This window comes from Suncus etruscus, chromosome 13 (assembly GCF_024139225.1).
Source record: "Suncus etruscus isolate mSunEtr1 chromosome 13, mSunEtr1.pri.cur, whole genome shotgun sequence".
Lineage (NCBI taxonomy): Eukaryota > Metazoa > Chordata > Mammalia > Eulipotyphla > Soricidae > Suncus > Suncus etruscus.
The window spans coordinates 62645947-62718035 of record NC_064860.1 but is presented as its reverse complement, the minus strand read 5'-3'; the positions used below and the strand labels follow the sequence as shown (position 1 = coordinate 62718035).

Sequence of the window (72089 nt, the reverse complement as noted above, 5' to 3'; positions counted from 1 at the left end):
ACAGCTTCATAGTATTCCATTGTGTATATGTATCACTGTTTCTTTTGCCACTCATCTGTTCTTCCTCACTTGTTCTGGCTATGTGAATACTGTTGCTGTACACTTATTTTTATGTTATACATTCTATGACTGAAATTCAATCATGAACAACTTTTTGAATGTGAAAAAAGAAACTGTGTTGTGAACAAACTTGAAAACAATCGTTCTAAATAATTTTGAGAAATTAAAAAATAAAGATAGTATTCTCCAATGTTTTTGGAGATTACCCTGTACTTGGAAAACCTAGTTAATGGTAAAATATTTTCTTGAAACTTATAAGGCTCTGGTTGATCTTAGTTCTATATGCCAGATAATACATTTAAAATTATTGCTACACCTGGTGGTGCTCAGGGATTACCCCTGGCTCATTGCTAAGAAATCGCTCCTGGCAGTCTTGGGGGACCATACGGGATGCCGGGGATCATCTGGGGTAGGCTCTGTGCAAAGCAAATGCACTACTGCTGCGCTCCTGCCCCTCACTTAAAACGATATTTTGTTTGTTTTTTGGGCTACATCCGGTGATGCTCAGGGGTTACTCCTGGCTATGAGTTCAGAAATCACTCCTGGCTTGGTGGACCATATGGGATGCCAGGGAATTTAACCAGGGTCAGTCCTAGGCTAGCACAAACATGGCAAACACCTTACCACTTGCAGTACTGCTCCAGACCTTCATTTAAAACTTTTTAATGCAGGAGATCTTGGGGAAAAAAGTCTATCTGAACATGTTGGTGGTATTACTGAAAGATACTGACTTAGAATTTACTATGAATATTCATAGCATGAGGGAGTAAACCCCTCCATTTGAAACACTGGACTGAAAGACAAAGAAGTCTTCCAGGACAACTACTTAAAGGAAGTGTCCTTTGAGACAAGAAGGCTTTGAGAATGAAAGAAGGAATATGGGCCCATGAATAGAGTGAATAGCCCAGCAGCAGCCATGATTGGATTGGTTAATTGGTTGGCAGGCCATGGTAACTTGAAAAAAGAAAAGTGAAAGGAATTAAAAGATGAGTTAATACCAAAATGCTACTTCTAAGGAAATTAATTCTGTTTATAGGATATAAACAGGCAGAGATGAGAATAATAGTTTTTGAGCTACATATTGATATAATTACAAGATGACAAGGAGGGTGATGGACAGGAAACAAATTATTTGTAGTGCTAGTTAATGTTGATTATATCTATATTAGCAATTGATACGTCCATTATATAACATATTATATTAAACAATTATGACAAACCCATGAGTTGAAGGTTATTTTATCATACAAACACATAGGACACCTATCTTGACATCAATTTATATACACCATGTAACTTTATGAACTTTGTTTCACTTATCTTTTAATTCCAGGTTCTAGCAAAGGACCCAGAATATTAGTATAAAGAGAATATTGTTGAGTAGGAAAGGAGGAAAAAGGCAAAGAAGCGATGGGATTTTATAATTATAGGTCACTGTTCTGTATGGAGAGCTGCTAAATCAGATTGTAAACACTAAATATAAAATAAATCAAGTAAATTGGGCCTGGCCTCATAATTCTTCATACATGGTTGTACATGTCGACTTTAATTCTCACAAAGAATGATGTATATTCTTGCTTTTTAGAATTGTATATTTGCCAACTATACTTGTACTAATCTTTCTTCAAAAGAAAATAGGTCGTGTTATAGTGCTGCTTTGGTAATTTAGCTATTCTCAATTTCCTATGCATCAATGCAAAAATGGTCACTGGTGTCAGTATATAGTTGGCAGCCAAAGGTATTTTAATATTCCCAGGCACAGCTCTTTTGAGTTAGGGAACTGGGAAATCTTCACTACTAAATTGTTAGCATTTTCTCTTTAGGGCATATTATTGAGGTAGACTAGACATATATGGGCTGAAGAGATAGTACAGAAAGTAAAGCACTTTCCATGCGTGAAGCCAATCCAGGATTACACTGTATGGTTCCCTGAACCCTGCCAAAAGTGATCCTTCCTTGCAGAGCCAGGAGTAAGCCCTGAGCATTACTGGGTATGACCCAAATCCCTGTCCAAGTTTTTGAAATATGTTTATGTTTATTTACACAGGTCACTCACACAAATTATTTGCACTAGCAAATAATATGGTAGCAATAATATAGAAATTTGGGAGAATACTGTATAAAGGATATTTGAAAGTTAGCCATGAGGTTCATTCATTGCAGAGAAAAGAATTCAGATATAACTGCACCTGCCCTGAAATTTCTATGATATTTTTCTAGTCTTCTCCCTATCCCCACTCCTGCTCTGGTTTCAGGGTATGAAATATAAAAAGGGGCCAGAAACATAAAGTAAGTCTGGCTAGAGCTGTCTATAGTGGAGCTAATATCTACCTCCTGGTTCACTCTTGTCTGAAGTTAATGTTCATTTTGAGAAACATCAATTGATGTCCCATTTGTAAAGGTGATTGTGTCCACATAACTCTTGGAAAACAAGGATATCATTGCATCACTTGCATTTTTGCTGAGAAGGGATGGATAATATTCATAACATTATGACAAAAATTTCAATATTGGGAATTTATTGTAGGTAGATTTGATACAGTAAAATGAGATGTTAATAATTCTTTTATAAACAAATTTTGATGAATGGATTTAAAACTTATTCTTTTGTGGGGCCAAACCCATTGGCAACACTCAGAGGTTACTCCTAGCTCTGCACTAATAAATCACTCCTGGCTGTATGGGGGGCCATATTGGATGCCAGGGATTGAACCAGCATCTATCCTGAGTCAGCCTTGTGCAAGGCAAACACCCTACCACTATGTTACCACTATGGCCCTGGATTTTAAACTTTTACTTGCAATTTTACAGTGGAATTGGATGGATTATTGACAATTACCATATTATAATTGTGTAACATTATGGGAAGGTTTCTTGGCACCATGCTTAAGCCAAAAGTAACATTTTTATAGATAAGTTAACTTATAAAAAGGCCAAACTCTGTTATTAAATCCCTATATATAACATATAAAAACAATAGCAATAGTGATGACTCAATTGTCATATGAAGGGTTAAAATTTAATTGCTATTTACCAAGTGCATGCCATATTTGACACTTTAATTAGTTTATATTACTCTTATAGCAAGTTTCTAAAATAGAAATCACGTTATTTCTGTTTTGCATGTGAAGTAACATGAAGTTCAAAATGACTTGATATCGATTGTTCAATTTACAATGGTAGAGATTTTAAGTATGGCCACAAATTCAACCATTATTTCCCTTGAGGGACAGAGCATGGGGATGATCTCCCAAGATTAGAGAGCTGGTGGAGAAAATGAGAAATTACTATGGACAGTAATCACCAATGGGGCCAAATTTCAATGTCAGGGCCTGATGATTCAGTTATGTTTGTGATCCATCCAGGCTCCCCTACTTGTATTGAGGACCTCCAGAGTCACACTATCATTGCACAAGAAACTTCAAGGCTACATATCATGCATGGTAAATAATGTGGTGCCTGGAATCCAACCCAGTCCAGGCTTTTATTCTAAGCCTTCTCTTTTAGGAGTATTAATATAGAACACTGAAAATTTAAAGAAATATACAAGTGGTATAAATATATATCTAATTAAATAATAGAACTTTATGCTCTCATAGTCAAATGAATCCAGTTTAAAAAGGACTCATTCAATGTATGTGTATGAATATAATAATGTGAAGAAATTTTAGAGATTGTGACTCTAATAATTGAACACTGTTATGCAAGGTTACAGAATATTTTTTAAGTTTAATAGGAATGGCAGAAAAGAAACTCTTTTGGCTTCAATATAAAACTGAATTGCTTTTACAATGTATTTTCCTTTTGACTATTCTGGCACAAACTTAGTTGCAGTACTTTCTGAAGGAAACACACATCTTTGTGATATTTGTTCATTTTGGTTTTTTTCTTTATATTTTTAATGCAAAATGGGGAAGAAGGGAGAGAGAAAGAGATGTGGTGTGCCAGAGATGATATTTCTGTATTGTAGCTCCTGAAATCCAAATGACCACAGATCACATTCATTGTGTGAGTTGGGACCAGGCATAGAACTCTTGGCTTCACATCTGTAAGGCAGGTGCTCTACTACTGAACCATATTCAGTGTTCCAAAGTCAAAGCCTCTTACTGCACAAAGAATATCTAAAATGATAGTTTAAAATCACATTTTCAGATTTTATTTTGGTTACCAATCATGATCATTCATTATAAAATGTCTAGATGCTGTCTTAAATGCATACCAAGCAATATTTACATGATGAAATAGTGAAGACCAATTAACAGGTAAAGTAGTTATTGCCATATTTTTGCAACCCAAGGAATAAAATTATTTATCAGACTCAGATTTAGTTACTCGTAGCCTCACATTGCTGCCTCAGATGGATCTTATTATTATAATGAAAAACTGGAAAATATTACCAGCATGGGAACATGCCAGGATGTTCTATCTAAATAAAAATAAAATAAAAATACAAAATAAAATTTTTGACAAATTTGCCTTATATTTTTAGTGCACAGGAAAATGGTAGGACATATAAGAAAAAAACTCAGATGTAGTTGCTGCCTGTTTAGTGTTTTTCATTGCCTATTTTCTTAGTCTGTATTTCCCCTTCCCACCATTCATTTTGATTACTGTGGTACCTTTCACTAGAAAGAAATAAGTAAATGGGGACATATAGTTGGAACCTTGCTGATTGTTTTTAGCCAACTCCTATGCCCTCGGGTCTATTTTTTTCATCTATGTAATAAGAGATTGGATGATTTATAAGCTCTAGTCTGGTTCTGCAACATAATGGGTCTAAACATTCTACCATCTTTTAAATTAAGGGCAGGAAACATAAATCTGTGCCAAAAAATACTAAATATTTTAAACTTCTGTGGTATAATACATCATGTTGAGGGGAACAAACAAAATAAAAAATCAGACTAAAGACAAAGGGGAATTGTTTTTGCCAAACCTCTATAAAATAACAAGTTTTAGTTACTCTTTTGTTGCCACTGTTCTTTCTATCAATATTCATACATGTTTGTCTGAGTACAGTGGGTTTATCTTTACTTAATTTGAATGTATAATTAATTTAGCATTAGCTTGACATATAAGTAATTATTTTCCAATTCTAAAAGTTGCACTTGCCACCATTTATTCCACAAGTTTGACTGCTTTCTTGTACAGACTACTATTATAAACCTAACCTAGACCTTTCCAGAACTTTGCTAAGAAAAATCTACAAATTTAGTTAACTATTTGATACTTTCCATAAAATAAAAAGAAATAAAGAGTTATGCTCTATTTTTTTTGGTCATTTGGGGGTCATCTGGGGGTGAAACATGGGTGTGCTCATGGCTTACTCCTTTGTGCTCAGGGGTTCCTCATGTTTGTACTCAAGGAAACTTATGTGATTCTGGTGATTAGAATCTGACAGATGCAATGCAATTACCTAATCCCTGTAATATCTTTCTGATCTATATTTTAGTATTTTCTACAAGGATTGGTATTCATTATTTTTCCTTATAAAAGTGTTCATAATATCATAATGTAAAATTGTAACAATATATATTGAAATCGCAAAATTATAACAAGATAGTATAATTTAGTATTTGAATTCCATGAAAAAATGAGACCCATTTTTATTTTTTTGTTTTGTTTGTTTTGTTTTTTTTTGTTTTGGGGTCACACCTGGCTGTGCTCAAGGGTTACTCCTGGCTCTAAGCTCAGCAATCACTCCCGGCAGGCTCAGGGGACCATATGGGATGCCGGGATTTGAACCACTGTCCTTCTGCATGCAAGGCAAACATCCAACCTCCATGCTAACTCTCCAGCCCTGAGATCCATTTTTAATGTATTGTTCTTTTACAACTAAACTAATGCATATTAGCCATATTTTATTTTTATTGGTTATCTGCTTTTATTTCCTAAATTTAATATCTTTTTAGAAGTATTCAGTCATACATGTTACATTTAAAAGTGATTGTAACTACTGTATTTAAAAGAAGCATCTCTAATTTTTCAAGTCATGGCTTTTAAATAAAGTTTCAAACAAAATTTAGCAGAAGTATGAAAAAATCTTATTTCTAAGTTGTATTGAGATAAACATGCTAAATAACATTTTTGTTTTTGTTTTGTTTTGTTTTGTTTGTTTTTTGGGTCACACCCAGCAGTGCTCAGGGGTTATTCCTGGCTTTATGCTTAGAAATTGTTCCTAGCAGGCTCAGGGGACCATATGGGCTGCCAGGATTTGAACCACTGTTCATCTGCATGGAAGGCAAACACCTTACATCCATGCTATCTCTCCGGCCCCTAAATAACTTTTTGTATTTTAAAATGTTACATGTATTTGTTTCATATATTTATAAATCACACATTACCTCCATATTATTTATGGTCACCTAAACTACATTTCATAGTTGCCATTTCTTTTTGTGTGCATGAAAATGATATTTAAGATCTCTATTAACAGCTTCATGTTGAAAGACAGTATCATTAGCAACCATTTTTTGTATGCTCTTTCATACCATGTACCATGCTCTACATTAGATCCCAACTGAGTTAATCTTAGAGAGCTGGAAGTTCATACTGTTTGACCAACATTTCCCCATTCTTAGTAACAGTGATTTTTTAATTTAAATAAAATTGATATCACTCAACATTATTCTTTGATTTATCATAAAGACAAAATAATGACTCTTTTTTGAATAGCTTCTTTGTTTAAAATCACATAGTCATTATTTAGTATGCTCAAATTAAAGTTATTTTGGAGGTTTTAGGAGATAAATGAAAGGGCTAGAGTGTTTAGTCTAATACCTAGTTTTAAGTACCTATGCTCTAAATTCCTAGTTCACTATCATATTCTCCATATTAGCATCAACCAGTGTAGCCCTGTGGCAACCAACCTTTAGGCCCAAGCAGCACTGTATTACTAGGTCCAAAAACTGAATCATCTGGCCAACAAAACCAAGTTTCAGAGCTCTGTTAGGAGTCTGCCTTAGGGGGAAAATGTACTTTAGCTTCTCCACATACTATATCAAATAAGTATATCACTTTTAAAAACTGGCAAGCAAAAGTTTCTTCCTCTTCTTTGGCTACGCAAGATAGTCTTAAGTTTAAAACTTTGGAGATGATCTCTTGCCTAAAGTTATAATTTATTCTTAATAGGTATAGGTATTCTTAATGAGAACATCTCTTTGAACTGAAATGAAGATGAATATTATTTTTGCAAACCAGCACTTAATTGATAGTACTCAAATAATAACAAATAACTATTTGTTAAACAGGTGATCTTTAACCATTGTTTCTACTAAAAATAATTTAAGGGATGATTTAAAAACTTGGAATGCTACTGTTGGATATAAAGACATTCAAAAAATAAACAAATTTGGCTAGAGGGTTGGAAGTTTGAATGGAAGGGCAGGAAAAGATCTGAGGGCTCTTAATTTCTCAATTTCCTCAAACAGGTACCTTTGAGGAATGCCTGGCTGGTAGGAGTCCTGTATTCAATCTTATCTGCCACCTCTTTTAGAGAAAAACAATCTTCAGAGATTTTCCCTTAGCTTCCTCTTTCATATTCTTTTAAAAATTGTATTTGATTTCTTTTTGTTGTTTTCTGTTCTTTTTATTTTTATTTTAGCTTTCTCTTTAACCACTCATTTTAATTTGAGATGTAAAGACCCACTTAGACTTGTTTAGAACTAGATAGGTATTTGCCTGATGGCAGCAGCCCTTCCTCCTATGTTCATAGTTTCTGACCAATAAATACTGTTAATGAAAGAGACTCAGGGCTTTCAATCCAACAGGCTGTGAACACCCTGACCCCATGCTTTTCTGTTTTGTTTTCTTTACAGTGCATTTTCTTTACTCATGCATTGCATGAGGCTGATCTCTAGTACTGCATATGGTTCCCCAAGCTTGGCAAGAAATGATTTCTGAGTAGAGAGCCACGTATAATAACTGAGCATCACCAGAGTTGCCTCCAAACAAACAAAAAACATAAAACAAAAGACAAAATGAAATACAGTTGTAACATTATGTACATCTAAAAAATAGATGTGTTCTTTGTTCTTTATTTTTCATTTTTAAAAATGTCTCCCTTTAAACACCATAGGTTACAAAGTTGTTCATAATACAGTTATTTCTGGCTTTCGATATTCTAACACCAGTCCCACTACCAGTGTAACATTCCCTCCACCATTTTCTCCAGTTTCTACTCTCCCCCAAGACTACCCTTTGGCAGGTATAAATAACTTACTTAATGTTGCTTAAATAGAACAGGATTATCAAAAAAATAAAATAAACAATGTGGAAGTTATCATATCTAACAATGGAGTCGATAAGTCATTATCTGAAGTTTATTAAGCTGTTTGTTGCTAGTTAAACATTTGATTGGTTTTGTATGTTGAGCTTACATGGCCACTATGATAATTTCAAATGTAATTTGGTACATTTCTACAATATCAGTATTGAAAAATTTGGAAGTGTTATGATATCACGAATAGTGCTCCAAGATTCAAGGATCTTTAGGACGGGGATGTTGAACTGATATGGCAGCAGCTCTGGGTCATAAGCATGACTGCCGGGGATTCCAGAAGTACAAGATTCTAAGGAGAAGCTGCCCAACATAACTCCAAAAAGATTCCAAAGTTTTCAGACTCAAAATCAATATACTTGAAGTTTTGGGTGGTTAAGTGTCTGCAGAGATCAGTGAAAAAGCCTTAAATTTGGGTCACTGGGCAGGCAGCAATTGTGGGGAATGTGTGAAATTGTCAAGACTTTGGCTGGTTGGGACTTGCCACCCTCCTCCTGAAGTATCCCAGAATGATCATCTATGAGACTAGAATACCAATGAGTTTTCTTGCCCTGGTTTGCCTCTCTTTCGAGAGTTAGCGAAGTCTATGGCACAGGCCAACGAGCTGACATGACTGATTTGTTGACAATGTGTAAGTTTTAAGTACAACTTTTTAATTTACCTTAGCATATGAACAATATTTTTTGTAAATTTTTTCATTTAAATCTTTTGGAAACAGATAACATACCCTTTGTGTCTTTATATATATATATATATATATATATATATATATAAATATATAAATATATATATTATATATAAAATATAATATTTAAAACAATGTTGTTGAAATTAGACAGATGTTACTATCACAGCATTAGAAATCATCCAGTCCAGTGAATTTGAAATTTTCTGTAGGAATTTTCCCTGTACAAGTAAGTGACTATAAAGTGAATTTGGTAAGAAGATAGAATCATAAAATAAAAGGACATGCTTTAATGTTGCATAGTGAAATATTTTTTACTAAATTAAATAATTAAAAATATAATTTCTGTCTTTTGTGCCATAATTTATACTCTTACCTTGATTTCCACAAATATGACAGGCTTTTTTCTGAAGAAAATTAAATTGTTTTTGTATTTTATATTTGTATAATTAGGAACAAAAATGATATATAAAAGAGCATTTTTGACACTAAGGGTCCTTAGTGATTACCTGCAAGTAGTGAGGTTTAAGAAAGATTATCTCTTATTTATTTATTATAATTTATTTTTTTTATTTTGAGTCTATTCAAAATTCCTTTAAACGTAAGCAGTTGCATCAAAAGCACATTTATTTCCTAATTAAGACTTTTCTTCCTTTGTATCTACACTTGGATAGGCATGACTATTGCTATAGGTTACAACTTTGTAGGTACTTCCTCTTGGCTAGAATTTAAGGCAAAGTATGGAATTGACAAGAGTCAAAATATGAAAAAAAAAAAAAAAGCATGCCAGTATTTCATTTTGAAATTCTGATAAATTTCTATGAAAATGAAGTGCTAGGAAAAGTCAGGTCAGTATTATAGTGAGGGAAAAATTGGAAACCAATTGTTTTGAACTCTGTATTCTAGTTAGAGCACTGTATAATGACATTTTCATAGAAAATATTTTCCTCTTCTGGTTCATCTAACTTATGAAATACAGAAATTGAGTCAGGTCTGGTTATTTTAATAGCTGACAACTTCTTAACATTTCCTGCCATTCAGACTACTTATCACCTAGTCACTTTTTCCACTATCATAGTTTTGAATTTATGCTAAAAGTTAAGGGGGAAAAAAGTATAATTTATAGTATTAATTCAGATGACATGTGTGAAATGGGAAGAAGAGAAGAAGCAGCCTCTAAGAGGAGAGGCACTCTACCTACCTAGATCACACTGAATGGGTCAGTACTAGGAAATCTATGAGTACCTACATAATACAGACTTTCCATCTCAGGAGCTCCACAGGGAAATTATCAAACATCACCTTGGTCCCACTTGACCTACAATGTGAGAAATTATCCCTGCAACCAAATTTTTGGGGAACTCTGGAACGTAGGCTCAATTAAAGAGTTGCTATTTTCAGGAAAAGGAAAATCAATCCTAACTCCTACCTGGATTCATTATTGCTCCTTCATTTTCCCTCATTAAAATGGATTCTAGAGGAGACCAATAGTAAAACAAACCAGTTCTATTTAGAGATCATGAAGAAAGAAAAGAGAAAGAAAGAAAGAAAGAAAGAAAGAAAGAAAGAAAGAAAGAAAGAAAGAAAGAAAGAAAGAAAGAAAGAAAGAAAGAAAGAAAGAAGAAAGAAAGAAGAAAGAAAGAAGAAAAGAAAGAAAGAAAGAAAGAAAGAAAGAGAGAGAGAGAGAGAGAGAAAGAAAGAAAGAAAGAAAGAAAGAAGAAAAGAAAGAAAGAAAGAAAGAAAGAAAGAAAGAAAAGAAAGAAAGAAAGAAAGAAAAGAAAGAAAGAAAGAAAGAAAAGAGAAGAAAGAAAGAAGAAAGAAAGAAAGAAAGAAAGAAAGAAAGAAGAGAGAGAGAGAGAAGAGAAAGAAAGAAAGAAAGAAAGAAAGAAAGAAAGAAAGAGAAAGAAAGAAAGAAAGAAAGAAAGAAAGAGAGAGAGAGAAAGAAAGAAAGAAAGAGAGAGAGAAAGAAAGAAAGAAAGAGAGAGAGAGAAAGAAAGAAAGAAAGAGAGAGAGAAAGAAAGAAAGAAAGAGAGAGAAAGAAAGAAAGAAAGAGAGAGAAAGAAAGAAAGAAAGAAAGAAAGAAAGAAAGAAAGAAAGAAAGAAAGAGAGAGAGAAAGAAAGAAACAGAGAAAGAAAGAAAGAAAGAAAGAAAGAAAGAGAGAAAGACAGAAAAGAAAGAAAGAAAGAAAGAAAGAAAGAAAGAAAGAAAGAAAGAAAGAAAGAAAGAAAGAAAGAAAGAAAGAAAGAAAGAAAAAGAGAAGAAAATGTTCACAAGAAAATACAGTGAAGAAACTTGAGGTTTTACTTCATATTAGAAAAAGAACTTGCATATTCCGAACTGACATGCGATCAACTTCAGGTGACATCCAACCCCAGACTGAGAAAGCACAGTGCTTACCTCTGAAAAATTAGTTATATAATTTTTCTCCCAAACTTTCCCAAAATGTGCCTTTTTGCAGAGAAGAATCACTCTCAAGGCCATTGTCAAGGGGTTGAACTTTGAATGTTAATGGTCCACCTTTACATTCTTTTCAGTCTTTTGTTTTTGCTAGAGCATCTCCTCTGGGGGCAGTGATAGCTATTCAGACTTTTCCAGAGCCAGTGCTAACTTCATGCAGTCTTAATGGCCTAAATTCTTGTATCCACAAAGTGACTCTGTATTTTTATAATTCTTTTGGCTATTTTAAGGCTTGTGACATGTTAACTTTGAATCACAACTTAGCTTATATTGCTTCCTGAAATTCATTGCAGCCTCCCCAGTCCCATCTATCTTTCCTTTTAGTATAATTTTGATTAGATACTTCTAAAATCTAAAATTTTTAGATACACTAAATATCAATTTCTCTAAAAAATAATCTATCAGGCTCATTGAAAAGAAATATTACATAATTTAGGGAGGTGATATTTGAATATATGAAGAATATTAGGAGATCAGGACTAAATGTACAAATTTATAGAATCTAAGATAATTGTTTCTTGCACTATAACAATAGGAATGAGAGCCAAGATGCTTTAAGTCTTACCTATGGTAAATCACACACTTTACCTTTACTTAACCTCCCTGAAACCTCCAGCTGCTACTGATTTTACAAAGAGATTAGAAATATTTTGTAATTTAAAACAGAATTTTAATCTGATTCTCCTTTTGCTTTGTGTCAGAGGCTAGAAAGCTCAAATATTTTCAAATATTTTGGAACAAATGCATTGATTTAGTGATGATATGTAAGAAACATAGAAGTATGTGCCAAACCCTCACCCTCCTTTCTTCTCTGAATTTCAGATAAGGTAATATTTATCTTCTCTCTCAACCTAAACAGAAAATACTTATTTTCTCTTTCCTTCAAAAAGCAAAGCTTTCTAATTTTCCTTTTACCTTAACAGCTATTTTGAAGATCTCTTTCCTCTCTCCTCTCTCTCTTTCTCTCTCTGTCCCTGCCCCTATATATACATATATACTACAATATATACATATGTAATGCTTTCTTTATTATCATATTCATTTATTATGCTTAATCAAATTTTATTTTGCTTATAAAGCAGAATTGTATCCCTACTATTAAAATACTTAACACTTTTGTTAAAGATGATAACCAAGTTAATACCTTTCTTTAATATTTAAAACATAATATTAGATCTCTTCATTATAGTTTGCTAGTCCTATTAGGACATTACTTATAAATCTAAAACACAAAATTAGTAGTTTGCTTAATGAACTCTAGACACATGCATGGAGCCACTGTTTTGTTTTGTTTTTACTAGTCATAGCTCAGAAATGAGGTAATCTCTCTACCAGCTACTGGACAAAAGGAAGAGTGAGGTCCCAGTCCTAAGTGGAGTGGGAGTGGAGATATCTGCTATGGCCAGAATTTTGGGGTTGGAGTTTCCTTATTACTCTCCCTTATGGAGTTTTTAGCAATAATTTCCAAATGCTACTCAACCAAAATTTCTTATAAATTCTAGAAAATGTTGCTGTGCTAACACGTGGTACACATCAATCACGTGTGGAACTTTTAGGATATTCATAGTAATAACGGAATGCCTTGGTCTTAAGGTAAACATGTATCCTATTTTCACTAATTTTCAGATATAAAAGATTGAAAGGTACTACTTTAGAGAGCTCCCCTAAGCTCAGTAAGTTAGAAAGTATGTTGGAAACCTCAATTGTTAAAGGAAAAACAGGTCAAAAAATGTTGTCTGAGCCTTTTGAGACATTGAACAGTTAGCTCATATTCTTTTGTTTTAATGAGTTTATAGTTTTTTTTTTTTGTGTGCATATGTGTGGGGGGATGAATTTATGATACACCTGGCAGTGCCCAAAGGGATACTCTTATTCTTCCTCAAGGACCTTCTTGACCCATCTTGTCTATATTAAGAACTCAGGTTTTAAATAAAGTTGACTTATTAGGAGATAGAAGATATAAAGAAGGAAGTCCATGGTATAAGAGAAAGGAATTATACACCTTAAACTGGAATATAGAAGTTTGAGAGTAGACTGAGTGCTGTTTGGTTTGCAAATTACTAAGTGAGGACAATGTATATGCAGAGAATTTACTTAACTTTTAAGCATGTTACCTAAATTATAGCTTTATTTTATATTGGAAGTGTAAATAACTTTATTGTTAAGGAGATTAAATAAAACATCTTTGTGAACAAATTGTAAAATAATCACAAAAATATTTCCCAAAATATTTGTAAAATATTTTATTATATTTCTAACTTGACCATAGTTTTTTTTGTTGTTGTTGGTTGTCTGTTTTTTAAATCAGGCCCCATGAGTCTGCTCCGTGCAAGGTAAACACCCAAGTAGTGTGCTATCGCTCCAGCCCCAAAGTTGACCATTATTTATATCATCTAAAAGCATTCAAATTTGGGGAGGAGCAAGAACACAGTTTTATGGCGTTTGCCTTTACGCGCTGACCTGGGACAGACCCGGTTTGATCTCCAGCATGCCGTATGGTCCCCGAGCCTGCCTAGGAGCGATTTCTGAGCACAGAACCAGCCAGAAGTAACCTGTGAGTGCCGCCAGGTGTGACCCCCAAACAAAAACAAAGCAAAACAAAACAAAGGCATTCACATCTTTTTCTTCAGTTCATGCTTTAAAACAATTAAGCATAGGGAGCCTGAATGATAGCACAGTAGGCGTTTGGACACGGCTGACACAGGTTCTACCCCTGGCAGCCAATATAGTCCACTATAGTCTCCCGAGGCTGCCCGTCTGAGCACAAAGCGAGGAGTAACCCCTAAGAGCCACTGGCTCACATGTAGTCATACAGTCCATGTAATCAACTCAGAAAATTCAATGAAAAACCAAATACCAGAGCAAAAAGATAGGTGAGTATTAATATATTTGACTCACTAATATCACAGATAAGTATTACATATTTATTCTTTTTAATTCAACACAGAAAATAATATGTAGTTTAATAAATATTAAATGTATTTAGTATCTTTCATATTTCTGTGTTGGTGGCAACATTTGGCAGTTCTCAAGGCTTACTCCCAGCTGTGGTCTCAGGTATCACCTCTGGTAGTACTTAAAGTAATGGGTGAAAAACCCAGTTCAGCCTCATGCAAGACAAGAGCTCTATCAATGATGCTACCTTTTCAGTCTGGTTTCTCAATTTACAAACTATTTTGATACATATAAATTTTAAGTGATATAAATATGACTTATTAGTTTGTGAGATAAATGTAAGATGAATGTAATCTATTATTAGAAAACATGTGTTCATTTAGTGCTCACAATTTTCTACCCAAAGTCTAGCTTTAATAATCTACTTTGATCATTTCTGTGCACCAAAATTATTTGCTTTTGTTTGTTTGTTTTTGTTTGTTTGTTTGTTTTGTTTTGTTTTGGGGCCACACCCGACGTTGCTCAGGGATTCCTCCTGGCTGTATGCTCAGAAATAGCTCCTGGCAGGCACTGGTGGGGGGAAGCATATGGGACACCGGGATTCGAACCAACCACCTTTGGTCCTGGATGGGCTGCTTGCAAGGCAAACGCCGCTGTGCTATCTCTCCCGGCCCTCAAAATTATTTGCAACCCAATGCATCTATGCACTTTGTAAATGGAAACATAAAAATAGACTTTAGACATAAAAGTTACAAAATTGATTAACATGTATCAGGATATGCTAGATAATCTACAAATCTGGAATTAGAGTAGGAAATGGAGCTATTTTTTAAATTTAAGAGGAAGGAAGGAAGGAAGGAAGGAAGGAAGGAAGGAAGGAAGGAAGGAAGGAAGGAAGGAAGGAAGGAAGGAAGGAAGGAAGGAAGGAAGGGAGGGAGGGAGGGAGGGAGGGAGGGAGGGAGGGAGGGAGGGAGGGAGGGAGGGAGGCTAGGAGAAAAGGACAGAGGAAATGAAAATAAAAGGAATGGGCATGGGGTTATGAAATGATAATGAAATAATAATAATAATACTTTGACAATGGTTAAAATTTATACGTGATTAAAATAAGAAGTTAATGGGGATCCTTAATATAATTAGATTATTGTCACAATATTCTATGTAACAGTTGCATATGGTATACTGAATAAAATAAAAGAAATTACAAGATTACTAAGAAAATTACTAGAATTTTATTCATCACTAACAGTTGTACTAATAAAATTGATAACTGAAATATATTTAAGGGAAACAAATGCTTCAGGATCCAATAGTTCTGTATTTTCTAAGTTTGACCCTGAATGAAAATGTATACCTTTATTTTTAAATCAAATATTCCTAAGTATTTATGGATGATGTGGATTATAGTTGGACTTTTGTGTTCATGTCAGACTTGACTGATGCGATAGAACAACTTAATCATATATTTTTGATCATAAAGACCATGAAATCCTTCTCCTCCTTTTTCTGTTTTCTTAATAATATCGTCCTACTTCATAAATAGAATTTTCTATGCTTAATACCTCATAACTTATTTTCTACAGTGTAGAACATTTCACTGAGTTTTAAGACTTGTGTTGTAAACTGACCCTTTCAGAAACTCCTCTTTGATGTCTACATTCCACTTTCTGTTTGCCTAAACAAAACCAGAACTCTTGATTTCCCCCCCCCCCCACTACCACCACCACCCATCACATACAAATTGACCCTTCATGCAGTCTTATCAGCTTCTGGCTGCACTATTCTTTGGGCTGCTTAGATTAAATTATCTCACAGTCACCTTTGACTTCCTTTTTATACCATCTTGAAATCATCTTCAAATTCTATTTACTCTGTCTTCAAAATGTATGCAGTAAGTGCAATTCAATGGCTACCTCTCCGGTTTCTACATTGGCTGATCATTAAGGATTATTATAATTGTCCTCTAAGTGATTTTCCTGCTATTGCCCTTATCACATATAATTGACTTATTATAAAAAATAACCAGAGTGGTTTAATCTACAAATAGATTTCAGTTTATGTCACTCATCTGACTAAAATCTCCAAAAGACTTATTTTGAGTGAATTTTCAAGTTTATACCATGAATTGTAAGGCCCTTCAGGATGTGAACCTATTTACAACACTGACCCCTTGCTGTACCTGGAATAATCAGGCATGTTTTATCTCAGGATGTTTGTAATCTATGATCTCTATGTTTAGGGCACACTCCCAGATATGCATATGGCATTCTCCCTCCCCTTCTGTAGGCATGTGAACACATGGCTAATGACTATTTGTTTAGCAACCCTATTTCATCTCACAATACAACCTACTTATTTCCTAGAATTATTCCTTTCTATAATTATTCATGTTCAGCACACTAGAGATTACACGTATTTACTGCTACTATTACTTTATATTTCTCTCACCAACTTACATGCTTTAAGATCATATTTTTTTTGTCAGTTTGCTCACTGTCCAACTGATATCAACAGGAAAACCAGATGGCATGTAAGTTGGTTTTAAGTAATTATTGAATTATTGAATGGATGAGTAAATTGGTATTGCTAAAAGAAGATACTAAAAAGGCACAAACCCATCATTTATTCTGGTCATATTAATTAAAAATGATCTAAAGAGTAAGGCGGTTGACCCAAACAGACTGCTGTTCAAATCCCAACATCCCCTATTGTCCCCTGAGCCTGCCAGGAGCGACTTCTGAGTCAGAACCAGGAGGAACCCCTGAGCGCTGCCGGGTGTGACCCCTAAACAAACAAACAAAAAAGACAATAAAAACCATTTTATTTAAATAAGTATTGATTTTCATAGATCTCTAAGAAAAACTACTACAGAAGCATGAAGCTGCAAGTTGTGTACTGAAAAACCTATACATGTCTAAATTATCTTAATTCTCTTACATATAGTCTGTAATTCATCACATAGATAATTGGTAGTTAGCTTAAAAGCTGAAAGCTTAAAATCAGTAAGTGTAGCTATATATTTTACCATGCTCTTTCTTTGACAAAATATCAAATTTTCATATTTGTAAATTTATTTTTAGTCATAATACCTGAGTATAATACTTTCTAAGTCCATGTGAACCATGCTTAGGAAAATTTTCCTTGAAAAAGAAAACCCTATGTCTATTTAGTAGATTTATTACAGAATCCATTTCTAAATATTTCAAGTTGAAGATGCTCAATTTTAGAAGGAACATTTAGAGTGTCATTTTTTTTGATACAAAACTGTGTGGGAAAGATTGCCCCAGTTCCAAAATGCCATAGTCTTGTCAACATAATCCATATTTATCTTTATATTTTAACAACTGTGATAAAAATGTTATTGGAAGTCTGTGAATTCCTTCATGCTGATCTTTTCTGAGATTTTAGCTATAGCAGTTAAGTCTCCCATCTGAGACAAAAGTTAGCACAGTGAGTAGGGTGTTTGTCTTGCAAATGGCAGATCATGTTCAATCCACAGTACCACATATGGTCTCCTGGGCTTTGCCAGGAGTGATGCCTAGGCACCTCCTGGTGTGGTACCAAAACAAAGAAACAAAAATCTTCTCTCATCTTGTGTTTGAGAGAACAGAAATGATGTTTTTAAGTTTTCTAAAACATATTCATGAATGCTCGCTCTTGTTTATTACTTTTGCTATTTTCTAGCTTTTTTTAAATATCTGTTTTGTTGGTAAGATATTTAATTAAAATGTCAACCTAATTTTATTTTCTTTATAATTATCCAAATATTGCTAATTATTAAAAAATTAATGAAAATAGAAGGGAGTTAGACTAAATAATTCCTGAGAACCCCACTATTTGAAATAAAAAAGATTAATTATTTTTTACATTAATTTGGTTTTCTAATAAGTGCTGACATAATTTGTACTTAAACACTAAAATTTTTATCTAAATTTTATCTAAAAATATTTATCTAAATATGACTCATATTTTTCCTCATATAGCTATTGTTCTATTCTCTATGATATTTAAAAATATTAGTTTTTGAATTAATAATTTATTGAAGTGACATTATAATATAGTATTATGCTCTTATCATGTGTATCATTGAGTATAAACATGTATATGTTTCATATATTTCCAAATAATTTCAAGTTATTATTTTAATATCTAGACTATCCTATTTTAGATTACATGTCAAACTTTATTTTTTTCTATACATTTTTTTATTTCAAGTATTCATCTCAACATATCAAAACAGAGGTTTGACATATATGCAATCACTGTTGATTTTTTTTAATAGATTGAAAGCACGGAGTATTGAATAAATGTTAGTAATTAAAAAATGTACATTAAAATACTTTAAAGACTTAAAGATCATGTTAAATTTTTACTGTAATTATCAAATGAGAACAAAAGACATTTACTTAGGATATTACATATGCAAAATAGATTTCCCCAAATTCATTTTACATTGTAAGGCAAATATTTGTTATATATTAGAAACAGATTTTTTTAGAAAGTCAGTTAATGAGTTGCCTATAACTCATAAATTCTTGATAATTTTCTTTACAAGTACAATTTGCTCTTCAGTAAGTTAAGGCCAATGAAATGATAGTCCCATATCCAGCAGTAAAAGTCAAAGCTCTATTTCGCTGGGAAAGTCAGCAAATACACAGTTATGTGATAGATTCAGATTCAAGAAAGCATCTGAAGTGTGGGATGACTGTAGAAGGATCTGAATGACTCCAGTAATACAGGAGGCCAATACCAAGAAATGGCATGATATTTTCATTGTCATATACGTGGGCTCTTTGGACATGTTCCACTCTGCCATTAGTCCAAATGTATTTCTTAGCATTTTTTCCTTTGCCAAAGTTTGCACAGTCTTCTGAGCTGGCAAAAAATGTTCTTGGTGCTGTGTGAATAAATCACTTACTTTAGATTTATCTTCAATATGATCCCTTTTGTACTGTTCAGCTTGATTATCACAACTCTCAGGGAGACATTTTGAATTTACGTTTTACTAATAATTCCATTATTTACATCCTTTGCTTGTGGAGTGGCTTGTTGATGTCCTGGTGTCACCTCTTTGGCTCTGCTTCCACAAGGTCTTCAAAAATTAGACTTTCATTTATCCTACAGTTCTATCTTATTTCCCTCCAGTGATGATGCTCTGCATGCAGCCATTCTGGATTCCATTTACAGAACCCAAATATTCACAGATCCCACCAGTACCTGAGTGCAGAGTTTGAAGTAGTCAATGAGCACCACCAATGGCTGTCACCTTCAAAAGTTATGGTGTTCCCTAAGACTAGTAAAGAAACATGAACTAGTACTGATCCTACAGTTTCCTTACTCTTCACGTTAATTCATTCATTCTCATCTCCTTTAGTGTCTGATAGTGAACAATAACCATTATCAAACTTATATGTCAAACTTAACTTAATCACTTTAATCTTCCTATATCTATTCTATACTTTTAAATTGTGTGTGCTTAGGTCAAAGATAATGGTTTCAGTGTGTTATCGTTTATAAAAGTATGTACATAGCTATTTTTAACTTTCTTAACACCTCTTGAAAAGCTTAACAGGATACATTTTTAAGACTTATTTACCAGCATAAAATGATTTATCATTTACAACTTATTAAAATCTGTTACAATGTGCTTTTGTAACTAAGTGCAGCACATTGTAGAAAAGAGTAAGTAAAGTTGGACTTTGTAAGAGTAACACCTTCCTATGTAGTAACCAATAAATTATTGGCCTTTGTTATGTATGTCTAATTAGGATGCTTTAATTTCCTTTTAACAGTTGGGTTTCATAGCATTTTATATCTAGTTACATTAAGAATTAATTTTTTTGGCTTAACACCAATGCTAAATTTGCTTATCCAAACAGAAGCCATGCCAAGGGCATGAAAGATGATGACAGTAATTAACCCAAATCATATACTAGGAGCTATTCCAAGGAACATATCTGTTCAATAGTGGATCTTTCCCTGATGGTGATACTGATGTAATACAAGGACTTGTACTGCTACAACTATCCAACTAATGCTAGAAACAAAAAGGAAAGAACAACAAGACTAATAAAATAATTTTATACTGATAAATAAAATTAGTATCATAAAGAAACTTGTCATCTTCTGAACATATAGAGGAGTTACATACCTTCAGTTAATTCTTTCTAGAGACTAGTTTGACATTATATATACTAAAAGTTTTTAAAATTAGTGCAGTCCATGCTTTTATATGTTTGGAACTATTTCAATGAAATGTGTATAAAAAACAATGATCATTATTATACTAAAAAATAATAAAAACCTGAACCAGTATAAGTATGAATCTTATTTCATAAATATAATAGTTATAATTGTTTGTATTAAAATGCTATTATAGAATATTTACTTTTATCATATGATATTTAGAGACCACTTACATAGTTTCTAAAAGTAAAGACCAGCTCTAAACATTATTTCCATTTTATATCACATATACAGAAGAAAATTAGCTGCACTCTTCATAAACAGATCAGCATAGACTAATGAACTATATCATTATGAATATTTTTTCATTTTATCTGTCCATTTTCATCCTACTCCTCAACCTCCCTTTTTTTCTCTTTTTTCTTTACTCTTGTCCATCCCAGGTTTTGTTTTTAAATGTTTATTCAATAAAATAATTCCAGAGAAATTAATTAACCTTTGGTGATTGGTTGGAATTGTGCTATGATAATGAATGAGGAAATAGAGTGAGCTTTTCTGAAGTAAGAGAAAGCTCTAAAGGAGGTGGGAAATTTTCCATATTAGTTGTAAGTTTTTATAAAATAAGAAAAAAAAAGGATAGATGGTACAAAAGGTGAAGTTTATGGTGGTGATAAGAATTAGGATGATCAATTTGAGTTACCTTGAGAGAAAGATAGTGAGTTAGTGAGAGAGAAATAGAGAGAGAGAGAAAGAGAGAATCAGGGAGAGAGTTGTTGAAACTGTGTTAGAATTGAAACTCCTCAGGAGAGCATAGAGGATTCAGAAGAAATAATGACTACAACTGAGACAGTAAACAAAGTTAAAGAGAACTAATGGAGGTCTAGGAAAGTAGAATAAAAATACCAAAAACAGGAAAAAAAAAAAACAGTAGCAAAAAGAAGTTAATAAGGGAGTAAAAGAGTAATAATGAAGGTAGTTTTTAGTTATTTAAATGTCACAGGGAGTTTAAGTATAATAATTGTCTAGATAATATATAGATATATGTATAATATTTAACTTAAGTTTTTATCAAGGTGCATATTTTTCATTACCTATATAAGGTGCAAAATTGTTTAGGAAAAAATGTTTGCAGACTCAGAGGGTGCTCCTGGCTCTATGCTCGGAGATCGCCCCTGGTGGGCACGGGAGACCATATGGGATGCTGGGATCTGAGCCACCATCCTTCTGCAGGAAGGACAGACGCCTTGTCTCCATGCTATCTCTCCCGGCCCCACTTTATTCCTTTAATTACGTCTTTTATTTATTTTTTTCTCTTTAGATATGTATGAGCATATATATTCTTTTATAGATTTTGTCAGGTGTCTGTTTTCTTCTCTCCACCCCCAAATCCACCAGCAATATGATGTAGCACCACTTCTTCCTGCAAAGACATATTAAACAAAGAGGAAAGTTTATGTGTAAAAACAAGCTCTTGTCTACTAGGGATAAGAACTCATACTTGTTTACAACACAGGGACATCTCCCACCCTGAATGCATGTCATGTGGAAACAACTGAGACTCTAGGGAACTAGACACCGACCGTCAAGCCTTGACTCCTGGATCCCAGACATAGAAACGACAGAGTTCTTCACAACAGCTCCAGGAGCCAAATCTCCTCCAGGACATTCATAATGCTGCTCTGACACCAACATGCACCAGTTCTAAATTGATAACCTGACAAGGAGGAAATGGGAACAACTTGATCTAAGAGCAAGTTGTCCTTCCTCATCAGCCAACGATAAGACAAAATCAGAAAACATGTCACCCTTTGATCTGTGCAAAAGCCAAGATCGCTATATACAGATGACTGGATGTTACAACCAGGACTGGACAGTACCATCCAGGGTCCAACAACAACAATGACAACAGCAACAAAAAGCTCTAGCCTAGCTTTTGGTCTACTATCTGCTCAATAAACAAGATCTCCAATTCCAGAGGTCTGACTGAGACAACCACAACTGAACGGATTTTCCGGAAACATAACGAAAGACTTTATCCCAGGCTCCATCCTGGGATAACTAAATGACCAAGACCACCAACTACAGAAGATGGATTAAAATGACACTGAAGAAGCAGAACTGCTAGGACTACAAAGAAAGACTTCACCATAAGCTCCATTCCTTGAGCTGCACAGTCACCAAGATCTCTAGATACAGAGATTTGATTTTACCATCCAAGATGAAGCAGAAGTCTTCCATTCACCACGAAAGCACCGAGAGGAGAGTAAATGATCATGCAAAGAGTCTATAGTTAATCCCATGACAGTATACTTCAGGGGTGGAGAAACCCTGTATCTCCTAGGCCAAGGGAATTCCCTCTATATCCCTAATAGTTACTATGCCTATGCAGGGGGAAAAGAAAAGGAAAAAAAAGCACAAAACAATAATTTTTCCACATATTTATTTATCGATTGATCAATTATTTTACGTCTTTATTTTGGTGTAGATATTGAAGTTGATATCTCCAATATTATTTAATTTTACTTTATTTTATCTTATCTTTCTCTCTTTTTTTTTTTGCACTCTGGCATGATTTGATTTCAGAACTGAGACTATTGTGTGGTGCTTGTCTTTATTGCTCTAGTGCTCACTGGTTATTTAATTTGATATTTCTTTCTGTATTGTTGTGGTGTTCCAATTACCTTTTTCACATCCTCTCTCAAACTGAGGTTGAAAGCAGGACTCCGCCCATTTTCAACGTATTTGACTTCTTTTTTTATTTTTATTTTTATTTTATTTTTTCTTATTTTGTATATCAAACTATTGCTTTTTTTTCCTTCAAACAAAACCACATAACTCGATTTATCTAGCTCCACATCTTAAATATAGGGAGAAACAAGGGAGGGTACCAGGACCAAACAGATATATGATCACTAATAATAAGCTAGACAAAGAGAGGCCACCTACTCTAGTGACCTGGGGGGTGATGGTGGGGTATATGGGTTGCAGAAAGGGAACTGAGATGGAGGGAAGACAAATTTGGTGATGGGTATTCCCCTGATTCAATGTTACTATGTACCTAAAATACTACTGTGAAAGATATGTAAGCCATTATGATCAAAATTTAAAAATTATAATCAATTCAAATATATTATTAAATTATATTTTGTGAAAAAATGTTTGCAGAAAATGTTTGGCTATTTAAAAATTAAGGTCTGGCAGAAGCAATAACACAAGGCACTTGCCTTGCATGTGGCCAACACAGGTTCCTTGAGTCTTTCAGGAGTGATTTCTGAGGGCAGAGCCAGAAGTAACCCCTGAGCACCACCAGGGGTAACCACAAAACTACAACAACAAAAAATAAATAATAATAATGATGATGATGATGATGATGATGATAATAATAATAATAATAATAATAATAATAATGATAATGATAATAAGGTCAACTTCTCTGAGGAATATCAACAGACGGCCAACAGGTACATGAAAAATTGCTCATTGTCACTTATAAGAGAAATCGAAATCAAGACAATAATGAGATATCACTTTACACTAGTAAGGATGGCATGTATCAAAAAATACCGGTTAAAACTCTCTGTTGGTGGGGATGTGGTGAGAAAGGAACTTTCATCCACCGCTGGTAGGAATGCTGCCTGGTTCAACCCCTACGGAAAATGTATGAAGGGTTATCAATTAGCTCAAAATTGAGCTACCATATGATCCAACAATCCCTATTTTGTGTATCTTTCCCCACAACAGAAAAAATATCATCCAAAAGAATGTATGTAAAACCACTATTAATTGAAGTAATCAGTGCAATAGTTAAGACTTGGAATTAACCTAGATGTCTAACAACAGATGAGTTGATCATGAAAATGTGGTACATGTATAAAATGGAATACGACATAGCTATAAGCAATAATGCGATCATTCAATTTGCCACAATCATGGATGGACTGGAAGATAGTATGTTAAATGAAGTAAGCATGAAAAAGAAGGATAAACACAGAATTATATCACTTATATGTGGATTTTAGGATAAATGCATGAAGAAATGCAATGGTCTAAATGGAAATTGTCTCAAACATTCTTAGACCCAGATTGTAGTGAGAAGGAAAGAAACTACATGGAGGAGAAAAAAAAACAAATATAAAATGATGGGGTCTGGGCCAAGCAGTCTCAGGTGCATTGGTAGAGATTCAAACAAGGACAGAACTATATATCCAAGCCAAAGTCAACAATAATGGAATCAAGAAACCCAAACTCTAACAATATAAACTTTAAATTGGCATGTTATAATGGAAGGCTGGTGGATAAAGGGTGGTGGTTTGAATACACTCTGGGAACATTGGTGGAGGTTGGTCAACACTAGTCGTGGGATTAGCCCTGATTAATTGTATATCTGAAACACAACTGTGAAGGACTTTTTAAATCACAATGGTTTTAATAAAATTAAATTAAATTAAAAAATTAAGGTCAAAAATAGGATGATAAGTAGAGTTAGACATAAAGAAAAGGGTGGGATTGGTTTGGGGTGACTTTACTTCTTTGAAAGGTGAGACTATGATGTTTTGATTTTGTAATGAGGAGTTAGTAAAAAGGAAAAAGCCAAAGTTAAAGATAAGATAGGGCTGGAGCAATAATACCGGAGGTAGGGCACTTACCTTGCACAAAACTGATCTGGATTCAATCTCTAGAATCCCATATAGTCTCCCAAGACTGTCAGAAGTGATCCATGAGCACAGAGCCAGCAGTAAATCCTGAATACCACTAGGTATGACCAAAAACCAAACCAAATAAGTTATAAATGAGAAGGAACAATTTACTATTTTCTAGATTTGTCTTAAGTTAAAAATCCCTTAAGCATTTTTAAGATAGAGTTCAAGAAAAGTCATAATCTGTGTTTTAAACAAGCACTGTTAATTTTATTATTAATGAGAATGTAGGAATATCATTTAATTAAAAGAGGTATTTTGAAAAATTAGGGCAGAATGGAATTCAGGTCATAAATTTATACTGAATTTAAATGAGAACTACCTTTCACAATTGCAGAAAATGTCAATGAATGAATGAGATTAAGACACAGCCAACTTCTTTCTCTGCTTCTATAGTTTCTAGCAAGTTATATGTTGGTCTCCCTTCTGTGATATGCAATGATTTCTAGACCTAGAAGAGTTCAAGTGGAGGGAAGATTTAATTTATGGTAGAACCAATCTGCAAGACATTTTTTGAGGATAAAAACAATAAAAGGAGTAAAAGTGTATATAGAGAGAGTAGAAAGATCATAAAGTTGATAAGATATTGATTAAGAACAATTATCCATAGAATCTATATTATGTTTAAGATGGTTAGAGAAGCAAATGAGCAAATAAGTATAACAGCAGTCAGCTGATAAACTAGAAATAAGACAGAGGTTAGGCAAGTCCAAGAGTTCAGTTCAGACAATCGTGAGGTAATAAGATTACCTCAGTTTGGATGAAATGTTGATTTTAGAGAATAGACTGAGTTTGATGGTAATGCAAAGGGCATAAATTTTGTGAATATGATCCAGAATGTGTAAAATTAAATACTACAACCATGAAAAACCAAAGTAACTTAGGATTTTTGATCATCCTGGAGTTTAAGATGGTAGACAGAAAGTTACATTTGGGAACTGGTAGTTAGATGGGATAAAAATAAAGAAAATATATTAAGAGTGATAAAATATGCATGGTAGAAATAAAAAAGATTATGAAGAAAATACTTCGAAGTGGTTTATACAAGTGGATTAATTTGAAGTAATGATTCGTAGTTTAAAGTCATGAAAGTTGGTGGCCAAAATAGATTGCAGATAAAGAATTATGGAAGTAGAAATATTATATTTGAGAAGATATTAAGTGTAGTTGTCCATGAAATCTATGATATCATCCATATAGTGGTGGAATCAAATGAGAAAATAAGTCTAATGGTAGTCATCTGATAAGCTAGAAATAGAATAGATGAGAAGTAGTACATTATTATAGTTTCAGATGAATTAACTTAAATGATCATGAGATTTGACTTACTTCAAGGATAATTATCAAAAAGAAACCTGAAGTTAAATATTCATTGATTCTAAATTTTGTTGAACATGGGATAAGTATCCTCCCATGTAGTTTTTTTTAAATCTTCCTGTGGGTGGTGCATAGCACAGCGGTGAGGCGTTTGCCTTGCAAGTGGTCAATACAGACCCCGATTTGAATCCTGGCATCCCATATGGTCTCCCAAGTTTGCCAGGAGCAATTTTTGAGTGCAGAGCCAAAAGTAACCCCTGAGTGCCTCTAGAAGTAAACCAAAAACAAACAAACACACAAAAATCTCCCTTTGAGAGGATAAAACTGGATATTTTATTAATCATACAATTTAGTTTTCTATGAAAGTCAAAAATAGGCATAAAGTGGGCAATATATCACTGCTAAAAGTGTTTTTTATTTTATCTTAAATTTAATAAAATATACATTGTTTTACTTTATCAGATCATCATTGGATTAAAGAAAATAGTTCCCATTGAGAAAAGAGAGAGAAAGTGAAAGAGAGAAACAGAGAGAAAGAGAGAGAGAGAGAGAGAGAGAGAGAGAGAGAGAGAGAGGTTCCAGTTGCCATAATCTAACCCAATGTGAATGAGTCTGAAGTAGTAACACTGCAAGACTTAATGGAGAAAAGCGTGGGATCAGGGAGCTTCCAACCTTGTGGACCAAGCCAAAGACTATTCTTTTCAAATAATCTTTATTGACTAGACTCAATCCATCTGGGTAGGGTGATGTATTTAATAGACAAAAGGACCTCCCTAAAGCTAAATCAAGTCTAGTTTGGTCTCCAATAAAGTATAGGTGGGTCTTTACATCTGAAAGGGGGGTGGTGAAAGGAAGAGGAAGCTAGGGCAAAGTCTCTGTTTTGGACAAAGCAAGGTGTGTGCTCTGTGTGTTTAGCTCCATCCCATTCTTTTCTGTTTGCTAAACACAAAAACTAGATATGGGCTAGATTGGCATGCTCTTCTTATGTACTACTTTTCTCCACAGAAATCAGGATTCCAGAATCAGTAATATCAGCACAGTCAATAGCATGGGTGAGCAGATCATATATATCCAGAAGAGAGGTTATTGAAAAGTAGTAAATGTGGCTATTATTTGCTTAGGCATAGTAGGAGCTAGGATAAAAACTTTTAATGTCGAGTAAATTAGATCAGGGTGACCTTTCCTGGAAAACATTTGGCCATACCTTTCAACTGGAGGCTTCAGACAAATCTTTTAGTTTTCCTAACACTAGAGGTTCCTTCTTCTAGGTCTTGGTGAAAATAAAGGCTCTCATTCCCTCATTTTCTTTTAGTTAGCAGCTATCACTTTAAAAAATAACAGTTAATCCCTTGAACTCTCTCATGTCCCATCTCATTGCTAGGGTGGCACAAAGCCTGATCCCGGTCCCATGTCAGGCCCATGGTGGGACTCATATTTTGGGGTATATGGCCAATCTCAGAGAAACTGAAGCTTAAGTCAAATCAATATGACAAATGTTAAGGGTTTTGTAGGACACTCTTGAAACATTTAAATTTTGTAGTAATTAGGACTAATACTTTTCTCTTAGCAATATATCCCAATTTATTGGATCTATGCAAAATAAGGATATTGCTACAATGTATTTGATATGTCAAAATACCCATGAGTAGGAGAGTTTCAGATGGTAAACTGGTGAGTGTACAAATTGCTATAGGGGGAGAATAAAATAGGTCCATGGAAGTATACTGTTGTGTCACCACGGGACTATGGCTAGATTGTAGTATCCCTCAGTAGATACCATTTTCCCTATCTCTGATTTGTTCTCAAAAAATAAATGTAAAGAAATGTATGCAAACATATTGCTTTGTTAATAAATGTCATACATTTTAAATAGTTTTCTATATAATAGTTCATATAAATTAACATGTGTAGTATTTTCTAATTATATGTTATTGCTTACCAGTGACAGTAGCTAACATTACTTTAACACTTATTTGAGGTACTCAAACTAGACCAACAATAGTGATGCTTATAAGGTATATAAAAATGTAGGGAGCCCCTTAGAACAGGCTGAATACTTAGGACCTTGTGACTTTGGACCTTGTGACTTTGGAACTTGTGACTTTGCTCAAAGCAGGTAGCCTCGAGAATTAAATGTAAAACATTTAAGGTCACCTTATTTCTATATTCCACCTGCAGGCAGCCTTGAGAATTGAATGTTAACCATTTAAGACTTAAGGGCACCAAACAGAGAGCCATAATTAAAATAGGTAGCCTCAAGAATTAACTTGTATACCCCACCTGCCGGAGATAGGTTCCATTATCAGTTTATCCTGACCTAGTAGAGACAGATCTCATTATCTGCATATTCCATCTCATTTGCTAATGGATCCTGTTGTGCCTGTTCTATAGGTATGAGTAGAACTATGCCCACAAAAATTATATAAGCCAGGCCTTGAGTTTCAATAAATTGGAATTGGGTTCAGTCTTGGCTGGAATCCTTTTCCCACTTTTGTCTGTCTCCATGTCTGTCTTTGTCTGTCTGTTGTCATGTCTGTCTTTGTGTCTTTGTGTTTGCATCTCCCTCTAAGAAAGAATAACCACATCTTCCCTGCAGGAAGGGCACCCACATAAAAATATACACATTCCAATTTGAAAAGGAACAATCTGAGTGATGTTTGCAACTTGGGCAATGTCACAAAGTCCATTAAATATTGAAAGGTAAAAAAAATAAAATAATTTTTTCTCTGCAGCTTCCCAAGGACTTGCCTTAATACCCTGGACGGACCCCACCCCTTCCTAAATCCCAAGAACTTACTCTTGGCCCAAAAGATACATTTTAACTGTTGCAAATCTTGTGACTTGTGATTACCTAAATAAATCTTGAAAAAATGTAACTGAGAAAATGTCAAGTGTCACGAACTTCCTGAAATGGACCACCCTACTGTAATTATCCACTGTCTGAAACGCAATATAAAGGCTTGGTAAATCTGGTTCAGGACTTCCATCTTCTGGCTTATGTTAGGCAACGTTGAGAGCCCCTGCATATGTTTAAATAATAAAACCCCTTGCTTTTGCATTGTCTCTGCCTCTTGGAATCATTAGAGGAGTATGTGTGGAATCTCCGACCTTATCAATATGATAGTATTAATTAAGTTTAGCTTATCATAGAATGCCTGAGATACAATATAGTTGACAGGTTGGTTGCCTTGAAAGTGGCCAACCCAGGTTTGATCCCTAGTCCACCCATGTTTCCCAGAGCACAGCTAGAAGTGATCCCTGAGGGCCAGAGTAGTGGCGCAAGTGGTGGCTGCCTTGCCCGTACTAGCTTAGGTAGGACTGTGGTTCAATCCCCGGCGTCCCATATGATCCCCCAAGCCAGGAGCAATTTCTGAGCGCATAGCCAGGAGTAACCCCTGAGCATCACCGGGTATGGCCCAAAAACCAAAACAAAACAAACAAAAAAAGTGATCATTGAGTACAGAGTTAGGAGGAATCCTGGTGATCACCACTATGGGCCAGAATATAACTTAAAATGATATTTAAATGAGTTATATCCAGTTTTTTAAGTACAGAAAATTAAAACTATTTTAATTTTGCCTTTAGATGATGTTTTCAAGAACTCTTAAGTATCTCTAAATCTTTTGCTGATTCTGGATGTAGCTGAGTATGGCTACTTACCTAATACAGAATTTAGTAAGCATTTGACAGAATTTATGGCTTAGTAATTAAGCAAAATAGGTAAAGCAAATGGATGCTTTTTTATGTGTGTGTGTGTGGTTTTTGGGTCACACCCGGCAGTGCTCAGGGGTTATTCCTGGCTCCATGCTCAGAAATTGCTCCTGGCAGGCATGAGGGACCATATGGGAAGTCGTGATTCGAACCGATGACCATCTGCATTAAAGGCAAACACCTTACCTCCATGCTATCTCTCCGGCCCCACAAATGGATGTTTTAACAGAAAAGGAGCAAATAAGAAGCACTAAATTTAATATCTATGGATTGTTGGGACCTATGAGAGGTAATTAGAAAAATACTGCTTTCCTTTTCTCCTTCGACCTAATTGATTTAAATGTAAGTGGAATTCATTTCATTTATAATACAATCTCCATTAGAGAGCTGTGGATGTATTATAAAGCATCAATTGGCTTTAACCCTTGGTCCCTTGGCCTCTGAAGCATTGCTAACCAGCACCAAATTTGATAGAATGGCCACTACAAGGAGTGGCCCTCTGAGTTCAGATTCAAGAATAGTTACTGAATGTTGATGGTTGTGGCCTCAAAATCATAAAGAAATAATTATAGAGGTGGAGAAAAAATAACTAAAACAACATACATGTGTTTTATTTATTGTTTTAATGTGTTTATTAAATGTGATTTTTTCTTGCCTTATTTCATTCTTCTAGGCTTTTGTCTTTCACTGTTTGACTTACATTGCTTAAAATAACATTATATGCATCTATTCATGTTGTGACAATAGTCAGAAATTCATCTTGTCATAGCTAAGTACTAGTACTTTGTTTACATTCTACCCACCCCTTCTTTCTCCATTTATCTGCCATTCATTTGGATTGTTTGCATGTCTTGGCTATTGTAACACTACAAAGACCACATATTAGTGATTTAATACTGATTAAATTGGTATTTTATAATACCTTTGATAGATATCCAGTAATTTGATATTGCTTATATAACATTTGGTATTGATACATAGATTTTTAATATTTTAATATCTTTCCATAATTTTTTCCAGAGGCTAAATCTATTTACAATCTCACCAATAGTGAAAGTGATCTGCTTTCTCTCAACATGCCCACCAATATTTGTTATGTTCTTTTAATGTAATTTTAGTGGTGTTGGGTATTAAGTTATTGCTCTTTTGTTTACATCTGCCTGGTAAGTGATAATGAGCCTTTTTCATGTGTATTATGGCCATCTGTGGGTTTTTTTGTTTTGTTTAAGTGTGTTTTATATGCAATAGCCCATCTTCTCCAATTTTTAATGGAATTGTGTTTGTTCTGTTTGGGGGTCACATCTGGCAGTGCTCAGGAGGCTATTTCTGGTTCAGCTTTCATGGTTTGCTCTGTTAGCAGTGTTCAAGGAGTCTACAGTTCTGTGTTATTCCAGGGGGAAGGAGCTCTCAGAAAAAAACTGGCAGGTGGAGGGAAGTGTCCTGAAAGTAATTGAATGACCATGAGACCATATGTCAGACTGCCATGGATTTCCTTCCTGCAATATGACATTCAGTTGAGATTGGGTCAGGAGCTTAACTGGAGTGATAGAGGCTAGAGTGAGCTTCTGTGCTGGTTTTGCCTTCTTGCTTTTAGGAAGATTTGGGACAAGTGAAATACTGCAGTGTAAGGAATCCAATTTCTCATATCTCATCATTATCATATCAAAGACTGAACACTGAGATCTCACAAATGAAGAAAGCACATGCTGAAGCCTTTTGAGCCAATTGCTTGCCTTCATTTTTGTTTCAGGAAGTCACTCAGAAAGGACTTCTAGAAAAGCAGCCTCATGCTTCAAGTACCCTAAAACTTTCCCCCATTGTAGTTGACTACCCCTGCCAAGTCCTACCTGCATATTCCTCTTAGAAATCTAGATATTTGTAATTTCACCCTAAAACATATTTACATGAGGTTTTATGGTGGTTCCTCAAGTACCTCTAACCCTGAACTTCTGTAGGAACTTCTTCCTGCAAGCTGCAGGAATTCTGAGAATGTATATTTACTATTGAAAATACGTAAAATACCCAAATGATTCCTACGCCATCATAGGTAGATGTCTATGCAATGCTGTGTCTTGTGTAGTATCATCAATGCAGCTTTAACAAGACTCCTATTCCCCACCATTCCCTGTATAGGGGAGACTGTGCCTGGCCACATCTCAACAGACATAAAATCACTCCCGGCCAGCTTGTAGGTGGACTCCCAGCACTGCTCTCCTAAACCTCCAGTAAGTTGCCTCTGGGTTCTAGGGCCACAGATGTTTGGAGCCAGGATGTCTCACGAGGTCCCCAGGTGGAAAAGAATAAGGCTATAGCCCCAGATTTCTCTTAGGGCAGAAAACGGTTGAACAATGTCCACTGTGAGATTCAGGAGCTGGCCAATAGGGCCCTCCAGGACAAAACTGGGCCTTGATATTAGGGCCCAGTTCGCTGTAGTACACTGGGTGGCAATGGTGCTGATAGTGTGTTGGAGAGGGTCCACGGGTGGTAGTGGGAGGACGGGAAGAGAGGGAGAGTCAGAGAAGGTGAGGTGCCCTTTCCCTGGAGGGAGAAGGTGGATGATGGGTTTCCCAGGACCCGAGAAAAGAGGGTGGCAGCTTGGGCATGTGGGCACGGTGACGCTCAGGAGTTACTCCTGGCTGTGCTCTTAGAAATTGCTCCAGGCTTGGGGACCATATGGGATATTGGAGGATAGAATCATGGTCTGTCCTAGGCTATTGCATGCAAGGCAGCCATCCTACCATTTGTGCCACCGCTCTGGCCCCTAACTCAAATATTATGAAATTCTTTTTTTTTGTTTTTGTCCCCCAATTCAAAATACAGGCCAGGCAAAGGGCCTGGGTTGAGGTGTATATGGGGTGTTTACTGTACCTCCTCTTTCTATGCAGTCAGTGTAAGATTGTGTTAAGAATTGGGAGGCCTTATATTTTCTTTTTTTTTTTTTGATTTTTTAAATATATATATATATATATATATATATATATATATATATATATATAAAATCCTTCACCAGTGCAACACTCTCATGACCAATATCCCAAGTGTCCTTCCTCCCCACCCCACGCCAGCCTGTACTCTAGACAGGCTTTCTACTTCCCTCATTCAGTCACATTTTGTTATGATAGTTCTCAGTGTAATTATTTCTGTGACTGCACTAAACGTTCCCTGTGGTGAGCTTCATGTCAGGAGCTGGACACTCCAATCCTCCTCTATTTTGTCTCTAAAAATCATTACACGAATGTTTTTCATTTTTCTCAAAACCCACAGATGAGTGAGACCATTCTGTGTTTATCTCTCTACCTCTGACTTATTTCACTCAGCATAATAGATTCCATATACATCCATGTATAGGAAAATTTCATGACTTCATCTCTTCTGATTGCTGCATAATATTCCATTGTGTATATGTACCATAGTTTCTTTAACCATTCATCTATTGAGGGGCATCTAGGCTGTTTCCAGAGTCTGGCTATTGTAAACAATGCTGCAATGAATATAGGTGGGAGAAAGGGATTTTTGTATCGTATTTTTGTGTTCCTAGGATATATCTCTAGGAGTGGTATAGCTGGATCATATGAGAGCTCACCTTTCAGCTTTTGGAGAAATCTCCATATCGCTTTCCACAAAGGTTGGACCAGACGGCATTCCCACCAGCAGTGAATAAGAGTTCCTTTCTCTCCACATCCCCGCCAGCACTGCTTGTTCTCATTCTTTCAGATGTGTGCCAATCTCTGTGGCGTGAGATGGTACCTCATAGTTGTTTTGATTTGCATCTCCCTGATGATTAGTGATGTGGAGCATTTTTCATGTGCCTTTTAGCCATTTGTATTTCTTTTTTGTCAAAGTGTCTGTTTATTTTTTCTCCCTATTTTATGATGGGGTTAGATTTTTTTCTTGTAAAGTTTTGTCAGTGCCTTCTATATTTTGGATATGAACCCCTATCTAATGGGTATTGGGTGAATAGTTTCTCCCACTCTGTAGGTGGCTCTTGTATTCTGGGCACTATTTCCTTTGAAGTGCAGAAGCTTCTCAGCTTAATATAGTCCCATCTATATATTTCTGCTTTCACTTGTTTGGACAGTACTGTTTCATCTTTAAAGATACCTTTAGTCTCAATGTCATGGAGTGTTTGACCTACATGTTGTTCTATAAACTTTATGGTTTCAGGTCTGATATCTAGGTCTTTAATCCATTTGGATTTTACCTTTGTACATGATGTTAACTGGAGGTCTAAGTTTGCTTTTTTACAAGTGGCTAGCCAGTTGTACCAATACCACTTTTTGAAGAGGCCTTCCCTGTTCCATTTAGGATTTCTTGCCCCTTTATCAAAAATAAGGTGACGGTATATCTGGGGAACATTCTCTAAGTACTCAAGCCTATTTCACTGATCTGAGGGTCTTCTTTATTCCATTACCATGCTGTTTTTTTTTATAACTATTGCTTTCTAATACAGTTTAAAGTCAGGGTAAGTAATACCTCCCATATTCCTTTTCCTAAGTATTGCTTTAGATATTTGTGGATGTTTGTTTTTCCAAAGGAATTTGAGAAGTGTTTGATCCACTTCTTTGAAAAATTCATAGGTTTCTTTAGGGAGATCACATTAAATCTTTACAAAGCTTTGGGGAGTATTGTCATTTTAATGATATTAATCCTGCCAATCCAAGAGCAGGGTAAGGATTACCATTTCCATGTGTCTTCTCTTATTTCTTGTAGCAAGGTTTTATAGTTTTCTTTGTATAGGTCCTTCACATCTTTAATCAAGTAGACTCCAAGGTATTTGAGTTTATATTAGACTAATGTGAATGGGGTTGTTTTTTTAATATCCATTTCTTCCCTATCATTATTGGTGTATAAAAAGGCCACTGATTTCTGTGTGTTAATTTTATAGCCTGCTACGTTGCTATATGCATATATTGTTTCTAAAAGTTTTTTTGATAGAATCTTTAGGGTTTTCTAAGGATAGTATCATGTTATCTGAAAACAGTGAGAGCTTGACTTCTTCCTTTTCTATCAGCATTCTCTTGATATCTTTTTCTTGCCTAATTGCTATAGCAAGTACTTCCAGTACAATGCTAAATAGGACTGGTGAGAGGGGCAACCTTGTATTGTACCAGGGTTTAGAGGGAAGGCTTTCAGTTTCTCTCCATTGAGGATAATATTTGCCATTGGCTTTTGATAGATGACCTTAACTAGATTGAGAAAGGTTCTTTCATTCCCATCTTGCTGAGAGTCTTGATCAAGAATGGGTGTTGAACCTTATCAAATGCTTTCTCTGCATCTATTGATATGATCATGTAATTTTTATTTTTCTTCTTGTTTATATTGTGTATTATGTTGATGGATTTATAAATGTTAAACTATCCTTGAATTCCTGATAATAGTGAATGATCTTCTTGATAAGGCATTGAATTCTATTTGCTAGAATTTTATTGAGGATCTTTGCATCTGTATTCATAAGGATATTGGACTGTGATTTTCTTTTTTTAGCTGTATCTCTGTCTGGTTTTGGTACCAAGGTTATATTGGCTTCATAGAAGCTGTCTGGAAATGTTCTCATTTTTTCAATTTCATGAAAGAGCCTGGCTAGGATTGGTAGTAGTTCCTCTTGAAAAATTTGAAAGAATTTATTAGTGAATCCATCTGGGCCTGGGCTTTTCTTTTTGGGCAGATGTTTGATTACAATTTCAATTTCCTCAATAGTGATGGGGTGTTTAGATATATTACATCCTCCTTGTTCAACAATGGAAGATTATGAGTTCAAAAATTTATCCATTTCTTCCAGGTTCTCATGTTTTGTGACATAAAGTTTCTCGAAGTAATCTCTGATTACCCTTTTAATCTATGCAATATCTGTAGTGATCTCCCTCTTTTCATTTCTAATATTGCTTATCAAGTTTCTCTCTCTCTTTCTTTGTGAGTTTTGCCAATGGTCTATCAATCTTGTTTATTTTTTCAAAGAACCAACTTCTGCTTTCATTGATCTTTCGGATTGTTTTTGGGTTTCCACTTCATTGATTTTGAAACAAATGACAATGAAGACACAAATGATCAGGATATATGGGACACAGCAAAAGCAGTACCGAGAGGAAAATTAATGCTTTGCAAGCACACATCAGGAAGGAAGAAGGGGCATACCTGAATAGCCTAATGATGCAGCTCATAAAATTAAAAAATGATCAACAAAAGGAACCAAAACTAGGGACACAGAAGAAAATAACAAAGCTTAAAGCAAAAATGAAATTCTTATATATCTTGTGCTATAGGCTAGTTTTTAGGAAATAACACTTATTTTTCTCAATATAACTATCTTTGGGGGATAGACATTGTTCATAGTAAAGAAACTCTAGAAAATAAACTGTAACGTTAAAGATAATTGTATCTGTCTTAAAGAAAGTTAATGAATAAAATTTTATATGATTCTGGTTGATAAAGTATAAAAGAGTGACAAAGAATAGGAAAGATGTATTAGATAGGATGTGCCCAAAATATGAAAACATGAGTAATTCCTTATTCCAGTGTTTGACATATCTTTGCCTTTCAGTGTTTGTTTCTTTTTCCAATAAAATAGAATAGTTTAAGCTCTGTATTATTTGAAGTATCATCTTTGAAATTCTGTGTAATATCCCAGACCTAGTGAATCAGAATGTTTAGCTGTAATACTTCTTAAAAAAATCTCATTTTGCAACCTATATGTATATATAAACTATAAACATTATATAACCAATATAACATAAAATGCATATAAGATTATATCTAGGCTATAAACAACTATAGATAATATCTTTTTATTTTCCCATTCACAAGAACTGGCAGATAGAAAGTATATTTAATCTGAGGGTCCATTACTCTTTCTCTCTCTCTTTTCTTACATGGTTAGCTCTCTACAGATTTTATGGTTAACAGGAGCATTTAATTCTCCTATTATTTTTTAATTTAGTGACACCTTATTAGTAGTGTCCATCATCAAGGCATTTGCACATGAGCATAGCAAAACAAGGAGATGGTTAATGAGAATGTGGTCTGTTTCTACAATTATGTGATTTCATACTGGTTAAGTATTATCTATACATCTATTCTAGTCTCTATATAAATCCTCTTCACTCTCTTTTATAGAGTCACAACAGTATCATCTTAAGAAATTCTAGAAGGAACAAATAGGGCTAAGAAGATAGCTCAAAGATCAAGGGCTGTGTTCATGCTTTGTATATAGAAACTGGGTTGCATAACTAATACCCTCTACTGTCCTCCCAAGCATAGATCCAGGAGTTGCCTCCAGCAACAGTTGATGCTTTCCTCAAATAGACAGACCAAAAAAAATTAAAAATCTTAATCATATATTAGTATTTATTATACTCAAGTCAAATAGTTTCTATATTCATAAAAAATTCATACTATATTATGTGAAAATAAGACCTCAGTATTGAAGGTTAATAAAATATTATCATGCTTAGTAAAGATAGGATAAAATGTTAACATATATTTATTAAATACTTTAGTTTATTATATATTGATTTTAGAATTATAAATACATATAAAAGAAAAATGTAATATTATGTACAGTAGTTGTATACATTTTAACTTATGGAGACTAAGTTAATTCTATTGTAAAAAGAGTATGTAGGGGCTCAGAAAATTTATCAGTAGCTTAAAAGGGCCTTGAGTAAATGTGAAGTTGGAATTCAATCCCTGGTCCCTTAAGGTAATTTTATACCTCTACTATATGGGGATCACTCTTGAGGGTGACAGAAGTGACATTAAGTGATTTTTCCCTATGGAATTTTAAAATACAATGCACCATTTTATCTTTTTGTTATTAATTGTTATTGATATTCAAGCAAAATCAGACTATGCAAAGAGCCACTTTTACTATTATCATTTAAGCAAACCCATGTTTGAACAATGAGCGAGTTACAAAGGGAAGCAGTCAATTATGTTTATTTCTCCATTTTTTGCAGAAATGCAAATGAAATGTACCCAAACTCTTGTGTTTCACTTGTTCAGGAATATTTTACTTCATAGCAAGAGGCAATGTGTCAGACTTGAATCTTGGAAATTTAATGATTTTCTTTGCAGCATTGCTTGCTGTGCTTGCTTGGCCATTCTATAGATTCAGCATTGGTTGGCCTGTCAATATCCTCTACCTTAAATGCAAGTAGTAATGATTTTGTGGTATGTGATATGTTTATAATCTAATTCTAATCTAACTCTTCTTTTTTCCTGTCTGAGTTATAGATTGTATTAACTAAGCCATTTGGATTACCCGGGAGGCTTATTTCTTCCTGTCTTGATACAAGCATGAGGCTGGCTCAGCAGTTCTAAATTGTTCAGAATAAGAAATGGCAATTGCCTAAGGATATTGCTAAGAACCCTCCATACTGTTGTTCATAGGGGCTGAACCAAATGACATAGCCACCAGAAATCATAAAAATTCCTTTTTCATCACATTGCCATGAATGCAGATTGCTCCTAGTATTTTTGATATGTGTCATTATTATTGGTTTAAGATATTTCATTGTCTTGATTTGGATTTCCCTAATGATCAGTGATGATGAGCATTTTTTTTGTCACTGTTGGCCATCTGTTGGAGATAATCTTTGTATTTTGTATAGCCTGTATATCAACACTTTATCTGAAATATTGAGTACAAATATTTTCTCCTACTCAATTAACTGTCTTTAGTTTTAGCTTGTGTTTCTTTTGCCATATTAAACCTTTTTAGTTTGTTGTAGTCTCATTTGTTCAGCTTTAATATTGTAGCCTTTGCCATTAGCATCATATATTCTTTAAGGTCTAGGTCAGATAGTCTTTTGTCTATGTTTTCTTCATTGCACTTTACAGATTCAGGCCGATCTCAAGGCTTTGATCCACATTGAGTTAACTTTTGTGCAATGCGTGAGGTATAGATCCAATTTTGATTTTTTACACATGGTTATCTAATTGTCCTAATACCATTAGCTAATGGTGATATTCTATTTCATATATATTTCATGTTCTTTATTCTATTTAATGTTCTTGGATCTTTGGTCAAAATTTAGTTGATCATATACTTTAGGGCTTGTCATTGGATGTTCTAAAAATGTCTTTGTTCCAATACCATGCTGTTTCAATCACTATAGCTTTGAAGCACAGCTTCAAATTAGGTAATGAGAGGCTTCCCAATTTCTTGGGTGTTTTTTTGGTACAGTTTTGGCTATCCAGGGTCTTTTTTTATTGCACACAAACTATTGTAGATTAATTAATATGTGGATTGATTTTTCTAAGTCCTTGAAGAATGTTACCTAAATTTATAAAGTGATTGCATTTAATTTATAGTAGTTTAGATAAGATTTTCTTTTAGATAATTTTGATTATTTTTTATCCATGATCATGAAATGTGTATCCAATTCTTTAGGTCTTCTCAATTTATATACATATATATGTATATATAATTTTGCCACACATTCAGGTACTCAGGGGTTATTCCTGGCTCTGGGCTCAGAAATTGCTCCTGGCAGACTCAGGGGACCAGATTGGATGCCAGAAACCAAACCCAACTGGGCCACATTCAAGGCAGACACCCTAGCCTCTGTGTTATTGCTCAGGGCCCAGGTCTTCTCAATTTCTTATAGAAGTTTTGAAGTTTTCGTGGTAGAGGTTTCTCACCTATTTTTGTTGTTGATTACTAGATGCTTTTATTTTTTTACATTATCTTAAGTCATATAAACTCTTTGATCTCTTTCTCCTCTAATTTTTTTTGTGTGTAAAGGAATGCAATCAATTTTTGTGTATTCAATTTGTAACCAGACACTCTGCTGTATTGATTTATTTTGTGGACTTACTTTTGTTAATTCTTTAATTTATATCATCATGGCATCTACAAATATAATTTGACTTCCTCTTTTCAAACTTGGAACCCTTTTATTTCACTCTCTTTCTGTTATTAAAAGTTTTAATACAAGGATGAATAAGAGTAGAAACAATGGATATCTTTGTGTCATGCCAAACCTCAGTGGGAATGCTTTCAATTTCTTCACCAAAAGAATTTTATTTTCTGGGGCAGGAAAGAACACAGCGTTAGGGTGTTTGCCTTGCACGCACCTGACCCGGAACTGACAGTGGTTCAATTAACAGCATCCTCTAAGGTATCCTTAGTCTGCCAGGAGCGATTTCTGAGTGCAGAGCCAGTAGTAACCCCTGAGCACCACTAGGTGTGACCCCCCCCTCAAAAAAAAAAAAGAATATTTTCTATGGTATTTTTATAGATAACTGTTACTATCTTGAGGAAGGATCATTTATCCCTATTTTACAGAGAGTTTTAATAATGAATGAATATTGGAACTTGTCAAATGTCTTTTTGAACTAATTAATATATATTTATCTTTCCTTTTACTGATATGGTATATAATGTTAATTGGTTTGCATGAATTAAACCACCCTTGCATTCCTAGAGTAAAACTCACTTCTTCGTTATGTAATATTTTTTGATGCCAGATTGTTTCCTAAGATTTATTGAGAACTTTCGCATCAGTATTTATCAGGGAAATTTGTCTAAAATTTTTTCTTTTGGTAGTGTCTCTGCCAATTCTGAGTATCAGTAGAATATTAGCTTTGTAGAATTTGTTAGGAAGGGTTCTCATTTCTTCAATACTTTGTAAAAGTTCAAGGATCAGTGGTAGTATATTTTCACTGAATGAATCTTCACTCACCCATAAACACAATTGGGCTTGTACTTATTTTTTTGGGAGATTCTTTATTACTGTTTTAATTAACTTAATTGTGATTGGCCTGTTCTATTTCCTCCTCATTCATTTTGGAAGAATACATGTTTCTAGAAATGTGTTCATTTCTTCTTGGTTTTATATAATAAAGTTATTAATTTATTTTGGAGGGGGTCACACCCAGCAATGCTCAGGAGTTACTCCTGGCTCTCTGCTCAGAAATCACTCCTGGCAGGCTAAATTGACACTATGGAATGCCAGGATTAGAACCACTATCCTTCTGCATGCAAGGCAAATAGTTATTCATTTTAAAGCTCAAATGATCTCTTGGATTTCTGTATTGAAATCTCTTCTCTTCCGTTGTTTCTGATCCAATTTATTTGGACACTTCTCTTTATTTTATTTTTTTTCCTATAAATTTTGCTAATTGTCTATCGTTTTTATTCTTTTGAAAAACTAGTCATTGGCTTTATTGATTCTTTGTATTGATTTTTTGGTTTCTATATCATTAATTTCTGCTCTGGGTTTTGTTTCTTTTCTTCTACCAGTGTTTTGGTTCCTTTGTTTTTGGTTCACTAGATATTTAAGATATGCATTTAGGTTGCTGATTTTATCTTTTTATTTTTCTTTCCTGATTTATACCTGTATTACTTTGTTTTCTCCTAAATACTGCTTTCTGTGTCCCATAGATTTTGTTAACTTGTTTCTTCACTATCATTAGTCTCAACAGATCTTTTTATTCCTTGATTTCATCTTTGACCCAGATGTTAAGCATTATGTTGTTCTGTCTCCAGGTGTTAGAGTTTTGCCACATATTTTTATGGGCATTTTCTATCACTCTGGCATTGTATTCAGATGTGATTCTTATAATTGTGAATGAAAATAAATTAGACTTAGGTCCTAAAAGGGATCATCTGTACCATTTCATATGAGAGATGGCTGTGATTCTTTATATATATATATATATATATAATTTAAACACCTTGATTACATACATGATTGTGTTTGGGTTTCAGTCATGTAAAGAACACCACCCATCACCAGTGCAACGTTCCCATCACCAATGTCCCAAATCTCCCTCCTCCCCACCTGACCCCCGCCTGTACTCTAGACAGGCTTTCCATTACCCTCATACATTCTCATTATTAGGACAGTTCAAAATGTAGTTATTTCTCTAACTAAACTCATCACTCTTTGTGGTGAGCTTCCTGAGGTGAGCTGGAACTTCCAGCTCTTTTCTCTTTTGTGTCTGAAATTTATTATTGCAAGTATGTCTTTCATTTTTCTTAAAACCCATAGATGAGTGAGACCATTCTGCGTTTTTCTCTCTCTCTCTGACTTATTTCACTCAGCATAATATTCTTATGTTCTTTACCTTACATTTAAGTTATTTTTCTCCCTTACTGCTTTAAAAATATTTTTTCCTTTCTGATTATTATATTCTGTTTGGTACCTTTGGATTCTTGAATATGCATATCTCCTCCTTCCTGAGAATGGGAAAGTTCTCTGCAATTATCTCTACCACCACTTATTTGTATCTCCTTTCTCTTTTTCCTTACTTTCTGGTATTCCTAGAATTTAAAGATTATTCCTCATCTTTTTTTTATTATTATTTTTATTTTCTTCCAACCTTTTGTCTTTTTCTTTTTAAGTTTCATTATCAATGCTGGCTTGTAATCTGTTGTCAAGTTTGTGATTCCCTCAGCTTCCAATTCTGCTACTATGACTTGCCAAAGTGTTCTTTAGCTTTTTCAATCCCGTTTCTATAGATTCTCTCACCTTTAAAAATGCTTTTCCTTGAGTTGGTTGAAATTTTCACGTTGATAGCTTGATTCCACTGATTAGAGCTTCCTTAACTTGTTGCCTGTGCATAGAATGTTGACTTTAGATTCTTTTTTTTTAATTTAAAATTTTTTGATTATTCTATTTTATTTTTTTTAGTTTTTATTGAGTTCCTGTGATCATAATACATAATGTTAAAATTTTATGCCTACCCACTACCAGTACTTCCTTCTACCAATGGCCTAAAGTGATCTCTTCTACTCTTATAACCTCTGAGATTTTTAAGTTCAGTTCTTCTTTTTTTTTTATTTAAACACCTTGATTACATACATGATTGTGTTTGGGTTTCAGTCATAAAAGGAACACCACCCATCACCAGTGCAACATTCCCATCACCCATGTCCCAAATCTCCCTCCTCCCCACCCGACCCCTGCCTGTACTCTAAACAGGCTCTGCATTTCCCTCATACATTCTCAATATTAGGACAGTTCAAAATGTAGTTATTTCTCTAACTAAACTCATCACTCTTTGTGGTGAGCTTCCTGAGGTGAGCTGGAACTTCCAGCTCTTTTCTCTTTTGTGTCTGAAATTTATTATTGCAAGAATGTCTTTCATTTTTCTTAAAACCCATAGATGAGTGAGACTATTCTGTGTTTCTCTCTCTCTCTCTCTGACTTATTTCACTCAGCATAATAGATTCTGTGTACATACATGTATAGGAAAATTTCATGACTTCATCTCTCCTGACAGCTGCATAATATTCCATTGTGTATATGTACCACAGTTTCTTTAGCCATTCATCTGTTGAAGGGCATCTTGGTTGTTTCCAGAGTCTTGCTATGGTAAATAGTGCTGCAATGAATGTAGGTGTAAGGAATGGATTTTTGTATTGTATTTTTGTGTTCTTAGGGTATATTCCTAGGAGTGGTATAGCTGGATCGTATGGGAGCTCGATTTCCAGTTTTTGGAGGAATCTCCATATTGCTTTCCATAAAGGTTGAACTAGACGACATTCCCACCAGCAGTGGATAAGGGTTCCTTTCTCTCCACATCCCCGCCAGCACTGTTTGTTCTCATTCTTTGTGATGTGTGCCATTCTCTGTGGTGTGAGGTGGTATCTCATCCTTGTTTTGATTTGCATCTCCCTGATGATTAGTGATGTGGAGCACTTTTTCATGTGTCTTTTGGCCATTTGTATTTCTTCTTTGTCAAAGTGTCTGTCCATTTCTTCTCCCCATGTTTTGATGGGATTAGATGTTTTTTTCTTGTAAATTTCTGTCAGTGCCTTGTATATTTTAGAGATTAGCCCCTTATCTGATGAGTATTGGGTGAATAGTTTCTCCCACTCAGTGGGTGGCTCTTGTATCCTGGGCACTATTTCCTTTGAGGTGCAGAAGCTTCTCAACTTAATATATTCCCATCTGTTAATCTCTGCTTTCACTTGCTTGGAGAGTGCAGTTTCCTCCTTGAAGATGCCTGTAGTCTCAATGTCCTGGAGAGTTTTGCTTATGTGTTGTTCTATATGTCTTACGGTTAGGGGTCTGATATCGAGGTCTTTAATCCATTTGGATTTTACCTTCGTACATGATGTTAGCTGGGGTTCTAAGTTTAATTTTTTGCAAATAGCTAGCCAGTTGTGCCAACACCACTTGTTGAAGAGGCTTTCCTTGCTCCATTTAGGATTTCCTGCTCCTTTATCAAAAATTAGGCGATTGTATGTCTGGGGAACATTTTCTGAGTATTCGAGCCCATTCCACTGATCTGAGGGTCTGTCCTTATTCCAATACCATGCTGTTTTGATAACTATTGCTTTGTAGTAAAGTTTAAAGTTGGGGAAAGTAATTCCTCCCATATTCTTTTTCCAATGATTGCTTTAGCTATTCTAGGGTGTTTATTGTTCCATGCTGACTTTAGATTCTTATCAATCAGTCCCAAGTGTTTTGATGAGCTTGCAGATATACTAGATTTCTCTCCCTATGTGCAAATGCTGTTGAGAATCTGAGGAAAGTTTCTCCATTGTTCTTTGAGTCTTGTGGGTGTTAATAGTGGAGATTAAATTTCACACTATATGAGAGTTGATCTGTTAGATGGACATCAAATCTGGCCATTTTCTGGCCAAGGGTCTTGAGAAGGCAGCATTGCTAGAGAGTCAGAGGTCCCAACTTTGCAGACTGGAACATTCAGTTCTAAGAGGCACTGCACATTTTTTATTTGCATTTATTCTTTATCAAAGTAATGTGAAATATTCAAAGTAAAATTAGAGATTTAATAAGTCATCTGGATTACTTAAAGGCCTATAAATAGAATTTAAAAATACTTTTCTTAATAATTTTATCGGAGTACCTATAAAACTTTATTTCTCTAAAACTTTATTTCTAATATTCTTTAAGTACATGAAAGTTATCTTGGTAGTCTCTAAAATTATTTTTAGAAAATAATATCTAAATTTTTCCTTTATGGCTATTTTTGTTTACATATATGAATTATTAGGACAGGTATTTTTATTTTTAATTTAATTTAGACAGTATTTATTTAAAGGCACAATGGACTCCATCACAAGGACCCAACTAAGGGGTAATAGAATTGATTAATTATGAGACTCAATATCAAAATAGTACTAGCTTATCATTACAAGATATCACTTTCAAAACTAATGGGAATAAAGGTACTATGTATATATTTTATAAATTCCACTTTGTTTTATCTACATTATTATTAAAGTCCCATATAATACCACATTGAGTATGTTACTTTTTCTTCACATTAGCACAAGTAATAAAAGTATTTATAAAATAGAATATTTTCTATAAAAGCAAAACTATTTTTTTGTTTTGTTTCTGAACCACACCTGACAAATGCTTAGGATTAATTGCTATCTTTGAACTAGGGGCATTTCTAACAGGCTTTTTGTTCATGCAAGTCATGTGCCCTACCTCTCCAGCCTGCAAAAATATTTTAAGTTGTTCATACTCATATAATTTTACATTAATTTCTTTTAACTTTATTGCTATATAGAAGACAAGGTGTAGAATATGATGATTTCACAAACATGCACTGTAAACTGTTAATTTGTTTGTAATAGTTGCCATTGTAGTGATATTAGAAACTTTATTTTATTTTAGTAAATTGAGCTTGACATTTACAATACATAGAGGTTATTAGAGAGATAAATGCATTTCCATGTTTATTATAGCATTATTCCAATAGTCAAGATAAAGAAACATCCTTAGTTTCTGTCAAAAAATACATACAGAAAATTTGGTCTAATTACCTATATTTTATGCTGTATATATATTTGTATATACATATTTGAGAATAGACAGTTTTTCACTTGCAACATAACTGACAGAGCTTGAATGTACCTATGATAAATCAACTAGAGAAAGCGATGTGTTCATTGTTTCACTGATAGGTGAAACCTAAAATGTAGTAGTAGTATGATGGTTTTGGAAGACTCAAGTAACATAGGATTGAGATTAGCTTGGAAAAGAGAGGGCTACAGATCATCCCACTACACTAAAATAGAAAAACTCATTAAACAGAGTAAACTGCTAGGAAGCACTTTTAGCTAGGGGATAGGAAGATACTATTAAGATACAATTGTCAACCTTCTCTACAGGTGATCCAGGACAAGTACAGGGAATGATGATTGAAAACCACATTCTACATTATCTTTAGAACTTATTTATAGTTGAAAGTTTAGACTCTCTGATCAACATCTTCCAAACCATTTTAAAAGATGGTTTCCTCATTTTCCTTCTCAGTCCCTCTTAACTGTCTCATGCCAATCAGATTGGCATTTTAAACCTCCTTCCAGCAGAGGTTGGATGCAGAGAATGGAGCAAACAAAAAAGGAGACATATGACCTGTCCAATTTTAAGGTTAAAGTCACCTTTGAGTTTACAGGCTAGCCATTAATTCAATATATTGCTCTCCCACTCAGATTGGGCTTTCAATGGGAGAGCCATACTTAACCAGATATTGGCAGTTTTAATAAGCACATCAAAACTCAATAAATACATGAAGATCAGAGGCTAGAGCATTTTATACAACTATCTGAAGCCACCATTAATATATAAAGTCCTCACAGTTTCCTATTCTATAAGAGACCCTAAAACTTAATCTTATTTTATGCCATCCTAAAATTTGTAGCTGAAAAGGCCTATTCCTTCACCAAAAAGCGGTGTTAACTCTACCCTTTCACTACAAACTGGAATTACAGGAAGGACTGTGGTAGGCAAATCAATAGTCAAGCCTATGTAGAATATTGGAAAGTTCTGGAGGCAAAATTATTAATGAGATCTGCATATCAACTTTTAGAATTCAAACCTTTGGTGCACAACTAATATTACTCCCTAGGAAGGTAAAGAAAAAAAAATTTTTTTCTTTTTTTGGTTTTTGGGTCACACCCGGCAGTGCTCAGAAATCGCCCCTGGCAGGCATAGGAAACCATATGGGATGCCAGCATTTGAACTACCATCTTTTTGCATGGAAGGCAAATGACTTACCTCCATGCTATCTCACCGGCCCCAGGTAAAGTAAAATTTAAATAAAGAAATTAGGCCAAACAACTGACACATTTCTGAAGAAAATACTGAGGCTTTTATTCATTTTGCCTTGAAGTTTAGAAATATTTAAGAAAATAATAACCTCATTTTTGAAGTCCTTTGATTCTTCCATTTGTAGAATCAAAGCAATCTGATTGTGAATAAGAATTGACTTGAAAATATACTTCAAGCTAGATGATTTATGTGTTTAAGACATTTAAAATGAGCTTTCTAATGAATATTTGGCATTCTATTCCTAACCTATTATGCTAATCAAATATGTTTGTGTATTCACAACAAATCTGAGTAAAATCTAAAAATTGGTTTGTAGAAAACAAAAATATAGAAACTAATCACTTCAAAAAGAAAATACAGATGTAATAAAATATGGCTTAAGAGTTTTGGAAAAAGTTGATTAACTTCTAATAATCATTTATCTTGCCTGTGGTAGATTACAAGTCTCTGAAACCTGGAGTTAGTATTACTATCCAGAAAATGAGATATGTACTTCACTATCTTTTTGGTTTTTGGGCCACATCCAGTGGCACTCAGGGGTTACTCCTGGCTCTGTGCTCAGAAATTGCTTATGGCTCAGGGGACCCTATGGGATGCCAGGGATTGAACCCACATCTGTCCTGGGTCAGCTGCCTCAAAGCAAACACCGTAACACTGTGCTACCACTCTGACCCCAACTTCACTATTAATTGGAATTCTAATTGGTATAATTATATACACGAATAGTTTACATTTATTGTAAGTTGCATTGTATTGCTGATGAGAAGCAGTTTGTTTTCAAGAAAACTATTTCAGAGCAGGAAGCTGGGGTTTACTGTCAGTTGAGATGCTTGTCTATATAAGCCTCATCTTTCAGACTCTTCCTCATCCAGATTCATTAGAATAGCCAGATCTAAACTTTACAGCTAACATAAAAATGTTCCTAAAAAAAAGCCAGTTTTTTTTATAATGTATCTTTCAAAGTGACATCACAAATTTGTATCATATTCTGTTATTACCAATAAGCCAGCCAAACTTGACAAACATTCAAGGCAAGATTACACAATTAGAAGAGACAGGATCATTAAAGGATGCCTCCTCAAAGGAGCCTGCCTATATATTTCTTAAATATACATGGAAATATCACTATACTTTCTCATATATGTTGAGCCTCAGAAAAGGAAGCTAATGGAATAAAAAAAAGTAGAAAGTCAAGTGTGCATCTCTTTTACCTGATTGACTTTAAAACTTTTTAAAAAGTTGGATCATTTTCTGTCTAAAGAATACAAACCTTGTGCTCGCTTCGGCAGCACATATACTAAAATTGGAACGATACAGAGAACATTAGCATGGCCCCTCCGCAAGGATAACATGCAAATTCGTGAAGAATACAAACCTTATCAGGAAATTATAAGTGTTCAACCAATAAAGGATTATAATCTAATGTGCAGAACCACTTAAACTGGATTATTTTGGGTCTTATTTTCATTTGAGTCAGGAACCAAAAATTATATTCCAAATTCTGGATATAGAACTTGCCACTTCTAAACTAAATAATAGAACAGAATACAAATAATTTGGTGAGAATAAAAGCAGGGAATGAAGCAACAGTTACTCAAGTTACATGCCATGAGCATTAGATCAGTACAAAAATGAACTTTGGCTTATTTGTGAATGGAAAATAAAGCACACAGTTTAAAAAAAAAACCTGCAAAATGGTATTTATTTACATTGAAATATGAATTACACACATTTAAGAGGTGTATCCTATTATGAACAATAACTATGATTTTTCAGTATACTTTATATGTAAGAGTAACTTATTATCAGTAGTTTAAATGAAAACAATACCAAAACTTTCCTGATACAAAGTAAGTTACTCATTCACATATTCTAATCATATAAGACTGTATATTTTAAAAATCATGTACTTCAAAATCACTAGCTGTGCAGCAAAAATGTAAGTTTTACAAAAGATATCTTCAAATTGTGTGTAAGAGATTCTTTTCAGAATGCCATATTTGCTTTTTATTAAACTGCTGATTTCAAGACTATATATAGACAGCTAAAATAAGATTGTAGACAGACATTACTTCATTTTAAAAAAGCTGTACTATAGTAGAGAACATGCTAAACAATCACACAAATTCTAACATTGTCATTCTACTTTTCACCACCAATTTAAATTCCAGTATTATGTACGATTAACTTCCCTGTTTTGCAAACTTTCCTGTAAAAGGTATTAAGAGATTGTTCTGAATGAGCTAACTATTCTGAAATATTTGACCTTTTAAAAAAGTACAATAAAATGTTTTAGGTATAGCTGATACTAAATATAAAAAATCTGATAAAATGATCTTTCCTCTTTTGAAATTTTAACAGAAAAAAAAAGGGGGGGAGGGAGGGTTGTTGGGTCACACCTGGTCTCAGTAGTTAATACTCTTGGCTATATACTCAAGGAATAATTTATTGAACCTAGTTCGCTGCATGGAAAGGAAGCACCCTACCCAAAATATCACCACTCTAGTCCTTAAAAGTAGTTTTAACTTGTAATTTCTATTAGATTATACAAAGTCCAAGCGAACACTTGAATATTTTCATAATGCAGCGAAGAATTCATCACTGGCATTTCTCCATTAATTCCAAAATGTCAACTTTTTTATGTAGTAGTATTTATTAAAGACATTACTGTACATAGAAATATTTGGATGAACTTGAAATTCATTACTACGAAAGTTTGAGATTTCAAAAATATTAGCATTTGACTTTTCACCGAGTAGATGAAATATTTTCAGTTCTTTATGTTTTCAGTGATAAAAATTCAAGGTTTTTTCAAATTCAGTACTGGATAAGGCAGGCAGACATTACACTAACCTAAATATTGACCAGAATGTACGTCTACTATGAAAAAAACCCCCAAACTTTAAATAACATAGTTATTACCCCAACAGTACAAATATATTCCTTTCTTGGTCCTATTTTCTAAAAGAAAATAAAAAGAAATCAGGCTGGTACAAATGCTAACTTATGGAACTATTCCCATATTCTTCCACATTCGATTTCTACATTGTTTTCAATAGTCAAATAACTTTTTATTTTCATTGGCATCAACCTTAAGGCTGAAAATCGACCAAACTGGACTATTTTTAATATTGAAAGCAATATTTTTACAATAAAAGCATTTTCCCCATTAATAACCAAATATGGAAAATAATAGTAAAATTGAATTAAATACGATTTAACAATTCAAATTCAAGGTCAATTTTGTTTGTCTTTGGGTCACACCAGCCATACTGATTACTCCTTACTCTGCTCTGGAGACCATATGGAGTTCCAAGGATCAAACCCAAACACATGTTGGAAGTATACAAAGCAAATGTCCTACAAAGCATATAACCACTCCAGCTCTGCAAGGTAAATTTTCTAGGACAATTTAAAAATAAAATATATGACAAATACTGGAGCGTTCTACTGCTATTTACTAGTGTTTACAAAGGTTTAGATAAAATAAATGTGATAATGGCTTTATTGTGACATTAACACATTAAATTCAAGTAGCAAATGAGGAATAGCAATAGGAAGGTACTAGTCTGTGCATTTCTGTTCTTGGTATAGCTCTTTTGGAAATAAACTGTTTCAATCTATCAATCAATCCAGAATTAAAAAAAGAACTAAAGAATGCAAATGATGTGAATAGGACATGTTATGGGGTATTTGTGATTCAAATTTATTATGACTTATGAAATATTATATATGCAAATACATTAATAATACTGCTATTCCCAGCCAACATAAATATCTGACAGCATCGTCTCTTCAAGTATATGCCAATAGTTATATGTGATAACCAAGAAAATTAAATTACCAGCCCCTACTAATAAAATTTAGTAAGAACTGGGAAGTCTATATTGGCACTAGGCAATGTTTACAAAAGACAAATTTTAAGTGCATATGGTTTTACCTACTTCCAAAATCTCAAACATACAGACACCCATGGTTTTTTACTTCATCTCCAGAAGTATTTGTTTGAATGAAATCTCTCCAAAAACAATTAAAATCTTACAACAAAATATGAAACATTCGTGTTTTAATGTTGCCTTTTGTATTTAACTATATTTTGGAGACTTTATTTTTGAAGGAGGTGGTCTATTAAGAAGAAAAAACAAATCATGAACAGTATCATAAATAATCACTCACTGCCCACAATTCAGTTGAAGTTGGTCTTTTGCAAATGCTTATTGGGAATTTCTAAAGCACTGACTTGGAGAGGCCAAGAGCCTCCATCAATCCCTGCCTGAATAGCCACTCCAGTCACCACTGCCAGGTCAGGGTCCACAGATGTGTTAGGATCCTTCCCAAAGAATTCCCGAATAACTTGGCGGATTCGAGGAATACGAGTGGAGCCACCAACCAATACCACCTCATCAATCTCACTCTTTTCCAAGTGGCCTTCTTTCAAAACTTGCTGTATGGGCACAAGTATTTTTTGAAATAGATCTTCATTGAGGGTATCAAAGAGCTTCCGCGATACTTCTGTTTCAAATAAAACCTGTCTCTCTCCACTTTTCATTCCAGAAAGGCCAGTTCCAAACACACCATTCTCCTGGTGGCCATCTGCTGGGGAAAGTCTGTCATGTAGCAGAGGTTCCTTCAAGGCCTTTTCCTCTGCTGATAATAACACTGACACCTGAGCAGATGGATGAAGAGTCAGATTTAATTTGACCATTTCGACAGCTTGTCTTAATCTGTGGATTTCTTCTTTCTTAGAGGGCAGGAAACCAAATGTTTGATGGATCTTTTTATATAAGTACTGAAGCAATCTCTGGTTGAAGTCTTGTCCACCGAGTTTATTGTTTCCTAAATTAAAAAAAAAAAAATCCGTTACATCTCTGTATCTGAGAACTCATGTGTTTATGTTTATGTCATATGAATGTACAAGTAATACTAACTCAGTATTAGAAATACTTTATTTGTTAAGATTGTACACATGCAAAAGCTGATTAAAAGAAATTTAATTGAATGAATAAGAAAAATTGGGGTTAGAGCAATAACACAGTGGGGAGGGCATTTGTCTTGCACACGGCCTATCCATGTTTAATCCCTGGCATCCCTAAATCAGCCAAAAGTGATTTTTGAGCAGAGTTTAGAGTAACTCCTGAGCTCACTGTGTATAGTCCCAAAACCCAAAACCAAAAAACAAATGCTGTATATTAAAGTCAAAATTTTTAATTATAAGACAGTAATTCTAAATTACTGTTCATAATTTTCTGAAAATTAGAAATTGATAACATTGGTTGTCTTTAATTTAGCGATTAAACAAGTATTAAATGTCGGGGCTGGAGTGATAGTACAGAGGACTGGGTGCTTGCCTTGCATGTATCCCATATGATTCCCTGAGTCAGGAGTAAGATCAAGTTTGGCCAAAGCATCCCAAAAAATAAGATAAAATCAAACAAAACTATTATTTTGACACATTATTTTAAACAGAAGAAACTCCTTTTTTGGGGGGTCTTGGGTGACAACCAGTGAACTCAGGGGTTATTTCTGGCTCTGTGCTCAGATATCAGTCCTGGCTTGGGGGACCTAGGACTCCAGGAATCGAACCCAGGCTCATCCTGGATCAGCCACATGCAACAAACATCCTACAACTGTGCCACTGTTCTGGACCCAAAAGCTTAAGTTTTAAGTTTGGCTCAGTGAGCTAAAACTAACTTGACTTACAAGACAGGAAGTCTAGCCATTATTTGAGATTTTTTTTCTTTTAAAAAACATGTAATCTTAAGCTTTCTCCTCAAAACTGTGTTCTTACTTAAACACATAACTCACTTTCTTGTCTGTTTCTTTGCTTGCCTTTTTCCACTTGGGAGAAGCCTGTGTTCTCTCAAATATGTATTTCTTTGTCTCCCCTTCATATCTTTAAAATAAGTTTCAATAAAAAATTCCTTAAAAAGAAAATAAACAAACCAAAAAACCCCAGTAATTGTTGCATTACCGTATTTGCCGGCATATAAGACGACCCTTCAACCCATAAAAAACTTCCTAAAAGTCTTAAAAGTAAGTTACTTCTTAAAAGTAACAGGAGTGCGGATCACTCATCTCTGAAGCTGGAACAAGTTTCAGCATGCCATATACCAGCATATGACTCCCTACTTTTAGGAAGTTTTTCATAGGTTGAAGGGTCGTCTTATATGCCAGCAAATACGGTAATTTTCTTTTAAATCACACATTTCCAAAATTAGGTCAATATAACACATTTTGTTTTAAAGAACAGCTTATATTGGCCAGAGAGATAGCATGGAGGTCGAGTGTTTGCCCTGCATGCAGAAGGACGGTGGTTTGAATCCCGGCATTCGATGTGGTTCCCTGTGCCTGTCAGGGGCTATTTCTGAGCATAGAGCCAGGCTAACCCCTGAGTGCTGCCAGGTGTGAACCAAAAACAAAACAAAAAATAAATAAAAAAAAATAAAGAAGAGCTTATATATTGCATGCTAATGGACCAGAACCTTTGCCTTTTTGTTATTTTTCTTACCAGACATTGCTCGGGTTAGAAACATTCCTCCTTGTTTATTTAGCAGTGACACATCTAGAGTTCCTCCACCCAAATCTATCACCAAGACATGAAAGACATCAACCTTGTGGAGACCATAGGCCATAGCTGCTGCTGTGGGTTCATTAATCACCCTTAAAATCTTCAGTCCTGAAAAATTGAGAGGATGGAAGAAAAAGAAAAGTGAGAGGATCCTACTAAGAAATTCATTCCTGCCACCAGAGATCTCAACAGGCCTTGCATTCTAAGAGACTGAGTTCAATCTCCAAGGCTGTATGGTCCCTCCAACACTATTGGAAGCAATTCCCATCACCTAGTCATAAGTAGACCCTACCCCAAATTCTGGCCACTTAAAAATGTAACAGGGTCCTATCTTGTGTGACATGAATGCCATAATAATTTAAAAAATGACAAATAGCAAAAATAATGAAAACAAAAAATATATATTCTTCTAAATGGGTTTTAATTATCTGCATTCTAAGATTAAAGAGCAACAAAAGTCCAGATTAAATGCATTGTTATCAAATATAAAATCCCCCAGACTCTTAAATTTTATATGGAAATATTAGAGCAATAAAACTTTAATCATTATGAACAAATTCAACTGCCAAGAAAATCAGGTTAAGTTACTATAGCCTTTTGCATTTTCTAATAAAAAAATGAATAAACAAAAAAATGTATAAAAAATCTAAATGAGATGTGCTAATGTTATAGTAACTCTCATAAAACTAAAAACACAAGGTCCTTAAATGTAATTTTAAAATATACAACAAATCTGACACTTCTTTGATCAAATTCCTTCAGATTTGGCTAAAATCCCACATTCAAAGAACAATTTGAAAATAATAAAGCATTATATAGTAAGGGCTGGAAGTATACAAATACTAAAAAGCTCATTTAAGCACAGTACCTTTCCTGTTACCTTTCTTTTTGTTTTACTTGTTAATTGTTTTTGGACCACACCTGGTGGTGCTCAGTACTTCTAGCATAGGAAACACTCAGTACTGGGGGAAGGTAGGACCATATGGAATGAGAGTGGAGGGAGGATGACCTACACGATTTAGGACCAGGCTGGGAGAATGAAAAGCAAGCATTCTACCAGCTGTCTTCTCTCTTTAGCCCTTTACCTTTCTAATTTTACCAAAATTATTTTTTCCAATCACACTGGTCAATTTCTTATCTTCTGTGTAGAAGCATTTAGTGGCTGCCCAATGACCTCTTTCCCTGAAACATTCTTCCTCCTTCTATCATCTTTCTTTTTTTTTTTTTTGTTTTGTTTTTTGTTTTGTTTTGTTTTGGGGCCACACCCGGTGGTGCTCAGGGGTTACTCCTGGCTATCTGCTCAGAAATAGCTCCAGACAGGTACGGGGGACCATATGGGACGCCGGGATTCGAACCAACCAATTTAGGTCCTGGATCGGCTGCTTGCAAGGCAAACTCCACTGTGCTATCTCTCTGGCCCCGTATTCTATCATCTTGATATATACTTTACGTTCTTAAAATATGCTCAAATGTCCTTTCTCAGCAATGCCTACTTGCCACTGTAAAGTCCTCAAAGTCCTGACTCCCTTTATCACTACCAATAATCCTGTTATGTTTTTATTCTGCTCCTTTTAAACAGTAGGCTAATTTCTGGTGGTTTTTTAATCATGGTACTGAACTAGGGGTGATATTATCTCTGACACATAAAGCAATAGATGGAGATACTGTGTGGAGGGCAACATCCCACTAGTGTATTAGTGAACACAAGTGGGGATACTGATAGATAATATACATATAACATAGAGTTCACTTTCCTAAATAAAATGATTTATCTGTTCTAAAATTCAATGTGAAAGATAAAATAGTCCACAAAGTAGTTACATTTACTGCAGAAAATCCTAAATTCCCTGGGAAAAATAATTTTTTATTTACAAAGGCACACAGTATCTATTGAGTAATAATAACTTAATTCTCCCTCAACTCAGAGTTTTAAAACACAGTCATCTTAAAATTTTAAAGCAGTTTAGGAGAAAAACATTCTTCAGTGAAAAGACACCTACTTCTCTCTATCTGCTGCATGGTCACACTGGCTGCTACAATATATACAACTTTACACTGTTATACTGTTATCTTTTACTTTGAAAAAATCAATTTTACTTACTGTAAAGTTTATGTCTCTAATTATGTATTTTGCAAAAGAGATGCATCTTACTTTACAGAAGATTATCAATTTAAGAATGGGGAAAAGACAATTCAGGCAAAGGTGATATTACCTGCAAGTTTGGCAGCTTCAACTGTTGACTCTCTTTGTTTTAGATCAAATTCTGCTGGTACTGAGATAACAGCATTGACAACTGGCATACCAAGGTAGTCTTCTGCCATTTCCTTTAACTTCAGTAACAGCCTAGAGCCAACATATTCTGGAGAAACGGTGATGGTCTCATTACTTGTCACAGAAAACTCAGCCAGTCCATTTTTGTTTAAAACCTGTAAATTGGATTTGTCAAAAAAAAAGATATAAATGTGCATACATATACATGTAAGTACATATATACTTCTACACATATCTGTTGTACTCATAATAAGACTTATCTTTATTTAAAGAAGGTCATTAGTAATTTACCAGATACACGTAAAAAGATTAAAAATCAATTTATACTTGAAATTTTAAATGAATTATGCCATATTTTTCAATAACAGAAAAATAATAAAATTCATCTTGAAGAATATAAGTAGAATACCACTGATGATTTTTAATACATTTGTCAACAGAAAGATTAGATAAAAGAAATGTGAGAAGTAATAGTGCTTAAATCCTACATATGTTTTAGGACATTTTAAAATCTTATTTCCAAAAATTATACTGAAAAATATTCTGGAATATTTTAACAAAAATTATTTTATTATTCCATTATTTTTATCCATAAAACAAATATTTATTGATATAGCTTCCAAAAGAAGTATTATGCATTTGATCATTATCCTTGCTAATATGGCTATAATTTAAAAGACAAAGTAAGTTCTAAAATATGCAATACTAGATTTTTCAACAGATTAAGGGCAATTATTACAAAATCAATATTTTATAAATTATAAGAATAAACAACTAAAAGAAAATATAAGGGAGGGGGACTGGAGCAGAGCAATCGGGCATTTGCCTTGCATGGGCTGACTGAATATGGACCAGGGTTCACTTCCCAGCATCCGAAAGGGTCTCCTGAGCATGCCAGGAGCAATTTCTGAGTGCAGAGCCAGGAGTAACTCCTGAGTGCCGCTTGGTGTGGCCCCCAAACTAAAAACCAAAAAAAAATTATAAAGGGTCAGAGAAATAGCACAGCAGATATGGTGTTTCTCTTTCATGGGCTGATCTAAGTTACATTCCCAGCATCAAGTATGGTTCCTCTGAGCCTGCCAGAAGTAATTTCTGAGTGCAAAGCCAGGAGTAACTCCTGAACATTTTAGGGTATGGCCCCCAAAACAAATGAGACTACTATTAAACTGGGTTTCAATTAAGCAAAACTGACCATCTGAAAAGTGATTCCCTTTTACTAGGAAAAGAAAAGCATGCTACAGACTTAAGATTCTAAGAGACCAGGATCATCATGCATGCTCACGTAATACCCTGAAGAAAAACAAAACAAAGAGAAAGAAATAGAACACTAAATGGAAAGAAAGTAACTACTTAATTTAAGAAAATTAAAATGCCAATAAAGTTTTAAACAAATCTGATCATAGAAATACAAGGAATATATATTGATAAGATATAATTCTTCACTTTATGTTGGCAAAAGTTTATAATATATTTATAATATATTATATTTAATATATTATATTAATATATATTAATATATATTAATTTAATATATTATATTAGTAAAAATACAGGTGCTATTGCGGCTGGAGATTGACAATGCTTAAGACATTTGCATGCTGCTGACCTGATTCAATCCTTAGCACTGCGTTATAGTCTGCTCTGACACCCCACAAGTGATCCATGAGCGGAGCCAGGAATAAGAGCCTGAGAACCACCAAATGTGGGCGCCCCCCAAATTAAAAAAAGAGCATACTTCTCAGACCAATGAAATAGAATTGAGAACTCAGAGTCAAACCCTCAGGTATCTGAACAATCAATTTAACAAAGGAGCAGAATGTGAAGTGGAACAAGAAAAGCCTCTTCAACAAATGGTGTTGGAAAAACTGGCAGTCACATAAAAAAATTAAATTTGAATTCATAACTCTCCCATATCTTATACCATGCACAAAAGTTAATTTAAAATTAAGAAGCTAAATCTATTTAAATTTTTGAAGAACATTAGCAAAACCTTTCATAACACTGAATATAGAGGCATTTTCTATGACTCAATGTCACTGGTCGATTAAACATAACAAAAAAATTAAACAATGGGGCTGGAGTGGTGGTATTGAGTGGTAAGGTGTCTGCCTTGTCCATACTAACCTAGGACGGACCTCGGTTCGATCTCCCAGGATCCCATATGGTCCCCCCAGCCAGAAGTGATTTCTGAGCGCATAACCAAGAGTAACCACAGAGCGTCACTGGGTGTGCCCCCTCCAAAATAAAAATAAACAAATGGGAATACCTTAAATTAAGCAGTTTCTGCACAGTAAAATAAAAGGTCAGAATAGGTAACCCACAGACTGGGAAAAAATATTTGTTCATCACTCACCTGACAGAAGATTACTATCTAAAATATATATAACTTACATAATTTTTTTTGGCTTTTGGGTTTTTGCCAGGAGTAACCCTGGCAGTGCTCAGGGGTTACTCCTGGCTATCTGCTCAGAAATAGCTCCTGGCAAGCATGGGGGACCATATGGGACGCAGGGATTCGAACCAACCACCTTAGGTCCTGATCAGCTGCTCGCAAGGCAAATGCCACTATGCTATCTCTCCGGCCCCAACTTACATAATTTTTAACAATAAAAAATATCAGCCCTATCAAAAATTGGGCTAAGACACTATTAAAAAAGATATATAGATGGCCAACAGGAATAATAAAAAATGCTTCTCATCACTTAACATCAAGAGAAATGCAAATCAAAGCAAAAATACTTCAAAAAAATAGTACATATTAAAAGGAATAAAAACAATCAGTGTTGAAGTGAATGTGGGAAAAGAACCAAACCATCTTTCACTGTTCCTGCACTATCTGTTGTTGTTTATTCAAGAGGTGAGTAGATAAAGAAACAGTGCGGGTATAGATAAACAATGAAATACTTGAAAAAAAAAAAAAGGAAATCATGCAATTTGCCACTATAAAGATGGAACTGTCATTTTTCAAACTCAGTCAGAAAAAGAGGGACAGATACAGAATGATCTCTCATATGAAGCATTGAACGGAAATAACAGATGATCAAAGCTAACAGAACTTGAGAATTGAGTTGACCAAGGGCAGGAGGGATATGAAACAATGGGGTAGAAAAAAGGACACTTGGTGGAGGGTATGATATTGCATGCATGAAACCCTATCATGAACAATGCTATAAATCAGCATGCTCCAAATAAAGATAAATAGTTGAGGATCAGAGCTATGTCAAAACAGGTAGCGTGTTTGCCTTGCAAGAGGCCAATTGGAGTTCAATTCCTGTCATCCTGTATGGTCCATTGAGCACTGCTAGGAATGACCCAAGTACAGAGCCAAGAGTAACACCAGTGTACTGCTGGATGTAACCCCAAACAAACAAAAAATAGCTGATCAACATAAAAAAACATAAAATGGTTTATTAAATTAAAAATACTTTAGTTTCATCATTTACCTTAAATGGGTATCTGCCAATTTCAGCCTCTAGCTCTTCTGGGGTAAAAATCTTACCGATGAATCTTTTGGCATCATATATTGTGTTTTGTGGATTTGAATCTGCCAGTTCTAAACTTTCATACCCCACATATACATCATCGTCAGTAAAGGAAACCATGCTCGGTATGCTGACATGCCCATTTTCATCTGGAATGACCTTGACTTTTCCTGTACCAGCATAAAACACCCCAACAGAACAGTAGGTGGTACCAAGGTCAATGCCAATCACTTTAGGCGTAGGTGGTGGTAAAAACTGTTGTGCCAAATAGCCAGCCAATAGAAGAGTCAAAACAGCTGATCCTGAAATACAAGAACATTAAAGGATGTCTTATCAAGCTAGTTCAATTATGACATATGCAACAGTTCCTTTAATGCCAATCTTTAAAATAAGACTAAAAATACACTCAACATGGTACCTTTTGTAGTAATAATAATCACACTTCTCTCAGATAAGAAAGTGAAGGAACAATACAATCAAGAACAAAAATCCTGTACTTGTGTCTAATTCATATGGAGGTGAATGAAGAAATGGAAGTATAACTATTTTTGTAGAAATCATGGCTGATGGTGACAGAAAGTCATCAGGAAGTCTAAATATAATTCAACTAATGAACTGATATTATTAATAGCATATTACAAACAAACTTCATTATTGAACTTCTCACAGCAAACTCTGACCAAATGCTAGAAGCCTTTATTTATCCCTTTGTCTCCTTTTTCATTTCAAAGAATGAAATAAAGACATTGGAAAAAATGATTTTAAAAGCTGCTTAGATATTAGTTATACTGCACACAGTGACACTTCATAAAGGAGCACAGTCAACATTTCCTGAATTTAAATATAAATGACTGGCCTATTTCTTGCTCAATGATTAGGAAAAAAGAAACAAACAAACAAACAAACAAAAGGATAATATTTATAGCAACATAAATGAAGACTCCTTGAAGGTAGTTTTTAACTCTTGCACCCCTGAACCAGACTGGTTTCTGCAAACAGCAGGTTCCCCCCCACCACCACCAAATATTGGTTAACAACAGTGAGCATGAAGCAATGCCTTTAAGAATTGCAAATACTTGTAAGTAATGAACAACGCTACTTCTTGGTAAAAATTACAATTGGGAAATTTTGCTTTTTATTTCCAAAGTCTGCTGTCTATCTCTGCGTGCGTGCAGATTTCTCTCTATGGCTGATACACAGGATTGGGATCAACAGGCAATACATAAGATCATAAATCAATCGAGGGCCAATCCCATTTCTCTTGCTCCTAGTTTGTCACCCGCACAAGTGATGATTAAAGAACTGAGGGGCGACCTAGGGGTCCCCTAATCCAGCCTCCACAGACGCCCTAAGGACCTCTTTTCCCCTTGGTGTCCGTAGACTTCCTGGGTGTACTTCAAGCCATGTTTCCAAGTCGACTTTCTACAGGCAGAATCCATTCCGAGGAACCTAGCACAATGGCAGCACTTTGGCCTAGCCTGGCCTCCTCTGGTCCCCGGGCAAGGCCACAGCCCCCTAGGAAAAAACCCCAACTAAGAAGACCCCTTCCTGCTAGGTACCACCCTAGTCTGTGCTTGGTTTCCCCAAACAGTTAGTGCGCTCACACCAGAGGAGGCCCCCGGCGTCACAGACCTAAATAAGTCATCTCTCCGGCCATCACAGTCCCACTGATGAAGCTTGGGATGACTGTACTAGACCTAAAGCACCACCCACCCCACGCTGATGGCAGCCACGTTGCCCTCTGGGAAATGTAGTTCTTTCGATTTTGAGATAGAGTCGGAAACAACATCTCCCACCAAAGCCAGGACTACATTGACCATAAGGCTGCGGGACTTGCGCTCAGCTTTCTTTCTCACGCTGTCGGTGACGACTGATTCGCCCTTAGACCCAGCCAATCAGGGTGAGGCAGAGGAGAGTCCGAAAGAGGATTGGAGTTTAGAATCAAAACGGCCGCGAGGTAGATTAACTTTTCCGGCTCCCGCCGCTTTGCTTTCTGGGAAATGTAGTTTTACTGTCTAGCTTCTGAATCGGCGCAGAGAGATCTGAGCCGGTTCCCTGAAAATCCCAAAGTCTTCAGTTTTCTACTTTGTTTTTTTTGGGGGATAAATAAATTCAAGCAATTTTAGTCAGTGCAGTTTATCTAAGAGAGCAGGGACGCTTTTTCTCTCTTGCTAACGGTCCACAAAATAAAAAAAAAAAACAGACAGCCTCACCCTTTCTCAGACCCACCCCTTTAGCATTCTCTTGAGATAAGTAATACATAAGTGGTGACAATTGCATTTGCAAGGAAGTGTTATGATGTGCGATGGAATTTCAGAATGCTTGCAAAATTTGGACTATACTAGTCCAGAGTTAAGTCAATTTTTTTCCGCTCAACATAAGTAGATTAAGACATTAAGTAGAGCTATTGGTCCTACTTAATGTCTCTTGAGAGTTGGTTGATGGTTGGTCCTTTGCACAGTGGAATATTGGGCACACACAGTGGTTCTCAATGACTACTCTTGGTTCTGTGCTCAGGAATGTCACTCTTGGCCTTACTAGAGGACTCTGTAGTGCAGGCCTGCAAAATGCAGAACAAGCACTTTAGAATTTACTTTGTTCATTTTTGCTGTTAAGGTTCACTGAAACTCTCTGGAGAATTGAAATCTCTTTCAAACCATCTTTGATACACAGATCAACTTGCTGGGGGATTAAACCCACTGACTGGCTGTCCAGATGATTTTAAAATGTATATGAATATTGATGATATTGAAGCAGAACTCGGGTTAATAGGTATTAGTTTTGTGTCTTTTAAAAATCTTTCCAAAAGTAATCTACTTTTGCATTTCAAATTTTATTAATTTGGAATTATTGTTTAAGACATGGTTTATAAATATATATGGACATTTTCATGAATATTTGTTGTCTAGGCTTTGGAATAATCAGGAGAGCAAAATATAAATGCAGAAAGGTTGTTGTGGCATCTAGTTTAAATGCAACAAAATACAGGCCAGAGAAAGAATTGAATGAAGACTATATAATTTTATCTTGAAAAGAAAAAACATACAGAATATGTTTAATCAATATTTGGAGAGAGAAAAAGAGCTACTATGAAGCAGTAGACTGGAGGCATCTGAGAGCTAAATTAAATCAGCATTAGTTATTTTGTGCAGGCACCTGTTAATCACTCACTCTTCCACTCCCTTCTTCTTCCTTGCTAGTAGAATCCTGATTTTTTGTTAAGAATTAAGTAGAAATATATGATTTCAAGGCAGAAAATTTGAAATCTAGGAGAAAAGTGAAGTTGTAACTACACAGGTTATCTTGAGTTTTCTGTTGCTGCCTAACCAGCAACCCTGAAATTAGTTTTCTTAAGACAATACCAATTTTTTTTTATATTTCTATATGTCAATCCAGAGCAGGCCTTACTAGAGTAAATCATATATGTATAGCTGTAACTTCTTTGTATGGATTTTAGAGGGTAATTTTGCCTTCAATTTAGTTGCTTTCTAAATTCATTTCCTTAATTACAATGTAAGATCACTAATCTCCATTTTATGGTAGCTGTAAACTGAGGACCATCCCCCATTAGTAGAGGTACCAATATACCTTAGCAAAGGAACTCTTCCCTATCTTCAAAGACAGCAAAAGTGGGTTATTTTCTTCTCCAAAAGCATATTTTCCATATTATTTAGAAGAGTGTATGCCAGCAGTTTCCCAACCATGTCCACTTTTGTCTTGTGGCCCCTGTCCTTTTAACCCCCTAAAACTAGATAGTAGCCCCCAGTTGAGAAACCCTATTTTGGGATCATGTGATTAGCACCTAGTAGTACAGAGGATAGGATGCTTGCCTTGCTTGCAACTGATCTGGGTTTAGTTCTCAGCACCTAGTAAGGTTTCCTAAGCCCCACTAGGAGTGATCTCTGAGCACAGAGCCAAGTGTAAACCCTGAGCACAGTAGTTACCTGATTCACTTGAATTCATCCTACTCTTCCCCGCTGAAAGCTTTGTAGTTTTTTGTACATGTAAGGTTATAAATAAATGTTCTAGAAATTAGAATGTGAGCTTCTTTGTGTTCCTTATTCGAATAAAATAATATATAGCCACAGAAGATCGTTCTATTTTTATTTATTTGATTTTGGACCACACCAGCGGTGCTCGGGGATTACTCCTGGCTCTGCACTCAGAAATTGCACCTCGCAGGCCTGGGGGACCATAGGGGTTGCGGGGAATCGAACCTGGGTCCGACCCAGGTTAGCCACGTGCAAGGAAAATGCCCTATTGCTTGCTTTCACTCTGGCCCCTATCTATTACTCTGACCCGGATCATTCTAGTTTAGATATGACTTTTAAGCTTATTAGTTTATGTAGCAGAGCTTGAGCAGTAGGGAAATTCTATGGATAATTATAGCAGCATCTATACATTTAAAGGTAAATTATTTGTTTGTATTTGTTTCAGCAAAGAAAACCTTAAGAGAAGTGCTATTTTCAAAGTATTTGGCTTTCAAAACACAAAATTTGGCCTAAACTTTTGTCTGACATAAAAAATCCAACATATGTACAATGGAACCATTACCTATGTATAGACTGAAACAAAGGAGAGAAGATAAAGTGGAAATTCTTCAGTGATTAATTTTACAACAATTGGTCTCAAATATTTTATTTTATTTTATTTTATTTATTTTATTTTACTTAGGTTTTTGGGCCACACCCAGTGACGTTCAGGGGTCACTCCTGGCTATGTGCTCAGAAATCGCTCCTGGCTTGGGGGACCATATGAGATGTTGGGGAATTGAACCGCTGTCCATCCTAGGCTAGCGTGGGCAAGGCAAATGCCTTACTGCTTGTACCGCTGCTCCAGCCCAGAATTCTTGACCAACTATTAGAAGGGAGTACCAAGATTAACACTGTGACAATGTTCTTTAGCAGTGGTAACTTTTCTGTAAGATGTTTTGACTGAACTCCCTTTTTTCTTCTACCTTCCCTTCTTTACACTTTCTCCTTTATTTCCTTTCCCTTTACAATCTTTTCTTTCTTTCTTTCTTTCTTTCTTTCTTTCTTTCTTTCTTTCTTTCTTTCTTTCTTTCTTTCTTTCTTTCTTTCTTTCTTTCTTTCTTTCTTTCTTTCTTTCTTTCTTTCTTTCTTTCTTTCTTTCTTTTTCTTTCTTTCTTTCTTTCTCTTTCTCTCTTCTCTTTCTTTCTTTCTTTCTTTATTTCCTTTCTCTTTTCTTTCTTTCTTTCTTTCTTTCTTTCTTTCTTTCTTTCTTTCTTTCTTTCTTTCTTTCTTTCTTTCTTTCTTTCTTTCTTTCTCTTTCTTTCTTTCTTTCTTTCTTCCTCTTTTTCTTTCTTTCTCTCTCTCTTTCTCTCTCTCTCTTTCTTTCTTTCTCTCTTTCTTTCTTTCTTTCTTTTTCTTTCTTTATTTCTTTCTTTCTTTCTTTCTTTCTTTCTCTCTCTCTCTCTCTCTTTCTTTCTTTCTTTCTTTCTTTATTTCTTTCCTTTCTCTTTTCTTTCTTTCTTTCTTTCTTTCTTTCTTTCTTTCTTTCTTTCTTTCTTTCTTTCTCTCTTTCTTCCTTTCTTTCTTCTTTCTTTCTTTCTTTCTTTCTTCTTTCTTTCTTTCTTTCTTTCTTTCTTTCTTTCTTTCTTTCTTTCTTTCTTTCTTTCTTTCTTTCTTTCTTTCTTTCCGCAAATATTTCTTTCTTTCTGAAAATATTTCACTCACTAATTCCTAGACATTTTGCATAAAGCAAGGAGCAAAAGTTAGAGTGTTTGAGTACCGGAAACGCATACCATAATTGTAGGAATTACTAATTTTTGTAGTAATCATGATGTCACGAGTGGAATTGCATCAAGATTTTATGTTATGGGAGAAGAAGCTCTATTTAAAATAATTTAATGTAGTTATTTTTACTCCCATATAATAAAGGGGGGTTTTTAGAGCCTGATTGATTGTTTACTGCAGTGAAATGGAAGAGTTCATTAATAATGAGGAATAATTATATAAATAAAATAATATATAATGCAGTTTACTTAAAGGTTAAGTTTAGGATACATGTATTTTTACCAAAATTGACATCCTTTAAAAATGTACTTTTGCAGTATGCTAGAGGAATGATTTAGGTTTTTTAAGTTGAATCCACTTTTAAGATTTTGGCAAAGATTTGTTTTGTTTACTTATGTATATTAGGTAAAACTAGATGCACTGGATTTCTATTTTATGTGATTTTTTTCCTAAATATTTTATAAAAACATTTTTATATAACTTCTTGTGAACTATTTAAACAATGCAGTAGTATGTAAAAGTAGAACTCTTTTCTTTTAAACAATTCAACTTCTCTATATGATGTATCTTGAATATTTTTCCAGTATGGATATACATAATTTTGCTCTGGAGCTTTAATGGAAATGTATTTAAATGTGCTTTGCAATATGCCTATTTTCCTTAGCAATTATATTGACTGTCTTTCTGTGTTGTTGCATGTAATTCTATTCCCATCTAATTTCTACATATTTCAAATATACTAATGTACTCTAATTAATTTAAACAGTCAGATACTTGTGTATTATTGGGTATTTATGTAATTTATATTTTTGGTATTATAATTTTCGAGTAAAATCCTTCTTTTGTCTTTACTTATATAATTATTTCTCTATGTTACTTGTTAGGAGTAAACAGAAACATGCATTTTAGCATTTTGACATATGTTTATTCTTAAAATCTATAAAAAGTATAATTTTATACTCCTGCATTCAAATAAGCATGTACTTCAACACTTTTCCACCTTTTAGTAAGCTATCTTCTATCAATATTTGCTTATTCCCAGAGCAATTTTGTTACATTTCCCCTATTTTATTGAAATGCCGGGATCAACATGTTTTATTTTTACATTTATGTGTTAAATAGTGCTAGTTAAAATCATTTTAATAGTATACTTAATTTATAATGATTTTGTTCATATAACTTACTCACTGTTCAGTTTTATTTATTATTTATTTATTACTCATTTTCTTTTTTGGTTTTGGATCGCTCAAAGGTTACATCAAACCCTGCACTTAGAAATTACTCGAGTCAGGCTCAGGGGACCATCTGGGATAGCAAGGATACACCGCCATGTTAACCATATGCAAGACAAATCCCTGCCTATTGTGCTATGGTTCCAGCCCCACTTTTATTTTTTAATATCTATAGGTACCTAGTGTGGAAATTTACATAAAAATTTGATTTTATATTTAGTAGTTTTTCTAATATGTTGTCTCTTTATTTTGCTGATGCCATCTTTTGTGCTGTTGAAATTTTGAATTTTTATATAGTCAAATCTTTTATGACAATTTGTGCTGAAGAATTGAAAATATTCCCAAATCAAAATTTAAATATTGCTTCAAGATTTAATTATTTTTTGTGTTTAGGCTATACCCAGAGACGCTCAGGGATTACTCCTGGCTATGGGCTCAAAAATCGCTCCTGGCTTGGGGGAACATATGAGATGCCAGGGGATCAAATCACAGTCTGTGCTAGGTCAGCTGCTGCAAGGCAAACAACCAACTGCTGTGCCACCACTCTGGCCCCAAGATTTATTCTTAAGCATTTTAATTTTAATGGAATGTTGTTATACTGTATATTACAAGATAATTATATTTTTCAAATATTCTATTCTTAAAATAATATTTATGGAAAAAGTTATTCTTTTTCTCTTTTAATAAGACTTGCATCCAGGTTTACTCAGGGCTAATTCCCATCTCTGTGCTCAGAAATCACTACTGATTATACTGGGCAAATATGTGAAGTGCCGGGGATTGACCCTGCGACTGCAGCATGTAAGGCAAGAGTGTTGTCCACTATAATCCCTCTTCTTCCCAACTAATGGCAGCGAGGCTTAGGATGTAAAGATGGATATAAGGTTCAAGAGACCAAGAACAGTTTAGAAGCAGATTTGTATTCCAAGACCTTTAGTATTATAGATACAGATGATTTGAAGGATAAAATGATTTTTTTTAAACAGGACTGAGATTTATCTTACCATAATTAGAGAAGGTAAAGGAAATGTGAGGAGATTTGGAGGATAATTCAGGACAAGGTTAGTAACTTCGAAGTCATCACTAATTACATCATGAGATGATCTTCTGAGAATAAAAATTTAACTTCAGGAGTCAAAATTGTTGTGATACCCAGTTTCAGGGTAAGAAAATTGGTTAAATTGCTAGAGACTGAGATTAAAACCCCTGTATTTCCAGGGGTAAGGGAGAAGAAGGAACCATTTTGAAGATACCAGACTTTGTTGTTTTGTTTTTTTTTCTTTTTTAGGAAAAATTAGTTAACTAGGGCATCAGTGCCAAAATCCTAAAATTTTAGTGTTATACATGAGACAAAGATAGATACATACATACATAGATAACACAAGTTTACTCTAACTACCCTCACTCTTTTAAAGAAAAGAAGCATTTGTAAAATTGAAACATTGTAATTCTGATAATTTCATTTACTAAAAGACTGATACTTAATCACAAAACTTTAAAATGCTTCTTTCTCCACCCCCAAACCATTATAATATTAAAGAAATACTTCGTAGTAGTTCTTTTTATCTTTTAAATTTTGGATATTTATCAAGAAAAGAACTATACAGCATACCAAAATCTGCAATTTGAAGAGAAGGAGCAAGCATCAGATAAGTAAAAGCATCGAAATTCATTGAAATTTTTATGCTGATAATTTAAAACAGTTTTAATAATATGAAAAGAAATCTATGCAGACTCATGAATAACCACTAACTCAAAAAATAAAAAGGAAACAATAACAATCTAATCTCCAAAATTTAAATATAAAATCACTGGGAAAAATAAAAAAGAAAAATTATATTTATAATAAGAATATTAGGATAATAAATGGAAAAAATGAAATAGAAATGAGAAGTGAAATAGAAATACCTTTCATTGCTATTTAAGCAATGACAGATTTGTCCAAATTATTATTAGTCAAAAAAATCCCATATATCTATGAAGCCCATAGAACACTACAAAGGTAATCTACAACAATAAAAATAATTCACTTCAGAAAATAAAATAATAAGGGAAAAACCTTTAACACACTACAAAAAGGACACCTTACCTAGAGAGTAACACAAATAAGGATTATATCTAACATTTCCTCAAAAACAGTGCAATCAAGAACAGAGATTGAAATATTTAAAGTATATAAAAAATATTAATGACTTCAAATTCCTAACCGTGCTCCATTATCTTCCAAAAGAGAAGAAATGGACTTATTTATAAATAATAAATACTTTAATTGAATCACTACGAGGTACAAAATAATAAAGTTGTTCATTTTTGAGTCAGTCATACAATCCCCTACATCCATCCCTTCACCAGTGCATTTTTCCACCACCAATATCTCCAGTTTCCCTCCTCTTCTCTCCTGCCTTTTCCCCACCTGCTTTTGTAGCAGACATTTTTCTTCTCTTTCTCTCTCTTCTCTTTTTCTCCTTCTACCACCGTCTTCCTTTAGACACTATGATTTGCAATATTGTTACTGAAGGGGTATTATGCATATCGCTTTATTTTCTTTCAGCACCCAGCCCTTCTTGTCCAGTGATCATTTCTAGCTACCATTGTCAGAGAATTCCTCTCTGCCCTAATTGAACTCCCCGCTATTTCTGGAAAGCTTCTTATCATAGACTAGTCCTGGTGCTTATCTCTATGGCCTATCTATATTAATACCATACTTTTTTTCCGGGGGGTCACACCCCACCCGGAAGCGCTCAGGGGTTCCTCCTGGCTCTACGCTCAGAAATCGCTCCTGGCAGGCTCGGAGGACCATATGCGATGCCGGGATTCGAACCACCGTCCTTCTGCATGCAAGGCAAATGCCTTACCTTCATGCTATCTCTCCAGCCCCACCATACTATTTTAATATCCCACAAATGATTGTGATCAGTCTATGTCTAGTCCCTCTCCCTCTGACTTATTTTACTCAGCATAATATTCTCCATAGCCATTGATGTATAAGCAAATTTGATGGCTTTATTTTTTACTTACAGCTGTGAAGTATTCTATTGTGTAGATGTACCACAGTGTCTTTACTTAGTCATCCGTTCTCAAGTACTGGGGTTGTTTTCAGATTATGATCACCACAATGAAAATGGGAGTGCAGCTTACTGTTCTGCAATGCATTTTGTGGGGGCTCATAGGTATATTCCTCAGAGCAGTGTTGCTGGGGCATATGGGAGCTTAATTTTTAGTTTTGTGAGGAATACACATATTGTTTTTGAAATAAGCTGGACCAATCATCATTCTCATCAGCAGTGAATGAGAATTCCTTTCTCCCCACATCCATACTAGTTCTGGGTGCTCTTGTTCTTTTCAATGTGTGATGTGTGCCAGTCTTTGTGGTATGAAAAGATATCTCATTGTTGTTTTAATTATTACAAGCATGATAATTAATGACTTTCAAGGTCTACATGTATCAATTAAAGACAGATTGTCAAAAATTAATCAAAATGAAGAGACTCATATCTACAAGAAACTATCTTTAAAAATAGTCATTTATTAATTAAAAGAATGGATAGGAAAAAAGCACTATGTATTAACTAGAATACAAAAATGTAGAAATCACTATATTCATTTCACTGAATGTGAGCTTTAAATTAAGTATGTTTTCAGGAATAATGACAATTTTATAATGATAAAGAGTCTCTTCCTAAGAAAATATAGCATCTTTACCATTGTTGTACCTAATAACAGTGTCAAAGTATATGAGGCAAAACCCGACTCTCAAAAATGGACAAACCCAGAAGGCAGAAAATCAATACAGACATAGTTAAGCCCAACAATGCCGTCAATCAACTACATGTAATTGGCATTTATAGACTGCTTCATCTAACAGTAGCATAGTATACATTATTTGCAAGCACACATAGAACATACATCAAGAGTCCACATTTGGGATAATAAAGCACACCTTCACATTTTAAAGAATAGTCATATAATGCCCACTCATATACTACAATGGAATTGTTAGAAATCAGTAATGAAAAATTACCAAAATGCCAAAAGATTTAAAACTTTTTGCACTAAATAATAATCTAAACACAATCATCAAAAATTTTTAAACATTCCCAGAGGGACATAGAATGAATGTATTAGAAAAGAAGAAAACTTATTCTCAATAATGCAAGTTTCAAATTAGGAAACTAAAAATAACTACATTAAAATCCTTTTAAGTAGGAGGGATGTGTAGAAATCAATTGAATTGAAATAGAAAATCTAGATGAGAGAAAGGTGAAAAGAAAAAATCAGATATCTTATTTTACTCTGTAATTATTGCAGGTTTATGATATTCTAGCAAGAGGGTGGGGCTATTGCCATTTGTGGAAAGATTTTAACAAAGATGTGCTCATATTTCTTAAAAATAATTTATTACTAAACTGGTACAGCATTTTGGATGCATGAGCTACACATGAACATATATTAAAAATGGATTAGCAATTATGTAGTATCAATAGCTTCTGGTCATGCTAAATAAAAAGAAAAAGAACACATTAATATTAGAAATATAAGTGATGGCATTACTACAGACCCAATGGACAGACATTAAAGGATTAAAAATACTGCAAATAATTCTATGCCCACAGATTTTATAACCTGAATGAATCAATTTGAAAGAAAATCTGCTAAATTCATAGATCTCCTTAATAAACTAATGCAAAATTTTTAAGAATTTAATTTTTTCAGATTTCTTAAATTTTTACCTTAAAATTTGAACTGAAAAAAATACATTTTGAAATGACTGATGATCCTTGAAGTCCATTTTTACTTGTGAATTAGGATCAAGGTCAGTGACCAAGAACACTAAGTTTCTGCCTTTAAAATAAATTGGTTCTTGAAGCCAGACCAATTAGTATAGTGGGTCAGGTAACTTGCCTTGCATGCAGTTAACCTGTTCTTAATCCCTGGCTTTCTATAAAATCCCATGAATACCTGCAGAAGAGATTCTTGAGGGCAGAGCTACAAGTAAGCCATGAGAACTGTTTGTGGTCCCCGCTAAAAAAATAATAAAAATGGTCTACTTTCCTTTTTCATGTACATTTTACTATATTGGGGGAACTCTGCACCCCCAAAATCAAAACTTTTAACATTTATTTCTTTGTATTAAAAACTATCAACTAGATGGCAGGAGAGATAGCAGGTAGGGCATTTTCCTTGTATAGTACCCACCCAGGTTCCATCCCTGTCATTTCATATGTTCCTCTAATCACAGCTATGCATGATCCATGAGTGCAGAATCAGGTGTAATTCCTGAGTATTGCAGGATGTGGACTAAAAGTAAAACAAACAAAACAAAACACACACACTCACACACACACATACAACAAACAGAAAACTTTGCTATAACTATAATAGTACTTGCTATCTAAAGTAGGGATAATCTATGCTGCTATTGATCTTGCACGATTAATTGCTATCCCAACATGAGA

General features: G+C 34.5%; 1 protein-coding gene, 1 non-coding gene and 1 pseudogene across 2 annotated transcripts; 1 reads left to right on the top strand and 2 right to left on the bottom strand.

Moving 5' to 3' along the window:
• Positions 1-33079: 33079 nt before the first annotated feature.
• Positions 33080-33202, bottom strand: LOC126026411 (uncharacterized; annotated as a pseudogene).
• A 15394-nt stretch (positions 33203-48596) lies between these two features.
• Positions 48597-48703, top strand: LOC126026766 (U6 spliceosomal RNA). Its single transcript, XR_007501987.1, has one exon. It is a non-coding gene; the product is annotated as a U6 spliceosomal RNA (small nuclear RNA).
• Positions 48704-51446: 2743 nt separating this feature from the next.
• On the bottom strand, positions 51447-61311 carry HSPA13 (heat shock protein family A (Hsp70) member 13). The gene is made up of 5 exons (XM_049785498.1): positions 61278-61311; positions 59607-59947; positions 56105-56318; positions 53832-53999; positions 51447-52159 (listed from the first exon to the last, which is right to left on the bottom strand). Exons 1-5 carry the CDS (start codon positions 61300-61302, stop codon positions 51510-51512), a joined length of 1398 nt encoding a protein of 465 aa, XP_049641455.1. The 5' UTR covers positions 61303-61311; the 3' UTR covers positions 51447-51509.
• Between the last annotated feature and the right edge of the window lie 10778 nt (positions 61312-72089).

Coding starts and splice junctions, on each gene's coding strand:
- HSPA13 (XM_049785498.1), bottom strand. CDS start 61,302: ATGGCCGGAGAGATGACTTATTTAG. Junction 59,948..61,277: donor CGGAGAGATGACTTATTTAG/GTCTGTGACGCC, acceptor CTTGTATTTCAG/GATCAGCTGTTTTGACTCTT. Junction 54,000..56,104: donor TGAAGCTGCCAAACTTGCAG/GTAATATCACCT, acceptor TCAATTTTTCAG/GACTGAAGATTTTAAGGGTG.